This window comes from Pristiophorus japonicus, chromosome 23, assembly GCF_044704955.1.
Source record: "Pristiophorus japonicus isolate sPriJap1 chromosome 23, sPriJap1.hap1, whole genome shotgun sequence".
NCBI classification, from domain to species: Eukaryota; Metazoa; Chordata; class Chondrichthyes; family Pristiophoridae; genus Pristiophorus; species Pristiophorus japonicus.
In genome coordinates, this window is record NC_091999.1 from 14,924,185 (window position 1) to 14,993,988 (window position 69,804).

A 69,804-nucleotide genomic window follows, 5' to 3' on the forward strand; every position below is an offset into this window, starting at 1 on the left:
CCGTTCCGGGAGAGGAAGCCACGTGGCTCCTGGAATGGCAAGGAGAGGTCCGCATGAGCCACCTCACCGCCATTTCTAGTGGGGTGGCCATCTTGCTGGGCCCGCATTTTCAGCCAGAGATCTTGGGGGTCGAGGAGCCCGTGCCAGGCCGCTTGCTGCACGTAACGGTTCGCCTGGGGGACGTGCCGCTCCATCTCGTGAACGTGTATGCCCCTCAGCCCGGCCCGCAGCAAACGCGCTTCTTTGAAGAGGTGTCCGCTCTTCTTGGCTCTGTCGACGTCGGCGACTGCATTGTCCTCGGGGGGGATTTTAACTGCACCCTCGAGGCGAGGGACCGCTCCGGTGCCCCGCAGTGCATGACGGCGATGGAGAAGTTGAGGGACCTGGTCGGGTCCTTCGACTTCGTGGACGTCTGGCGAAATCTCCACCCCGACTCCAGCGCCTTTACTTGGGTGAGGCCTGGAATTGGATGGTCTCGAGTCGACCGCCTTTACGTGTCTCGGGCGTACGTATCCTGCGTCCCGGCGGCCTCCATGCGGCCGGTGCCGTGTTCGGACCACCACCTGGTGTGGGCGGAGCTCGCTTCGCTCCGCGCGAGGACGGGGTCCGCGTACTGGCACTTTAACAACCGGCTGCTGGAGGACGTGCGGTTCCAGGACTCGTTCCGTCGATTCTGGTCCGACTGGAGAAGGAAGCAGGGAGGCTTCCCCTCCTTGAGGCTATGGTGGGACATGGGCAAGGCTCACGTCCGCGTCTTCTGTCAAGAGTACGCGAGGGGGTCGACAAAGAGGCGGGCGGCCAGAGTCGGGTGCCTAGAAAAAGAGGTGCTCGACCTGGAAGCCCGTCTCGGTCAAGTCGTCCAGGACCCGGCCCTGCGGACGGTGTACGAAGCGAAAAAGGCCGCGCTGAAGGACATGCAGCTCGTCGGGTTCCGAGGCGCGTTCGTGAGGTCGCGGATCCGGTTCCTGCGGGATCTGGACCGCGGCTCCCCCTTCTTCTACTCGCTGGAAAAAAGGCAGAGTGTCCGTAAGCAGCTCTTGACGCTGCTGGCCGACGACGGCTCTCTCGTCTAGGATCCGGAGGGCGTCAACAACAGGGCCCGTGAATATTACGGGGCTCTGTTCTCTCCGGATCCGTCCAGCGAGGAAGCGCATAGAGTTTTGTGGGAGGACCTGCCGAAGGTCAGCCCGGAGGGCGCCGAAAATCTAGAAGCTCCGCTAAGCCTGGCGGAGCTGACCGGTGCCCTCGACTGGCTCTCGAGGGGAAAATCCCCGGGGCTGGACGGGCTGACCGTGGAGTTCCACAGGGCGTTCTGGGACGTCCTGGGGGGCGACTACGCGCGGGTCCTGGGGGAAAGTCTGGCGACCGGCGAGATGCCCCTCTCTTGGCGCAGGGCAGTCATCGTCCTGCTGCCTAAGAAGGGCGATCTCCGCCTCCTTAAGAACTGGCGCCCGGTCTCCCTCCTCAGCACGGACTACAAAATCTTCGCCAGGGCGATGTCTGCTCGCCTTGGTGCCGTGCTGGACCACATGATCCACCCCGACCAGTCCTACACGGTCCCAGGCCGGGCAATCCACGATAACATCCATCTGGTCCGGGACCTCATCCATTGTTCCCAGGAGGCTGGTCTGTCGGTCGCCTTCCTATCCCTTGACCAAGAGAAGGCGTTCGACAGGGTGGATCACGACTATCTGCTCGGAACTCTGCGCGCTTTCGGGTTTGGGACGCATTACGTCGCCCGGATCCGACGTTTGTACGCCGCCGCGGAGTGTCTGATTAAGGTTAACGGGTCCTTGACGGCGCCCCTTCGCTTTATACGCCAGTTATACGCCGTTTGCGTGGAGCCTTTCCTGCGCCTCTTGCGGACGAGGTTGACGGGACTGGCTCTGCAAGGGCCGGGCGTGGAGGTCGTCCTCTCGGCTTACGCCGATGACTTGCTCCTCGCGGTAGAGGATCCCGCTGACCTGCGGAGGATGCGTGAGTGCCAGTAGATTTACTCGGCCACGTCCTCCGCCAGGATCAACTGGGAGAAATGTTCTGGACTCCTGGTGGGTCAGTGGCGGGTGGACTCCCTGCCGGAGGTGCTCAGGCCTTTTGCCTGGAGCACGACCCATCTCCTCTATCTGGGAGTCTACCTTAGCCCCGACGAGGGAGCCTGGCCGGCGAACTGGCAGGAGCTGGAGGCCAAGGTCGCCGCTCGCCTAGGGCGCTGGACAGGACTGCTCCGAGTGCTGTCCTACAGGGGTCGAGCTCTAGTCATAAACCAACTGGTTGCCGCAATGTTGTGGTACCGGCTGGTCACTTTGACTCCTCCCCCTGCGTTTGTCGCCAAGATACAGAAGAAGCTGGTGGACTTCTTCTGGAACAACAGGAAGCATTGGGTCTCTGCCGCGGTCTTGAGACTCCCGCTTGAGGAGGGCGGTCAGTCATTGGTGTGCGTCAGCGCCCAGCTCGCGACTTTCCGTCTTCAGACCCTGCAGAGATACCTTTACGTCGAGCCCCCTCCTAGGTGGTGTGCTCTGGCGAGGTATTTCTTCCGCCAGCAGCGCAACCTCAATTATGACACGCAGCTCCTGTTTGTGAACTTGGGGGGTGCCAGGACCGCCCGCCGGGAGCTGCCTGTCTTTTACAGGGAACTCATCAGGGTCTGGAACAAAGTCTCCACCAAGCGCAGCTCTCCGCCGGCTGGAGTGGCGTCCGTCCTGCAGGAGCCGCTGCTCGGGAATCCGTACCTCCACGGCAGAGGTTTCATGTGGCGGTCGGAAGAGAGGGCTGTGGCTGGTGAGGTGACCAGGGTCAGGGACCTGCTTGATGGCGGAGGAGCGGGCTGGATGGCGCCAGACATGCTGGCGCGGCGCCTAAACTCTGCCAACGTCCGCCACGCGGCCGATGCCATCGAGTCGCTAAAAACAGCTCTGGGCCCTGACTCCGTTAGGTGCATCGAGGAGGCTCAAGCACGTGGGGAGATCCCTTCCGAATTGACCCCCGTCCGGACGGAATTCCTCATCGGCGCCAAACCCCGGAACCTCCCTCGGGGGCCGGCGCCTCACAACTTGAGCCGCCTCGGGGAAATCCCCTCCGTGCCTTTCAGTTCCGCGCGGAGGGGTTTCCTGTACGGGCTGCTCCTGCACACCCTCAACTTTGCCATCCTCGCCGGCCGTCCGGACACGCCATGGCGTACCATCTTGCCGTCCGGAGGAGGCGGGGGTCCCCGATGGAGGGCACTCTACGCAGGGGTCCTCCCACTATTCATCGGGGACTTGGCCTGGAGGGTGGTGCACGGAGCAGTGCCGTGCAACAAATTTTTAAGCCGGTTCACGGACTCCCAGGCCGCCTGCAATTTCTGCGGTCTGGAGGAGTCCGTGTTCCATGTTTTTATGAAATGCACAAGGTTGCAGCCCCTGTTCCATTATTTTAAGGGGCTGCTCCTGAAATTCTGGCTGCACTTCAGTCCCAGTCTCCTGATCTTTGGGCACCCTGTGCGGAGGGGAGCGGGTAGGTCCGAGGGCCTCCTCGTAGGACTGCTCCTGGGCACGGCCAAGGGTGCCATCAGCCGGTCCAGGCAGCGGGCGGTCGAGGGGGTCGTTCAACCTGACTGCCTGCCTCTCTTCCGCTCTTACATCCGGTCCAGGGTGTCCTTGGAGATGGAGCACGCGGTGTCCACCGGTACGCTCGCGGCCTTCCGCGAGAGGTGGGCACCGGAGGGTCTGGAGTGCATCATCACGCCCGGCAACCAAATTTTAATTTGATGTTACGTTTTTAAGTTTAATTTCTTTTAATTGCCGGTGCTTTTAGTGTCCCCCTTCCCTTTAATAGGGGGCACTGGGGAAAATTGTGATTTTAGTGCCAAAAAAAAAAAAAAAAAAAGAAAAACACAAAAAAATACAAAAAAAGGGGGAAAAAAAAGGGCCTTGTAAATGTCTGGAGTGTCACCCAGGTCTGGTGGCACCGTTTAATGTTTTTATGTTTTGCAGGTGAACTCCAAAAAGAGTTTCATGCCCAAGGACCAATCGTGGAGCAGTGGAGGCGTGTCCTGCACAGTTGGAGCTGAGCTGCAGAGAGAGGAGCAGCTATCAACTTTTGCTACTGCATGGAGAGCCCTGAGACCAGCCCAGGAAGAGAAGGAGGGAAGGGGCTTCACCACCAACTTTTACCCAGAGGGAGAGGAGGAGAACAGAAAACTTTTTAACAACTTTACCATTTCTGCAAGGAGTTGGAGAGAGTGGCAAAAACCAACAACATACAGTGTGGAAGGAGGGAGACTCTACACTTTCTACAGGTGGGTGTGGGTGCATTTCCCAAACAGACTTTGTTGTATCGGTGGGGGGAGGAAAGAAGACCACTGAGGGCCGGAACATCGCGGGGGGTGTGTGTGTGTGTGGAAGTGTGCGTGGGGGCCGTGCTTACAACTAGGCCCCCCCCACAATTGGAACCCCCCCACCCCCCCACATTTGCCTAGCCTGGTATAGCTGGAGCTACCAGGCTGAAGATTTTTCTCATTTACCTAATTAATATCGTTAGGAGTGTGTGCCTGGTGGCTCTAGCTACCCCAGGTGAAGACATCTTCTCCCCCCACCTGAAGACCAACCCAAAGACTGTGCTTGTGTGTTTTGCCATCTGGGGAGTGCACCCACCCACAGCTGCGAGGGGAGACCTGCCCTCGCAGTTCCCCCCCCTTCCCACACCCCTCTCTCTTTCCCTGTTACTCTGATTCTCCCCTCTCTCTCTGAGAGCTCTTTTCCTCACAAATCAATTAAAAAACAACAAACAAACAATTGAGACAACTGAGCAGAGGGAGCAAGGCCCCTCCCCAATTGCCAACTAGGGGAGAGGTACCTCATTAAGGGCTCCTCTGCTCAGTCTAATCAAACGAGGCCAATTAAGACCATTAAGGCCTGTGACTTTGGGGTGGGTGTAGCCCTTAAAGGGACCCCGTGATGGCGACCCCATCCACGCCGGTGGCAGGGCCAGCGAAGACGTATGCGCAGGTGGCAACCGCTTCCACGGCACCTCCTGCGCCACCCGCTGCCCTGTCACCTTTCAGATTAATCACCAAAAAACACGGGGTCAAGAGCTACACTCACCCCACAATGAGCATTGAGGAGTGCGTGCGGGCGATGGCTGGGGTAGTCGGCCCCTCGGCCATTGTCGCGGCCTCCAAGATGTCTGGGAAGGCTGTTTTCTTCCTGGGGTCGGAGCGGGCGGTGTCCCTGGCCCTTGAAAAGGGGCTCATGGTGGGCGGGACTTTCCTGCCGGTGGACCCTCTCGAGGCCACCGCGCAGAGGGTCATCGTGTCAAACGTCCCGCCCTTTGTTTCCGCTGAGCTCCTCCTCCCTCACCTACACCAACTGGGGGAGGTAAGGTCGGGGATCAACCCCATACCGCTCGGCCTCAGGGAGAACAGCCTGCGCCACGTGTTCTCCTTCCGCCGCCAGCTCTTTGTCCGGCTGGCGCGGGAGGACATGACAGAAGGGCACTTTAATGTGGTGCACGAGGGGACTGCCTACCGCGTCTTCTGGACGTCGGACGGCGTGCGGTGCCATGCCTGCAGAGAGGTGGGGCACGTTCGCAAGAACTGCCCCGCCTCCAAGGCCGCCAAACCACCGAAGGCGGCCAAGGCTGGCGCCGCCGCCATCCCTCCCCCGAGTTGCGTCCGCTTGCCGGGAGCCGTAGGTGCGCGGGCATTGTCGGAGGCCTTTGTTTTCAGGGCCTCCGGCGGGGGGGAGGGAGAGCGTCCGACCGGAAAGAAGGCACGGAAGAAGGCAAAACATCAAGAGGCGGGTCCCCTCAGTGCGCCGGAAAATTTGACCACCGCGCTCAGCCCAACCCCGTCACCGGCGAGCGCGGGGTGCCCTGAGCCCGTGCCTGAGCCATTGACCAATACCGCGGAGGGGCCCGGGCACGGGCAAGAAAAGGAAAAGGTGGGGGCGGAGCGGGAGGCCTCGGCAGACATAGAGGTCACCCTGCCTTCGCGCACCCCCAGGAACAAAAAGAGGCACCGCCCCAATGAGGCGGAGGGGGAACAACATCCCTCCGCGGAGGAGGCGGTGCCCGCCGCGTGTCCCGCGTCCCCCACCAGCGCCCCCAAATTGTGCTGCAGGCGCGAGGAGTCTGTCCCCGGGGAGGGTGAGGCAGTCGAGGCTGCCCAGCCGCTGCCTCCTGGGGATGGCGTGGAAGATCTGCCTGTCGTGGGGGGCGTGGGGCCAGCGGAGGAATGCGTAGCCGCCGGGTCGACCGTCCCGGGGACTGAGGCGGGCGGGGCCGAAAAGGCCGAACCTGAGCCCGCCCAGCCAATACCCAACTTCCCCCGGGATTTGCTCGACTCTGAAAATGCCAATTTTATGGAATCCGTACATGCTGGGCTGGGGGGTGGCGGCGGGGAGGGAGAAGAACAACAACCCTCGCCCCCTACTGTGGAGCTGGGGGAATTGGAGGACCTGGAACATTACTTTGGCCAGGTCTCTCCCTGTTCCCCGGTTCCTGGGGCGGAGGGGGAACCCCTTCCGCTGTCGCTTCCCGACCCAGCACCAATTTTAAAAGAGCCCAGTGGGGACTCCTCTGCCGACGATCCTGGGGGTGGGATCTGGGCAGAGCCAGGGCCAAATGGAGCGGCCGGGCCGTTTGCCATACCTCGTGCGGTCGACGGGCCGGCTGCTAGCGGCGACCTCCCGGAGGGGGACGGGGACTCGGTGGAGGACGCGGGTGAAGATCTCGAGTCCATCGCCAGTGAGGCAGTGGATCTGCTCGCGGCCGCCACTGAGACCCTCCTCATTCCCGCAGAGGAACTCCGGGACTTTTTGGTCCAGTGCCGGGGTCGCCGCGACCAAGCCCGTCTGGCCCTGGAAAGATGGTCCGAGCCGGGGCTGCTCGTCGCGTCCGTCCGCGCCGCCGCTAAAACCATGGCCGCGGGCGGGCCCTTATCAAAGGCTCAAGGCCTTGAGCTGCGCCGGCTCAAAAAGTTCCTCGCTGGGCTGCTGATGGAGTGGAGGTCAACAAACGACTCCACTCCCTCCCCCACAATAGGCTAAGGTAGAGGTTGCACTATGCTTTTGCCATGAAGATAACCATAGCCAGCCTCAACATCAACGGCGGCAGAGGGGCACGCCGTAGATTTGACAATTTTTCGCTCCTGCGGGAGGGGAAATATGCGGTGTGCTTCCAGCAAGAAACCCACACCGTTCCGGGAGAGGAAGCCACGTGGCTCCTGGAATGGCAAGGAGAGGTCCGCATGAGCCACCTCACCGCCATTTCTAGTGGGGTGGCCATCTTGCTGGGCCCGCATTTCCAGCCGGAGATCTTGGGGGTCGAGGAGCCCGTGCCAGGCCGCTTGCTTCACGTAACGGTTCGCCTGGGGGACGTGCCGCTCCATCTCGTGAACGTGTACGCCGCTCAGCCCGGCCCGCAGCAAACGCGCTTCTTTGAAGAGGTGTCCGCTCTTCTTGGCTCTGTCGACGTCGGCGACTGCATTGTCCTCGGGGGGGATTTTAACTGCACCCTCGAGGCGAGGGACCGCTCCGGTGCCCCGCAGTGCATGACGGCGATGGAGAAGTTGAGGGACGTCTGGCGAAATCTCCACCCCGACTCCAGCGCCTTTACTTGGGTGAGGCCTGGAGTTGGATGGTCTCGAGTCGACCGCCTTTACGTGTCTCGGGCGTACGTTTCCTGCGTCCCGGCGGCCTCCATGCGGCCGGTGCCGTGTTCAGACCACCACCTGGTGTGGGCGGAGCTCGCTTCGCTCCGCGCGAGGACGGGGTCCGCGTACTGGCACTTTAACAACCGGCTGCTGGAGGACGTGCGGTTCCAGCACTCGTTCCGTCGATTCTGGTCCGACTGGAGAAGGAAGCAGGGGGGCTTCCCCTCCTTGAGGCTATGGTGGGACGTGGGCAAGGCTCACGTCCGCGTCTTCTGTCAAGAGTACGCGAGGGGGTCGACCAAGAGGCGGGCGGCCAGAGTCGGGCGCCTAGAAAAAGAGGTGTTCGACCTGGAAGCCCGTCTCGGTCAAGTCGTCCAGGACCCGGCCCTGCGGACGGTGTACGAAGCGAAGAGGGCCGCGCTGAAGGACCTGCAGCTCGTCGGGTCCCGAGGCGCGTTCGTGAGGTCGCGGATCCGGTTCCTGCGGGATCTGGACCGCGGCTCCCCCTTCTTCTACTCGCTGGAAAAAAGGCAGAGTGTCCGTAAGCAGCTCTTGACGCTGCTGGTCGACGACGGCTCTCTCGTCTCGGATCCGGAGGGCGTCAACAACAGGGCCCGTGAATATTACGGGGCTCTGTTCTCTCCGGATCCGTCCAGCGAGGAAGCGCGTAGAGTTTTGTGGGAGGACCTGCCGAAGGTCAGCCCGGAGGGCGCCGAAAATCTGGAAGCTCCGCTAAGCCTGGTGGAGCTGACCGGTGCCCTCGCCCGGCTCTCGAGGGGAAAATCCCCGGGGCTGGACGGGCTGACCATGGAGTTCCACAGGGCGTTCTGGGACGTCCTGGGGAGCGACTACGCGCGGGTCCTGGGGGAAAGTCTGGCGACCGGGGAGATGCCCGTCTCTTGGCGCAGGGCAGTCATCGTCCTGCTGCCGAAGAAGGGCGATCTCCGCCTCCTTAAGAACTGGCGCCCGGTCTCCCTCCTCAGCACGGACTACAAAATCTTCGCCAGGGCGATGTCTGCTCGCCTTGGTGCCGTGCTGGACCACATGATCCACCCCGACCAGTCCTGCACGGTCCCGGGCCGGACAATCCACGATAACATCCATCTTGTCCGGGACCTCATCCATTGTTCCCAGGAGGCTGGTCTGTCGGTCGCCTTCCTATCCCTTGACCAAGAGAAGGCGTTTGACAGGGTGGATCACGACTATCTGCTCAGAACTCTGCGCGCTTTCGGGTTCAGGACGCATTTCGTCGCCCGGATCCGACTTTTGTACGCCGCCGCGGAGTGTCTGATTAAGGTTAACGGGTCCTTGACGGCGCCCCTTCGCTTTAGGAGAGGGGTGCGCCAGGGATGCCCCATGTCCGGCCAGTTATACGACGTTTGCGTGGAGCCTTTCCTGCGCCTCTTGCAGACGAGGTTGACGGGACTGGCTGTGCAAGGGCCGGGCGTGGAGGTCGTCCTCTCGGCTTACGCCGATGACGTGCTCCTCGCGGTAGAGGATCCCGCTGACCTGCGGAGGATGCGTGAGCGCCAGGAGATTTACTCGGCCGCGTCCTCCGCCAGGATCAACTGGAAGAAATGTTCCGGACTCCTGGTGGGTCAGTGGCGGGTGGACTCCCTGCCGGAGGAGCTCAGGCCTTTTGCCTGGAGCACGACCCATCTCCTCTATCTGGGAGTCTACCTTAGCCCCGACGAGGGAGCCTGGCCGGCGAACTGGCAGGAGCTGGAGGCCAAGGTCGCCGCTCGCCTAGGGCGCTGGACAGGACTGCTCCGAGTGCTGTCCTACAGGGGTCGAGCGCTAGTCATAAACCAGCTTGTGGCCGCAATGTTGTGGTACCGGCTGGTCAATTTGACCCCTCCCCCTGCGTTTGTCGCCAAGATACAGAAGATGCTGGTGGACTTCTTCTGGAACAACAGGAAGCACTGGGTCTCTGCCGCGGTCTTGAGTCTCCCGCTTGAGGAGGGCGGTCAGTCGTTGGTGTGCGTCAGCGCCCAGCTCGCGACTTTCCGTCTTCAGACCCTGCAGAGATACCTTTACGTCGAGCCCCCTCCTAGGTGGTGTGCTCTGGCGAGGTATTTCTTCCGCCAGCAGCGCGACCTCAATTATGACACGCAGCTCCTGTTTGTGAACTTGGGGGGTGCCAGGACCGCCCTCCGGGAGCTGCCTGTCTTTTACAGAGAACTCATCAGGGTCTGGAACAAAGTCTCCACCAAGCGCAGCTCTCCGCCGGCTGGAGTGGCGGCCGTCCTGCAGGAGCCGCTGCTCGGGAATCCGTACCTCCACGGCCGAGGTTTCATGTGGCGGTCGGAAGAGAGGGCTGTGGCTGGTGAGGTGACCAGGGTCAGGGACCTGCTCGATGGCGGAGGAGCGGGCTGGATGGCGCCAGACACGCTGGCGCGGCGCCTAAACTCTGCCAACGTCCGCCACGTGGCCGATGCCATCGAGTCGCTAAAAACAGCTCTGGGCCCTGAATCCGTTAGGTGCATCGAGGAGGCTCAAGCACGTGGGGAGATCCCGTCCGAACTGACCCCCGTCCGGACGGAATTCCTCATCGGCGCCAAACCCCGGAACCTCCCTCGGGGGCCGGCGCCTCACAACTTGAGCCGCCTCAGGGAAATCCCCTCCGTGCCTTTCAGTTCCGCGCGGAGGGGTTTCATGTACGGGCTGCTCCTGCACACTCTCAACTTTGCCATCCTCGCCTGCCGTCCGGACACGCCATGGCGTACCATCTTGCCGTCCGGAGGAGGCGGGGGTCCCCGATGGAGGGCACTCTATGCAGGGGTCCTCCCACTATTCATCGGGGACTTGGCCTGGAGGGTGGTGCACGGAGCAGTGCCGTGCAACAAATTTTTAAGCCGGTTCACAGACTCCCAGGCCGCCTGCAATTTCTGCGGTCTGGAGGAGTCCGTGTTCCATGTTTTTATTGAGTGCACGAGGTTGCAGCCCCTGTTCCATTATTTGAAGGGGCTGCTCCTGAAATTCTGGCTGCACTTCAGTCCCACTCTCCTGATCTTTGGGCACCCTGTGCGGAGGGGAGCGAGTAGGTCCGAAGGCCTCCTCGTAGGACTGCTCCTGGGCACGGCCAAGGGTGCCATCAGCCGGTCCAGGCAGCGGGCGGTCGAGGGGGTCGTTCAACCTGACTGCCTGCCTCTCTTCCGCTCTTACATCCGGTCCAGGGTGTCCTTGGAGATGGAGCACGCGGTGTCCACCGGTACGCTCGCGGCCTTCCGCGAGAGGTGGGCACCGGAGGGACTGGAGTGCATCATCACGCCCGGCAACCAAATTTTAATTTGATTTTACGTTTTAAAGTTTAATTTGTTTTAATTGCCGGTGCTTTTAGTGTCCCCTTCCCTTTTATAGGGGGCACCGGAGAAATTGTGATTTTAGTGCCCAAAAAAAAAAAAAAACACAAAAAAAAACCAAAAAAAGGAAAAAAAGGGCCTTGTAAATGTCTGGTGTGTCACCCAGGTCGGGTGGCACAGTTTAATGTTTATGTTTTGCAGGTAGATTCTAAAAGAGTTTCATGCACAAGGAACCAATGGTAGAGCAGTGGAGGCGTGTCCTGTTCAGTTGGAGCTGTGAGCAGTGAGGAGAGCAGCTATCAACTTGAGCTCCTGCCTGGAGAGCCCTGAGACCAGCCCAGGAAGAGAAGGAAGGAAGGGGCTTCACCACCAACTTTTACCCAGAGGGAGAGGAGGAGAACAGAAAACTTTTTAACAACTTTACCATTTCTGCAAGGAGTTGGAGAGAGGGGCAAAAACCAACAACAACAACATCCAGTGTGGAAGGAGGGAGACTCTACACTTTCTACAGGTGGGTGTGGGTGCATTTCCCAAACAGACTTTGTTGTATCGGTGGGGGGAGGAAAGAAGACCACTGAGGGCTGGAACATCGCGGGGGGTGTGTGTGTGTGTGGAAGTGTGCGTGGGGGCCGTGCTTACAACTAGGCCCCCCCCACAATTGGAACCCCCCCCACCCCCCCACATTTGCCTAGCCTGGGATAGCTGGAGCTACCAGGCTGAAGATTTTTTCTCATTTACCCAATTAACATCGTTAGGAGTGTGTGCCTGGTGGCTCTAGCTACCCCAGGTGAAGACATCTTCTCCCCCCACCTGAAGACCAACCCAAAGACTGTGCTTGTGTGTTTTGCCATCTGGGATTGCACCCACCCACAGCTGCGAGGGGAGACCTGCCCTCGCAGTTCCCCCCCCCCTTCCCACCCCCTCTCTCTTTCCCTGTTACTCTGATTCTCCCCTCTCTCTCTGAGAGCCCTTTTCCTCCCAAATCAATTAAAAAAACAACAAACAAACAATTGAGACAACTGAGCAGAGGGAGCAAGGCACCTCCCCAATTGCCAACTAGGGGAGAGGTACCTCATTAAGGGCTCCTCTGCTCAGTCTAATCAAACGAGGCCAATTAAGACCATTAAGGCCTGTGACTTTGGGGTGGGTGTAGCCCTTAAAGGGACCCCGTGATGGCGACCCCATCCACGCCGGTTGCAGTGCCAGCGAAGACGTATGCGCAGGTGGCAACCGCTTCCACGGCACCTCCTGCGCCACCCGCTGCCCTGCCACCTTTCAGATTAATCACCAAAAAACACGGGGTCAAGAGCTACACTCACCCCACAATGAGCATTGAGGAGTGCGTGCGGGCGATGGCTGGGGTAGTCGGCCCCTCGGCCATTGTTGCAGCCTCCAAGATGTCTGGGAAGGCTGTGTTCTTCCTGGGGTCGGAGCGGGCGGTGTCCCTGGCCTCGAAAAGGGGCTCACGGTGGGCGGGACGTTCCTGCCGGTGGATCCTCTCGAGGCCACTGCGCAGAGGGTCATCATATCAAACGTCCCGCCCTTTGTTCCCACTGAGCTCCTCCTCCCTCACCTACACCAACTGGGGGAGGTAAGGTCAGGGATCAACCCCATACCGCTCGGCCTCAGGGAGAACAGCCTGCGCCACGTGTTCTCCTTCCGCCGCCAGCTCTTTGTCCGGCTGGCGCGGGAGGAGACGACAGAGGGGTATTTTAATGTGATGCACGAGGGGACTGCCTACCGCGTCTTCTGGACGTCGGACGGCGTGCGGTGCCATGCCTGCATGGAGGTGGGGCACGTTCGTAAGAACTGCCCCGCCTCCAAGGCCGCCAAACCACCGAAGGCGGCCAAGGCTGGCGCCGCCGCCACCCCTCCCCCTAGTTGCGTCCGCGTGCCGGGAGCCGTAGGTGCGCGGGCATCGTCGGAGGCCTTTGTTTTCAGGGCCTCCGGCGGGGGGGAGGGAGAGCGTCCGACCGGAAAGAAGGCGCGGAAGAAGGCAAAACATCAAGAGGCGGGTCCCCTCAGTGCGCCAGATAATTTGACCACCGCGCTCAGCCCAACCCCGTCACCGGCGAGCGCGGGGTGCCCCGAGCCTGTGCCCGAGCCCTTGAGCAACACCACAGAGGGGCCCGGGCGCGGGCAAGAAAAGGAAAAGGGGGGGGCGGAGCGGGAGGCCTCGGCAGACATGGAGGTCTCCCTGACTCCGCGCGCCCCCAGGAACAAAAGGATGCACGGCTCTGATGAGGCGGAGGGGGAACAACATCCCTCCGCGGAGGAGTCGGTGCCCGCCGCGTGTCCCGCGTCCCCAACCAGCGCCCCCAAGCTGTGCTGTAGGCGAGAGGAGTCTGTCCCCGGGGAGGGTGAGACAGTCGAGGCTGTCCAGCCTCTGCCTCCCGGGGATGGCGTGGAAGATCTGCCTGTCGTGGGGGGCGTGGGGATCGCGGAGGAATGCATTGCCGCCGGGTCGAGCGTCCCGGGGACTGAGGCGGGCGGGGCCGAACAGGCCGAACCTGAGCCCGCCCAGCCAATACCCAACTTCCCCCGGGAGTCGCTCGACCCGGCAGAAACACAAATTAATGCTTATTATGACACTGTAGATGCTGGGCCGGGGGGTGGCAGCGGGGAGGGGGAGGAACACCCACCCTCGCCTCTTGCTGTGGAGCTGGAGCACTTGGAGAGCCTGGGGATTTCCTATGGTCGGGCCTCTCCTTGTTCACCGGTTCCTGGGGCGGAGGGGGAACCCGTTCTGCTGTCATTTTCCGACCCAGCACCATTTTTAAAAGAGCCCAGTGGGGACTCCTCTGCCGACGATCCTGGGGGTGGGATCGGGGCAGAGCCAGGGCCGGTTGGAGCGGCCGGTTCATTTGCCGTACCTTGTGCGGTCGATGGGCCGGCTGCTGGCGGCCACCTCCCGGAGGAGGACGGGGACTCGGTGGGGGACGCGGGTGAAGACCTAGAGACCACCGCCAGCGAGGCGGTGGATCTGCTCGCGGCCGCCGCCGAGACCATCCTCATTCCTGCAAAGGAACTCCGGGACTTTTTGGCCCAGAGCCGGGGTCACTGCAACCAAGCCCGACTGGCCCTGGAAAAATGGTCCGAGCCAAGTCAAAACCTTGGCCGCGGGCGGGCCCTTGACAAAGGCGCAACACCTTGAGCTGCGTGAGCTCGAGGGACTCCTCGCTGGGCTGCGGAGGGAGCGGAGTTCAACAAAAGACTCCGCTCCCTCCCCAACAATAGGTTAAGGTAGAGGTTGCACTATGCTTTTGCCATGAAGATAACCATAGCCAGCCTCAACATCAATGGCGGCAGAGGGGCACGCCGTAGATTTGACAATTTTTCGCTCCTGCGGGAGGGGAAATATGCGGTGTGCTTCCTGCAAGAAACCCACACCGTTCCGGGAGACGAAGCCACGTGGCTCCTGGAATGGCAAGGAGAGGTCCGCATGAGCCACCTCACCGCCATTTCTAGTGGGGTGGCCATCTTGCTGGGCCCGCATTTTCAGCCGGAGATCTTGGGGGTCGAGGAGCCCGTGCCAGGCTGCTTGCTGCACGTAACGGTTCGCCTGGGGGACGTGCCGCTCCATCTCGTGAACGTGTACGCCCCTCAGCCCGGCCCGCAGCAAACGCGCTTCTTTGAAGAGGTGTCCGCTCTTCTTGGCTCCGTCGACGTCGGCGACTGCATTGTCCTCGGGGGGGATTTTAACTGCACCCTCGAGGCGAGGGACCGCTCCGGTGCCCCGCAGTGCATGACGGCGATGGAGAAGTTGAGGGACCTGGTCGGGTCCTTCAACTTGGTGGACGTCTGGCGAAATCTCCACCCCGACTCCAGCGCCTTTACTTGGGTGAGGCCTGGAGTTGGATGGTCTCGAGTCGACCGCCTTTACGTGTCTCGGGCGTACGTTTCCTGCGTCCCGGCGGCCTCCATGCGGCCGGTGCCATGTTCGGACCACCACCCGGTGCCATGTTCGGACCACCACCTGGTGTGGGCGGAGCTCGCTTCGCTCCGCGCGAGGACGGGGTCCACGTACTGGCACTTTAACAACCGGCTGCTGGAGGACGTGCGGTTCCAGGACACGTTCCGTCGATTCTGGTCCGACTGGAGAAGGAAGCAGGGGGGCTTCCCCTCCTTGAGGCTATGGTGGGACGTGGGCAAGGCTCATGTCCGCGTCTTCTGTCAAGAGTACGCGAGGGGGTCGATCAAGAGGCGGGCGGCCAGAGTCGGGCGCCTAGAAAAAGAGGTGCTCGACCTGGAAGCCCGTCTCGGTCAAGTCGTCCAGGACCCGGCCCTGCGGACGGTGTACGAAGCGAAGAAGGCCCCGCTGAAGGACCTGCAGCTCGTCGGGTCCCGAGGCGCGTTCGTGAGGTCGCGGATCCGGTTCCTGCGGGATCTGGACCGCGGCTCCCCCTTCTTCTACTCGCTGGAAAAAAGGCAGAGTGTCCGTAAGCAGCTCTTGACGCTGCTGGCCGACGACGGCTCTCTTGTCTCGGATCCGGAGGGCGTCAACAACAGGGCCCGTGAATATTACGGGGCTCTGTTCTCTCCGGATCCGTCCAGCGAGGAAGCGCGTAGAGTTTTGTGGGAGGACCTGCCGAAGGTCAGCCCGGAGGGCGCCGAAAATCTGGAAGCTCCGCTAAGCCTGGCGGAGCTTACCGGTGCCCTCGACCGGCTCTCGAGGGGAAAATCCCCGGGGCTGGACGGGCTGACCGTGGAGTTCCCCAGGGCGTTCTGGGACGTCCTGGGGGGCGACTACGCGCGGGTCCTGGGGGAAAGTCTGGCGACCGGGGAGATGCCCCTCTCTTGGCGCAGGGCAGTCATCGTCCTGCTGCCTAAGAAGGGCGATCTCCGCCTCCTTAAGAACTGGCGCCCGGTCTCCCTCCTCAGCACGGACTACAAAATCTTCGCCAGGGCGATGTCTGCTCGCCTTGGTGCCGTGCTGGACCACATGATCCACCCCGACCAGTCCTACACGGTCCCGGGCCGGACAATCCACGATAACATCCATCTGGTCCGGGACCTCATCCATTGTTCCCAGGAGGCTGGTCTGTCGGTCGCCTTCCTATCCCTCGACCAAGAGAAGGCGTTCGACAGGGTGGATCACGACTATCTGCTCAGAACTCTGCGCGCTTTCGGGTTCGGGACGCATTTCGTCGCCCGGATCCGACTTTTGTACGCCGCCGCGGAGTGTCTGATTAAGGTTACCGGGTCCTTGACGGCGCCCCTTCGCTTTAGGAGAGGGGTGCGCCAGGGATGCCCCATGTCCGGCCAGTTATATGCTGTTTGCGTGGACCCTTTCCTGCGCCTCTTGTGGACGAGGTTGACGGGACTGGCTCTGCAAGGGCCGGGCGTGGAGGTCGTCCTCTCGACTTACGCCGATGATGTGCTCCTCGCGGTAGAGGATCCCGCTGACCTGCGGAGGATGCGTGAGTGCCAGGAGATTTACTCGGCCGTGTCCTCCGCCAGGATCAACTGGGAGAAATGTTCCGGACTCCTGGTGGGTCAGTGGCGGGTGGACTCTCTGCCGGAGGAGCTCAGGCCTTTTGCCTGGAGCACGACCCATCTCCTCTATCTGGGAGTCTACCTTAGCCCCGACGAGGGAGCCTGGCCGGCGAACTGGTAGGAGCTGGAGGCCAAGGTCGCCGCTCGCCTAGGGCGCTGGACAGGACTGCTCCGAGTGCTGTCCTACAGGGGTCGAGCGCTAGTCATAAACCAGCTGGTGGCCGCAATGCTGTGGTACCGGCTGGTCACTTTGACCCCTCCCCCTGCGTTTGTCGCCAAGATACAGAAGAAGCTGGTGGACTTCTTCTGGAACAACAGGAAGCACTGGGTCTCTGCTGCGGTCTTGAGTCTCCCGCTTGAGGAGGGCGGTCAGTCGTTGGTGTGCGTCAGCACCCAGCTCGCGACTTTCCGTCTTCAGACCCTGCAGAGATACTTTTACGTCGAGCCCCCTCCTAGGGGGTGTGCTCTGGCGAGGTATTTCTTCCGCCAGCAGCCCGACCTCAATTATGACACGCAGCTCCTGTTTGTGAACTTGGGGGGTGCCAGGACCGCCCTCCGGGAGCTGCCTGTCTTTTACAGGGAACTCATCAGGGTCTGGAACAAAGTCTCCACCAAGCGCAGCTCTCCGCTGGCTGGAGTGGCGGTCGTCCTGCAGGAGCCGCTGCTCGGGAATCCGTACCTCCACGGCCGAGGTTTTATGTGGCGGTCGGATGAGAGGGCTCTGGCTGGTGAGGTGACCAGGGTCAGGGACCTGCTCGATGGCGGAGGAGCGGGCTGGATGGCGCCAGACACGCTGGCGCGGCGCCTAAACTCTGCCAACGTCCGCCACGCGGCCGATGCCATCGAGTCGCTAAAAACAGCTCTGGGCCCTGACTCCGTTAGGTGCATCGAGGAGGCTCAAGCACGTGGGGAGATCCCGTCCGAACTGACCCCCGTCTGGACGGAATTCCTCATCGGCGCCAAACCCCGGAACCTCCCTCGGGGGCCGGCGCCTCACAACTTGAGCCGCCTCGGGGAAATCCCCTCCGTGCCTTTCAGATCCGCGCGGAGGGGTTTCCTGTGCGGGCTGCTCCTGCACACCCTCAACTTTGCCATCATCGCCGGCCGTCCGGACACGCCATGGCGTACCATCTTGCCGTCCGGAGGAGGCGGGGGTCCCCGATGGAGGGCACTCTACGCAGGGGTCCTCCCACTATTCATCGGGGACTTGGCCTGGAGGGTGGTGCATGGAGCAGTGCCGTGCAACAAATTTTTAAGCTGGTTCACGGACTCCCAGGCCGCCTGCAATTTCTGCGGTCTGGAGGAGTCCGTGTTCCATGTTTTTATTGAGTGCACGAGGTTGCAGCCCCTGTTCCATTATTTGAAGGGGCTGCTCCTGAAATTCTGGCTGCACTTCAGTCCCACCCTCCTGATCTTTGTGCACCCTGTGCGGAGGGGAGCGGGTAGGTCCAAAGGCCTCCTCGTAGGACTGCTCCTGGGCACGGCCAAGGGTGCCATCAGCCGGTCCAGGCAGCGGGCGGTCGAGGGGGTCGTTCAACCTGACTGCCTGCATCTCTTCCGCTCTTACATCCGGTCCAGGGTGTCCTTGGAGATGGAGCACGCGGTGTCCACCGGTACGCTCACGGCCTTCCGCGAGAGGTGGGCACCGGAGGGACTGGAGTGCATCATCACGCCCGGCAACCAAATTTTAATTTGATTTTACGTTTTAAAGTTTAATTTGTTTTAATTGCCGGTGCTTTTAGTGTCCCCTTCCCTTTTATAGGGGGCACCGGAGAAATTGTGATTTTAGTGCAAAAAAAAAAAATAAATAAACACAAAAAAAAACCAAAAAAAGGAAAAAAAGGGCCTTGTAAATGTCTGGTGTGTCACCCAGGTCGGGTGGCACAGTTTAATGTTTATGTTTTGCAGGTAGACTCTAAAAGAGTTTCATGCACAAGGAGCCAATGGTAGAGCAGTGGAGGCGTGTCCTGTTCAGTTGGAGCTGTGAGCAGTGAGGAGAGCAGCTATCAACTTGAGCTCCTGCCTGGAGAGCCCTGAGACCAGCCCAGGAAGAGAAGGAAGGAAGGGGCTTCACCACCAACTTTCACCCAGAGGGAGAGGAGGAGAAAAGAAAACTTTTTCACAACTCTTTACCATTTCTGCAAGGAGTTGGAGAGAGGGGGAAAAGACCAAAAACAATAACATCCAGTGTGGAAGGAGGGAGACTCTACCATTCTACAGGTGGGTGTTGGTGCAGTCCCAAAAAGACTTTGTTGAATCGGTGGGGGGAGGAAAGAAGACCACTGAAGGCCGGAACATCGCGGGGGGTGTGTGTGTGTGGAAGTGTGTGTGGGGGCCTTTGCTACAACTAGGCCCCACACACAACTGAACCCCACCCCCCCCAATTGCCTAGCCTGGGATAGCTGGAGCTACCAGGCTGAAGATTTTTTCTTAATCACCCTATTAAAGATCGTTAGGAGTGTGTGCCTGGTGGCTCTAGCTACCCCAGGTGAAGACATCTTCTCCCCTCACCTGAAGACCACCCCAAAGACTTTGTGTTTTGCCATCTGGGATTGCACCCACCCACAGCTGCGAGGGGAGACCTGCCCTCGCAGTCACCCCCACTTCCCACCCCCCTCTCTCTTTCTCTGTTACTTTGTTTCTCCCCTCTCTCTCTGAGGCCCCTTCCTCCTAATTTTTCAAAAAAAACAAACAAACAAAACAATTGAGACAACTGAGCAGAGGGAGCAAGGCCCCTCCCCAATTGCCAACTAGGGGAGAGGTACCTCATTAAGGGCTCCTCTGCTCAGTCTAATCAAACGAGGCCAATTAAAACCATTAAGGCCTGTGACTTTGGGGTGGGTGTAGCCCTTAAAGGGACCCCGTGATGGCGACCCCATCCACGCCGGTGGCAGGGCCAGCGAAGACATATGCGCAGGTGGCAACCGCTTCCACGGCACCTCCTGCGCCACCCGCTGCCCTGCCACCTTTCAGATTAATCACCAAAAAACACGGGGTCAAGAGCTACACTCACCCCACAATGAGCATTGAGGAGTGCGTGCGGGCGATGGCTGGGGTAGTCGGTCCCTCGGCCATTGTAGCAGCCTCCAAGATGTCTGGGAAGGCCGTGTTCTTCCTGGGGTCGGAGCGGGCGGTGTCCCTGGCCCTCGAAAAGGGGCTCACGGTGGGCGGGACGTTCCTGCCGGTGGACCCTCTCGAGGCCACCGCGCAGAGGGTCATCATATCGAACGACCCGCCCTTTGTTCCCGCTGAGCTCCTCCTCCCTCACCTACACCAACTGGGGGAGGTAAGGTCGGGGATTAACCCCATACCGCTCGGCCTCAGGGAGAGCAGCCTGCGCCACGTGTTCTCCTTCCGCCGCCAGCTCTTTGTCCGGCTGGCGCGGGAGGAGAAGACGGAGGGGAACTTTAATGTGGTGCACGAGGGGACTGCCTACCGTGTCTTTTGGACGTCGGACGGCGTGCGGTGCCATGCCTGCAGGGAGGTGGGGCACGTTCGCAAGAACTGCCCCGCCTCCAAGGCCGCCAAACCACCGAAGGCGGCCAAGGCTGGCGCCGCCTCCACCCCTCCCCCTAGTTGCGTCCGCGTGCCGGGAGCTGTAGGTGCGCGGGCATCGTCGGAGGCCTTTGTTTTCGGGGCCTCCGGCGGGGGGGAGGGAGAGCGTCCGACCGGAAAGAAGGCGCGGAAGAAGGCAAAACATCAAGAGGCGGGTCCCCTCAGTGCGCCAGATAATTTGACCACCGCGCTCAGCCCAACCCCATCACCGGCGAGCGCGGGGTGCCCCGAGCCCGTGCCCGAGCCCTTGAACAACACCACAGAGGGGCCCGGGCGCGGGCAAGAAAAGGAAAAGGGGGGGGCGGAGCAGGAGGCCTCGGCAGACATGGAGGTCTCCCTGACTCCGCGCGCCCCCAGGAACAAAAGGAGGCATGGCTCCGATGAGGCGGAGGGGGAACAACATCCCTCCGCGGAGGAGTCGGTGCCCGCCGCGTGTCCCGCGTCCCCAACCAGCGCCCCCACGCTGCGCTGTAGGCGAGAGGAGTCTGTCCCCGGGGAGGGTGAGACAGTCGAGGCTGCCCAGCCTCTGCCTCCCGGGGATGGCGTGGAAGATCTGCCTGTCGTGGGGGGCGTGGGGATCGCGGAGGAATGCATTGCCGCCGGGTCGGGCGTCCCGGGGACTGAGGCGGGCGGGGCCGAAGAGGCAGAACCTGAGCCCGCCCAGCCAATACCCAACTTCCCCCGGGAGTCGCTCGACCCGGCAGAAACACAAATTAATGCTTATTATGACACTGTAGATGCTGGGCCGGGGGGTGGCAGCGGGGAGGGGGAGGAACATCCACCCTCGCCTCTTGCTGTGGAGCTGGAGCACTTGGAGAGCCTGGGGATTTCCTATGGCCGGGTCTCTCCTTGTTCCCCGGTTCCTGGGGCGGAGGGGGAACCCCTTCCGCTGTCATTTCCCAAACCAGCACCATTTTTAAAAGAGCCCAGTGGGGACTCCTCTGCCGACGATCCTGGGGGTGGAATCGGGGCAGAGCCAGGGCGGGTTGGAGCGGCCGGTTCATTTGCCGTACCTTGTGCGGTCGATGGGCCGGCTGCTGGCGGCCACCTCCCGGAGGAGGAAGGGGACTCGGTGGGGGACGCGGGTGAAGACCTTGAGACCACCGCCAGCGAGGCGGTGGATCTGCTCCCGGCCGCCGCCGAGACCATCCTCATTCCTGCAAAGGAACTCCGGGACTTTTTGGCCCAGAGCCGGGGTCGCTGCAACCAAGCCCGACTGGCCCTGGAAAAATGGTCCGAGCCAGAGCTAATCAATCGGTCCGTCCGCGCCGCCGTCAAAACCTTGGCCGCGGGCGGGCCCTTGACAAAGGCGCAACACCTTGAGCTGCGCGAGCTTGAGGGACGCCTCGCTGGGCTGCGGAGGGAGCGGAGTTCAACAAAAGACTCCGCTCCCTCCCCCACAATAGGTTAAGGTAGAGGTTGCACTATGCTTTTGCCATGAAGATAACCATAGCCAGCCTCAACATCAACGGCGGCAGAGGGGCACGCCGTAGATTTGACAATTTTTCGCTCCTGCGGGAGGGGAAATATGCGGTGTGCTTCCTGCAAGAAACCCACACCGTTCCGGGAGACGAAGCCACGTGGCTCCTGGAATGGCAAGGAGAGGTCCGCATGAGCCACCTCACCGCCATTTCTAGTGGGGTGGCCATCTTGCTGGGCCCGCATTTTCAGCCGGAGATCTTGGGGGTCGAGGAGCCCGTGCCAGGCCGCTTGCTGCACGTAACGGTTCGCCTGGGGGACGTGCCGCTCCATCTCGTGAACGTGTACGCCCCTCAGCCCGGCCCGCAGCAAACGCGCTTCTTTGAAGAGGTGTCTGCTCTTCTTGGCTCCGTCGACGTCGGCGACTGCATTGTCCTCGGGGGGGATTTTAACTCCACCCTCGAGGCGAGGGACCGCTCCGGTGCCCCGCAGTGCATGACGGCGATGGAGAAGTTGAGGGACCTGGTCGGGTCCTTCGACTTGGTGGACGTCTGGCGAAATCTCCACCCCGACTCCAGCGCCTTTACTTGGGTGAGGCCTGGAGTTGGATGGTCTAGAGTCGACCGCCTTTACGTGTCTCGGGCGTACGTTTCCTGCGTCCCGGCGGCCTCCATGCGGCCGGTGCCGTGTTCGGACCACCACCTGGTGTGGGCGGAGCTCGCTTCGCTCCACGCGAGGACGGGGTCCGCGTACTGGCACTTTAACAACCGGCTGCTGGAGGACGTGCGGTTCCAGGACTCGTTCCGTCGATTCTGGTCCGACTGGAGAAGGAAGCAGGGGGGCTTCCCCTCCTTGAGGCTATGGTGGGACGTGGGCAAGGCTCACGTCCGCGTCTTCTGTCAAGAGTACGCGAGGGGGTCGACCAAGAGGCGGGCGGCCAGAGTCGGGCGCCTAGAAAAAGAGGTGCTCGACCTGGAAGCCCGTCTCGGTCAAGTCGTCCAGGACCCGGCCCTGCGGACGGTGTACGAAGCGAAGAAGGCCGCGCTGAAGGACCTGCAGCTCGTCGGGTCCCGAGGCGCGTTCGTGAGGTCGCGGATCCGGTTCCTGCGGGATCTGGACCGCGGTTCCCCCTTCTTCTACTCGCTGGAAAAAAAGGCAGAGTGTCCGTAAGCTTCTCTTGACGCTGCTGGCCGACGACGGCTCTCTCGTCTCGGATCCGGAGGGCGTCAACAACAGGGCCCGTGAATATTACGGGGCTCTGTTCTCTCCGGATCCGTCCAGCGAGGAAGCGCGTAGAGTTTTGTGGGAGGACCTGCCGAAGGTCAGCCCGGAGGGCGCCGAAAATCTGGAAGCTCCGCTAAGCCTGGCGGAGCTGACCGGTGCCCTCGCCCGGCTCTCGAGGGGAAAATCCCCGGGGCTGGACGGGCTGACCGTGGAGTTCCACAGGGCGTTCTGGGACGTCCTGGGGAGCGACTACGCGCGGGTCCTGGGGGAAAGTCTGGCGACCGGGGAGATGCCCCTCTCTTGGCGCAGAGCAGTCATCGTCCTGCTGCCTAAGAAGGGCGATCTCCGCCTCCTTAAGAACTGGCGCCTGGTCTCCCTCCTCAGCACGGACTACAAAATCTTCGCCAGGGCGATGTCTGCTCGCCTTGGTGCCGTGCTGGACCACATGATCCACCCCAACCAGTCCTACACGGTCCCGGGCCGGACAATCCACGATAACATCCATCTAGTCCGGGACCTCATCCATTGTTCCCAGGAGGCTGGTCTGTCGGTCGCCTTCCTATCCCTCGACCAAGAGAAGGCGTTCGACAGGGTGGATCACGACTATCTGCTCGGAACTCTGCACGCTTTCGGGTTCGGGACGCATTTTGTCGCCCGGATCCGACTTTTGTACGCCGCCGCGGAGTGTCTGATTAAGGTTAACGGGTCCTTGACGGCGCCCCTTCGCTTTAGGAGAGGGGTGCGCCAGGGATGCCCCATGTCCGGCCAGTTATACGCCGTTTGTGTGGAGCCTTTCCTGCGCCTCTTGTGGACGAGGTTGACGGGACTGGCTCTGCAAGGGCCGGGCGTGGAGGTCGTCCTCTCGGCTTACGCCGATGACGTGCTCCTCGCGATAGAGGATCCCGCTGACCTGCGGAGGATGCGTGAGTGCCAGGAGATTTACTCGGCCGCGTCCTCCGCCAGGATCAACTGGGAGAAATGTTCCGGACTCCTGGTGGGTCAGTGGCGGGTGGACTCCCTGCCGGAGGAGCTCAGGCCTTTTGCCTGGAGCACGACCCATCTCCTCTATCTGGGAGTCTACCTTAGCCCCGACGAGGGAGCCTGGCCGGCGAACTGGGAGGAGCTGGAGGCCAAGGTCGCTGCTCGCCTAGGGCGCTGGACAGGACTGCTCCAAGTGCTGTCCTACAGGGGTCGAGCGCTAGTCATAAACCAGCTGGTGGCCGCAATGCTGTGGTACCGGCTGGTCACTTTGACCCCTCCCCCTGTGTTTGTCGCCAAGATACAGAAGAAGCTGGTGGACTTCTTCTGGAACAACAGGAAGCACTGGGTCTCTGCTGCGGTCTTGAGTCTCCCGCTTGAGGAGGGCAGTCAGTCGTTGGTGTGCGTCAGCGCCCAGCTCGTGACTTTCCGTCTTCAGACCCTGCAGAGATACCTTTACGTCGAGCCCCCTCCTAGGTGGTGCGCTCTGGCGAGGTATTTCTTCCGCCAGCAGCGCGACCTCAATTATGACACGCAGCTCCTGTTTGTGAACTTGCGGGGTGCCAGGACCGCCCTCCGGGAGCTGCCTGTCTTTTACAGGGAACTCATCAGGGTCTGGAACAAAGTCTCCACCAAGCGCAGCTCTCCGCCGGCTGGAGTGGCGGCCGTCCTGCAGGAGCCGCTGCTCGGGAATCCGTACCTCCACGGCCGAGGTTTTATGTGGCGGTCGGAAGAGAGGGCTGTGGCTGGTGAGGTGACCAGGGTCAGGGACCTGCTCGATGGCGGAGGAGCGGGCTGGATGGCGCCAGACACGCTGGCGCGGCGCCTAAACTCTGCCAACGTCCGCCACGCGGTCGATGCCATCGAGTCGCTAAAAACAGCTCTGGGCCCTGACTCCGTTAGGTGCATCGAGGAGGCTCAAGCACGTGGGGAGATCCCGTCCGAACTGACCCCCGTCCGGACGGAATTCCTCATCAGCGCCAAACCCCGGAACCTCCCTCGGGGGCCGGCACCTCACAACTTGAGCCGCCTCGGGGAAATCCCCACCGTGCCTTTCAGTTCCACGCGGAGTGGTTTCCTGTACGGGCTGCTCCTGCACACCCTCAACTTTGCCATCATCGCCGGCCGTCCGGACACGCCATGGCGTACCATCTTGCCGTCCGGAGGAGGCGAGGGTCCCCGATGGAGGGCACTCTACGCAGGGGTCCTCCCACTATTCATCGGGGACTTGGCCTGGAGGGTGGTGCACGGAGCAGTGCCGTGCAACAAATTTTTAAGCCGGTTCACGGACTCCCAGGCCGCCTGCAATTTCTGCGGTCTGGAGGACTCAGTGTTCCATGTTTTTATTGAGTGCACGAGGTTGCAGCCCCTGTTCCATTACTTGAAGGGGCTGCTCCTGAAATTCTGGCTGCACTTCAGTCCCACTCTCCTGATCTTTGGGCACCCTGTGCGGAGGGGAGCGAGTAGGTCCGAAGGCCTCCTCGTAGGACTGCTCCTGGGCACGGCCAAGGGTGCCATCAGCCGGTCCAGGCAGCGGGCGGTCGAGGGGGTCGTTCAACCTGACTGTCTGCCTCTCTTCCGCTCTTACATCCGGTCCAGGGTGTCCTTGGAAATGGAGCACGCGGTGTCCACCGGTACGCTCGCGGCCTTCCGCGAGAGGTGGGCACCGGAGGGACTGGAGTGCATCATCACGCCCGGCAACCAAATTTTAATTTGATTTTACGTTTTAAAGTTTAATTTGTTTTAATTGCCGGTGCTTTTAGTGTCCCCTTCCCTTTTATAGGGGGCACCGGAGAAATTGTGATTTTAGAGCCCAAAAAAAAAAAAAAAAAAACACAAAAAAAAAACAAAAAAAGGAAAAAAAGGGCCTTGTAAATGTCTGGTGTGTCACCCAGGTCGGGTGGCACAGTTTAATGTTTATGTTTTGCACGTAGACTCTAAAAGAGTTTCATGCACAAGGAACCAATGGTAGAGCAGTGGAGGCGTGTTCAGTTGGAGCTGTGAGCAGTGAGGAGAGCAGCTATCAACTTGAGCTCCTGCCTGGAGAGCCCTGAGACCAGCCCAGGAAGAGAAGGAAGGAAGGGGCTTCACCACCAACTTTCACCCAGAGGGAGAGGAGGAGAAAAGAAAACTTTGAACAACTTTACCATTTCTGCAAAGAGTTGGAGAGAGTGGGAAAAACCAACAACAACATCCAGTGTGGAAGGAGGGAGACTCTACATTTCTACAGGTGGGTGTGGGTGCATTTCCCAAACAGACTTTATTGTATCGGTGGGGGGAGGAAAGAAGACCACTGAGGGCCGGAACATCGCGGGGGGTGTGTGTGTGTGTGGTAGTGTGTGTGGGGACCTTGCTTACAACTAGGCCCCCCCCACAATTGGAACCCCCCCACCCCCCACATTTGCCTTGCCTGGGATAGCTGGAGCTACCAGGCTGAAGATTTTTTAATCACCCAATTAACATCGTTGGGAGTGTGTGCCTGGTGGCTCTAGCTGCCCCAGGTGAAGACGTCTTCTCCCCCCACCTGAAGATCACCCCAAAGACTGTGCTTGTGTGTTTTGCCATCTGGGGAGTGCACCCACCCACAGCTGCGAGGGGAGACCTGCCCTCGCAGTTCCCCCCCCCCTTCCCACCCCCCTCTCTCTTTCTCTGTTACTCTGTTTCTCCCCTCTCTCTCTGAGGCCCCTTCCTCCTAATTAAAAAAAAAAGATAAAACAATTAAGACAACTGAGCAGAGGGAGCAAGGCCCCTCCCCAATTGCCAACTAGGGGAGAGGTGTGCCTCATTAAGAGCTCCTCTGCTCGGTCAAATCAAACGAGGCCAATCAAGACCATTAAGGCCTGTGACTTTGGGGTGGGTGTAGCCCTTAAAGGGACCCCGTGATGGCGACCCCATCCACGACAGTGGCGGGGCCAGCGAGGACATATGCGCAGGCGGTGTCCACATCCACGGCACCTCCTGCGCCACCCGCTGCCCTGCCACCTTTTACACTTATTACTAAAAAACACGGGGTCAAGAGCTACACTCACCCCACAATGACCATCGAGGAGTGCGTGCGGGCGATGGCTGGCGTAGTCGGCCCCTCGGCCATTGTCGCAGCCTCCAAGATGTCTGGGAAGGCCGTGTTCTTCCTGGGGTCGGAGCGGGCGGTGTCCCTGGCCCTTGAAAAGGGGCTCACGGTGGGCGGGACGTTCCTGCCGGTGGACCCTCTCGAGGCCACCGCGCAGAGGGTCATCGTGTCAAACGTCCCGCCCTTTGTTTCCGCTGAGCTCCTCCTCCCTCACCTACACCAACTGGGGGAGGTAAGGTCGGGGATCAACCCCATACCGCTCGGCCTCAGGGAGAACAGCCTGCGCCACGTGTTCTCCTTCCGCCGCCAGCTCTTTGTCCGGCTGGCACGGGAGGACATGACGGAAGGGCACTTTAATGTGGTGCACGAGGGGACTGCCTACCGCGTCTTCTGGACGTCGGACGGCGTGCGGTGCCATGCCTGTAGGGAGGTGGGGCACGTTCGTAAGAACTGCCCCGCCTCCAAGGCCGCCAAACCACCGAAGGCGACCAAGGCTGGCGCCGCCGCCACCCCTCCCCCTAGTTGCGTCCGCGTGCCGGGAGCCATGGGTGCGCGGGCATCGTCGGGGGCCTTTGTTTTCACGGCCTCCGGCGGGGGGGAGGGAGAGCGTCCGATCGAAAAGAAGGCGCGGAAGAAGACGAGACATCTAGAGCCGGGTCCCCTCAGTGCGCCGGAAAGTTTGACCACCGCGCTCAGCCCAACCCAGTCACCGGCGAGCGCGGGGTGCCATGAGCCCGTGCCCGAGCCCTTGACCAATACCGCAGAGGGGCTCGGGCGAGGGCAAGATAAGGAAAAGGGGGGGGCGGAGCGGGAGGCCTCGGCAGACATGGAGGTCCCCCTGCCTCCGCGCACCCCCAGGAACAAAAGGAGGCACCGCCCCAATGAGGCGGAGGGGGAACAACGTCCCTCCGCAGAGCAGGCGGTGCCCGCCGCGTGTCCCGCGTCCCCCACCAGCGCCCCCAAATTGCACTGTAGGCGCGAGGAATCTGTCCCCGGGGAGGGTGAGGCAGTCGAGGCTGCCCAGCCGCTGCCTCCTGGGGAGGGCGTGGCAGATCTGCCTGTCGTGGGGGGCGTGGGGCCAGCGGAAGAATGCGTAGCCGCCGGGTCGAGCGTCCCGGGGACTGAGGCGGGCGGGGCTGAAAAGGCTGAACCTGAGCCCGCCCAGCCAATACCCAACTTCCCCCGGGATTTGCTCGACTTTGAAAATGCCAATTGTATGGAATCCGTTCACGCTGGGCTGGGGGGTGGCGGCGGGGAGGGAGAAGAACAACATCCCTCGCCCCCTACTGTGGAGCTGGGGGAATTGGAGGACCTGGAACATTACTTTGACCAGGTCTCTCCCTGTTCCCCGGTTCCTGGGGAGGAGGGGGAACCCCTTCTGCTGTCGCTTCCCGACCCAGCACCAATTTTAAAAGATCCCAGTGGGGACACCTCTGCCGACGATCCTTGGGGTGGGATCGGGGCAGAGCCAGGGCCAAATGGAGCGGCCGGGCCGTTTCCCGTACCTCGTGCGGTCGACGGGCCGGCTGCTAGCGGCGACCTCCCGGACGGGGACGGGGACTCGGTGGAGGACGCGGGTGAAGATCTCGAGTCCATCGCCAGTGAGGCGGTGGATCTGCTCGCGGCCGCCACTGAGACCCTCCTCATTCCCGCAGAGGAACTCCGGGACTTTTTGGTCCAGTGCCGGGGTCGCCGCGACCAAGCCCGTCTGGCCCTGGAAAGATGGTCCGAGCCGGGGCTGCTCGTCGCGTCCGTCCGCGCCGCCGCTAAAACCATGGCCGCGGGCGGGCCCTTATCAATGGCTCAAGGCCTTGAGCTGCGCCGGCTCAAAAAGTTCCTCACTGGGCTGCTGATGGAGTGGAGGTCAACAAACGACTCCACTCCCTCCCCCACAATAGGCTAAGGAAGAGGTTGCACTATGCTTTTGCCATGAAGATAACCATAGCCAGCCTCAACATCAACGGCGGCAGAGGGGCACGCCGTAGATTTGATAATTTTTCGCTCCTGCGGGAGGGGAAATATGCGGTGTGCTTCCTGCAAGAAACCCACACCATTCCGGGAGACGAAGCCACGTGGCTCCTGGAATGGCAAGGAGAGGTCCGCATGAGCCACCTCACCGCCATTTCTAGTGGGGTGGCCATCTTGCTGGGCCCGCATTTTCAGCCGGAGATCTTGGGGGTCGAGGAGCCAGTGCCAGGCCGCTTGCTGCACGTAACGGTTCGCCTGGGGGACGTGCCGCTCCATCTCGTGAACGTGTACGGCCCTCAGCCCGGCCCGCAGCAAATGCGCTTCTTGGAAGAGGTGTCCGCTCTTCTTGGCTCCGTCGACGTCGGCGACTGCATTGTCCTTGGGGGGGATTTTAACTGCACCCTCGAGGCGAGGGACCGCTCCGGTGCCCCGCAGTGCATGACGGCGATGGAGAAGTTGAGGGACCTGGTCGGGTCCTTCGACTTGATGGACGTTTGGCGAAGTCACCACCCCGACTCCAGCGCCTTTACTTGGGTGAGGCCTGGAGTTGGATGGTCTAGAGTCGACCGCCTTTACTTGTCTCGGGCGTACGTTTCCTGCGTCCCGGCGGCCTCCATGCGGCCGGTGCCGTGTTCGGACCACCACCTGGTGTGGGCGGAGCTCGCTTCGCTCCGCGCGAGGACGGGGTCCGCGTACTGGCACTTTAACAACCGGCTGCTGGAGGACGTGCGGTTCCAGGACTCGTTCCGTCGATTCTGGTCCGACTGGAGAAGGAAGCAGGGGGGCTTCCCCTCCTTGAGGCTATGGTGGGACGTGGGCAAGGCTCATGTCCGCGTCTTCTGTCAAGAGTACACGAGGGGGTCGACCAAGAGGCGGGCGGCCAGAGACGGGCGCCTAGAAAAAGAGGTGCTCGACCTGGAAGCCCGTCTCGGTCAAGTCGTCCAGGACCCGGCCCTGCGGACGGTGTACGAAGCGAAGAGGGCCGCGCTGAAGGACCTGCAGCTCGTCGGGTCCCGAGGCGCGTTCGTGAGGTCGCGGATCCGGTTCCTGCGGGATCTGGACCGCGGCTCCCCCTTCTTCTACTCGCTGGAAAAAAGGCAGAGTGTCCGTAAGCAGCTCTTGACGCTGCTGGCCGACGACGGCTCTCTCGTCTCGGATCCGGAGGGCGTCAACAACAGGGCCCGTGAATATTACGGGGCTCTGTTCTCTCCGGATCTGTCCAGCCAGGAAGCGCGTAGAGTTTTGTGGGAGGACCTGCCGAAGGTCAGCCCGGAGGGCGCCGAAAATCTGGAAGCTCCGCTAAGCCTGGCGGAGCTGACCGGTGCCCTCGCCCGGCTCTCGAGGGGAAAATCCCCGGGGCTGGATGGGCTGACCGTAGAGTTCCACAGGGCGTTCTGGGACGTCCTGGGGAGCGACTACGCGCGGGTCCTGGGGGAAAGTCTGGCGACCGGGGAGATGCCCCTCTCTTGGCGCAGGGCAGTCATCGTCCTGCTGCCTAAGAAGGGCGATCTCTGCCTCCTTAAGAACTGGCGCCCGGTCTCCCTCCTCAGCACGGACTACAAAATCTTCGCCAGGGCGATGTCTGCTCGCCTTGGTGCCGTGCTGGACCACATGATCCACCCCGACCAGTCCTACACGGTCCCGGGCCGGACAATCCACGATAACATCCATCTGGTCCGGGACCTCATCCATTGTTCCCAGGAGGCTGGTCTGTCGGTCGCCTTCCTATCCCTCGACCAAGAGAAGGCGTTCGACAGGGTGGATCACGACTATCTGCTCAGAACTCTGCGCGCTTTCGGGTTCAGGACGCATTTCGTCGCCCGGATCCGACTTTTGTACACCGCCGCGGAGTGTCTGATTAAGGTTAACGGGTCCTTGACGGCGCCCCTTCGCTTTAGGAGAGGGGTGCGCCAGGGATGCCCCATGTCCGGCCAGTTATACGCCGTTTGCATGGAGCCTTTCCTGCGCCTCTTGCGGACGAGGTTGACGGGACTGGCTCTGCAAGGGCCGGGCGTGGAGGTCGTCCTCTCGGCTTACGCCGATGATGTGCTCCTCGCGGTAGAGGATCCCGCTGACCTGCAGAGGATGCGTGAGTGCCAGGAGATTTACTCGGCCGCGTCCTCCGCCAGGATCAACGGGGAGAAATGTTCCGGACTCCTGGTGGGTCAGTGGCGGGTGGACTCCCTGCCGGAGGAGAGAAGGCCTATTGCCTGGAGCACGACCCATCTCCTCTATCTGGGAGTCTACCTTAGCCCCGACGAGGGAGCCTGGCCGGCGAACTGGCAGGAGCTGGAGGCCAAGGTCGCCGCTCGCCTAGGGCGCTGGACAGGACTGCTCCGAGTGCTGTCCTACAGGGGTCGAGCGCTAGTCATAAACCAGCTGGTGGCCGCAATGTTGTGGTACCGGCTGGTCACTTTGACCCCTCCCCCTGCGTTTGTCGCCAAGATACAGAAGAAGCTGGTGGACATCTTCTGGAACAACAGGAAGCACTGGGTCTCTGCTGCGGTCTTGAGTCTCCCGCTTGAGGAGGGCGGTCAGTCGTTGGTGTGCGTCAGCGCCCAGCTCGCGAATTTCCGTCTTCAGATCCTGCAGAGATACCTTTACGTCGAGCCCCCTCCTAGGTGGTGTGCTCTGGCGAGGTATTTCTTCCGCCAGCAGCGCGACCTCAATTATGACACGCAGCTCCTGTTTGTGAACTTGGGGGGTGCCAGGACCGCCCTCCGGGAGTTGCCTGTCTTTTACAGGGAACTCATCAGGGTCTGGAACAAAGTCTCCACCAAGCGCAGCTCTCCGCCGGCTGGAGGCGCGGCCGTCCTGCAGGAGCCGCTGCTCGGGAATCCGTACCTCCACGGCCGAGGTTTTATGTGGCGGTCGGAAGAGAGGGCTGTGGCTGGTGAGGTGACCAGGGTCAGGGACCTGCTCGATGGCGGAGGAGCGGGCTGGATGGCGCCAGACACGCTGGCGTGGCGCCTAAACTCTGCCAACGTCCGCCACGCGGCCGATGCCATCGAGTCGCTAAAAACAGCTCTGGGCCCTGACTCCGTTAGGTGCATCTAGGATGCTCAAGCACGTGGGGAGATCCCGTCCGAACTGACCCCCGTCCGGACGGAATTCCTCATTGGCGCCAAACCCCGGAACCTCCCTCGGGGACCGGCGCATCACAACTTGAGCCGCCTCGGGGAAATCCCCTCCGTGCCTTTCAGTTCCGCGCGGAGGGGTTTCCTGTACGGGCTGCTCCTGCACACCCTCAACTTTGCCATCCTCGCCGGCCGTCCGGACACGCCATGGCGTACCATCTTGCCGTCCGGAGGAGGCAGGGGTCCCCGATGGAGGGCACTCTACGCAGGGGTCCTCCCACTATTCATCGGGGACTTGGCCTGGAGGGTGGTGCACGGAGCAGTGCCGTGCAACAAATTTTTAAGCCGGTTCACGGACTCCCAGGCCGCCTGCAATTTCTGCGGTCTGGAGGAGTCCGTGTTCCATGTTTTTATTGAGTGTGCAAGGTTGCAGCCCCTGTTCCATTATTTGAAGGGGCTGCTCCTGAAATTCTGGCTGCACTTCAGTCCCACTCTCCTGATCTTTGGGCACCCTGTGCGCAGAGGAGCGGGTAGGTCCGAGGGCCTCCTCGTAGGACTGCTGCTGGGCACGGCCAAGGGTGCCATCAGCCGGTCCAGGCAGCGGGCGGTCGAGGGGGTCGTTCAACCTGACTGCCTGCCTCTCTTCCGCTCTTACATCCGGTCCAGGGTGTCCTTGGAGATGGAGCACGCGGTGTCCACCGGTACGCTCGCGGCCTTCCGCGAGAGGTGGGCACCGGAGGGACTGGAGTGCATCATCACGCCCGGCAACCAAATTTTAATTTGATTTTACGTTTTAAAGTTTAATTTGTTTTAATTGCCGGTGCTTTTAGTGTTCCCTTCCCTTTTATAGGGGGCACCGGAGAAATTGTGATTTTAGTGCCCCCAAAAAAAAACAAAAAAAAAAACAAAAAAAAACACAAAAAAAAAACAAAAAAAGGAAAAAAAGGGCCTTGTAAATGTCTGGTGTGTCACCCAGGTCGGGTGGCACAGTTTAATGTTTATGTTTTGCAGGTAGACTCTAAAAGAGTTTCATGCACAAGGACCAATCGTGGAGCAGTGGAGGCGTGTCCTGCTCAGTTGGAGCTGTGAGCAGTGAGGAGAGCTGCTATCAACTTTTGCTCCTGCCTGGAGAGCCGTGAGAACAGCCCAGGAAGAGAAGGAAGGAAGGGGCTTCACCACCAACTTTCACCCAGAGGGAGAGGAGGAGAAAAGGAAACTTTTCAACATTTTTTACCATTCTGCAAAGAGTTGGAGAGAGGGGGAAAAGACCAAAACAACATCCAGTGTGGAAGGAGGGAGACTCTACAATTCTACAGGTGGGTGTGGGTGCATTTCCCAAACAGACTTTGTTGTATCGGTGGGGGGAGGAAAGAAGACCACTGAGGGCCGGAACATCGCGGGGGGTGTGTATGTGTGTGGTAGTGTGTGTGGGGTCTTGCTTACAACTAGGCCCCCCCCCACAATTGAACCCCCCCCCCCAATTGCCTGGCCTGGGATAGCTGGAGCTACCAGGCTGAAGATTTTTCTCATTTACCCTATTAACATCGTTAGGAGTGTGTGCCTGGTGGCTCTAGCTGCCCCAGGTGAAGACGTCTTCTCCCCCCACCTGAAGATCCACCCCAAGGACTGTGTTTTTTGTGTTTTGCCATCTGGGGAGTGCACCCACCCACAGCTGCGAGGGGAGACCTGCCCTCGCAGTTCCCCCCCACTTTCCACCCCCCTCTCTCTTTCTCTGTTACTCTGTTTCTCCCCTCCCTCTCTGAGGCCCCTTTCTCCTAATTTAAAATAAAAACAATTAATACACTGAGCAGAGGGAACAAGGCCCCTCCCCAATCATTAACAAGGGGAGAGGTGTGCCTCTTTCATAGCTCCCTCTGCTCAAACACCAACGAGGCTAATAAAGACCATTAAGGCCTGTGACTTTGGGGTGGGTGTAGCCCTTAAAGGGACCCCGAGATGGCGACCCCATCCACGCCGGTGGCAGGGCCAGCGAAGACATATGCGCAGGTAGCAACCGCTTCCACGGCACCTCCTGCGCCACCCGCTGCCCTGCCACCATTCAGACTCATTACGAAGAAACACGGGGTCAAGAGCTACACTCACCCCACAATGAGCATCGAGGAGTGCGTGCGGGCGATGGCTGGGGTAGTCGGCCCCTCGGCCATTGTCGCGGCCTCCAAGATGTCTGGGAAGGCTGTTTTCTTCCTGGGGTCGGAGCGGGCGGTGTCCCTGGCCCTCGAAAGGGGGCTCACGGTGGGCGGGACGTTCCTGCCGGTGGATCCTCTCGAGGCCACCGCGCAGAGGGTCATCGTGTCGAACGTCCCGCCCTTTGTTCCCGCTGAGCTCCTCCTCCCTCACCTACAACAACTGGGGGAGGTAAGGTCAGGGATCAGCCCCATACCGCTCGGCCTCAGGGAGAACAGCCTGCGCCACGTGTTCTCCTTCCGCCGCCAGCTCCTTGTCCGGCTGGCGCGGGAGGACACGACGGAGGGAAATTTTAATGTGGTGCACGAGGGGACTGCCTACCGCGTCTTCTGGACGTCGGACAGCGTGCGGTGCCATGCCGGCAAGGAGGTGGGGCACGTTCGCAAGAACTGCCCCGCCTCCAAGGCCGCCAAACCACCGAAGGCGGCCAAGGCTGGCGCCGCCGCCACCCCCCCCACTAGTTGCGTCCGCGTGCCGGGAGCCATGGGTGCGCGGGCATCGTCGGAGGCCTTTGTTTTCGGGGCCTCCGGCGGGGGGGAGGGAGAGCGTCCGACCGGAAAGAAGGCGCGGAAGAAGGCAAAACATCCAGAGGCGGGTCCCCTCAGTGCGCCAGACAATTTGACCACCGCGCTCAGCCCAACCCAGTCACCGGCGAGCGCGGGGTGCCCCGAGCCCGTGCCTGAGCCCTTGACCAATACCACAGAGGGGCTCGGGCGTGGGCAAGAAAAGGAAAAGAGGGGGGTGGTGCGGGGGGCCTCGGCAGACATGGAGGTCTCCCTGCCTCAGCGCACGTCCAGGAACAAAAGGAGGCGCCGCTCCGTTGAGGCGGAGGGTGAACAACATCCCTCCGCGGAGGAGTCGGTGCCCGCCGCGTGTCCCGCGTCCCCCACCAGCGCCCCCAAGCTGCGCCGTAGGCGGGAGGAGTCTGTCCCCGGGGAGGGTGAGAGAGTTGAGGCTGCCCAGCCTCAGCCTCCCGGGGATGGCGTGGGGGATCTGCCCGTCGTAGGGGGCATGGGGACCGCGGAGGAAAGCATTGCCGCCGGGCCGGGCGTCCCGGGGACAGAGGCGGGCGGGGCCGAAAAGGCCGAACCTGAGCCCGCCCAGCCAATATCCAACTTCCCCCGGGATTTGCTCGACCCGGCAGAGAATGAAACAACTGATTTTAATGATACTGTACATGCTGGGCCGGGGGGTGGCAGCGGGGAGGGGGAGGAACACCTACCCTCGCCCCTTACTTTGGAGCTGGAGCATTTGGGGAGCCTGGGGATTTCCTATGGCCGGGTTTCTCCTTGTTCCCCGGTTCCTGGGGCGGAGGGGGAACCCCTTCCTCTGTCGCTTCCCGACCCAGCACCATTTTTAAAAGAGCCCAGTGGGGACTCCTCTGCCGACGATTCTGGGGGTGGGATCGGGGCAGAGCCAGGGCCGGTTGGAGCGGCCGGTTCATTTGCCGTGCCTTGTGCGGTCAATGGGCCGGCTGCTGGCGGCCACCTCCCGGAGGAGGACGGGGACTCGGTGGGGGATGCGGGAGAAGAACTAGAGACCACCGCCAGCGAGGCGGTGGATCTGCTCGCGGCCGCCGCCGAGACCATCCTCATTCCTGCAAAGGAACTCCGGGACTTTTTGGCCCAGAGCCGGGGTCGCTGCAACCAAGCCCGACTGGCCCTGGAAAAATGGTCCGAGCCAGAGCTGATCAAGGCGTCCGTCCGCGCCGCCGTTAAAACCTTGGCCGCAGGCGGGCCCTTGACAAAGGAGCAACACCTTGAGCTGCGTGAGCTCGAGGGACTCCTCGCTGGGCTGCGGAGGGAGCGGAGCTCAACAAAAGACTCCGCTCCCTTCCCCACAATAGGTTAAGGTAGAGGTTGCACTATGCTTTTGCCATGAAGATAACCATAGCCAGCCTCAACATCAACGGCGGCAGAGGGGCACGCCGTAGATTTGACAATTTTTCGCTCCTGCGGGAGGGGAAATATGCGGTGTGCTTCCTGCAAGAAACCCACACCGTTCCGGGAGACGAAGCCACCTGGCTCCTGGAATGGCAAGGAGAGGTCCGCATGAGCCACCTCACCGCCATTTCTAGTGGGGTGGCCATCTTGCTGGGCCCGCATTTTCAGCCGGAGATCTTGGGGGTCGAGGAGCCCGTGCCAGGCCGCTTGCTGCACGTAACGGTTCGCCTGGGGGACGTGCCGCTCCATCTTGTGAACGTGTACGCCCCTCAGCCCGGCCCGCAGCAAACGCGCTTCTTTGAAGAGGTGTCCGCTCTTCTTGGCTCCGTCGACGTCGGCGACTGCATTGTCCTCGGGGGGGATTTTAACTGCACCCTCGAGGCGAGGGACCGCTCCGGTGCCCCGCAGTGCATGACGGCGATGGAGAAGTTGAGGGACCTAGTCGGGTCCTTCGACTTGGTGGACGTCTGGCGAAATCTCCACCCCGACTCCAGTGCCTTTACTTGGGTGAGGCCTGGAGTAGGATGGTCTAGAGTCGACCGCCTTTACGTGTCTCGGGCGTACGTTTCCTGCGTCCCGGCGGCCTCCATGCGGCCGGTGCCGTGTTCGGACCACCACCTGGTGTGGGCGGAGCTCGCTTCGCTCCGCGCGAGGACGGGGTCCACGTACTGGCACTTTAACAACCGGCTGCTGGAGGACGTGCGGTTCCAGGACTCGTTCCGTCGATTCTGGTCCGACTGGAGAAGGAAGCAGGGGGGCTTCCCCTCCTTGAGGCTATGGTGGGACGTGGGCAAGGCTCACGTCCGCGTCTTCTGTCAAGAGTACGCGAGGGGGTCGACCAAGAGGCGGGCGGCCAGAGTCGGGCGCCTAGAAAAAGAGGTGCTCGACCTGGAAGCCCGTCTCGGTCAAGTCGTCCAGGACCCGGCCTTGCGGACGGTGTACGAAGCGAAGAAGGCCGCGCTGAAGGACCTGCAGCTCGTCGGATCCCGAGGCGCGTTCGTGAGGTCGCGGATCCGGTTCCTGCGGGATCTGGACTGCGGCTCCCCCTTCTTCTACTCGCTGGAAAAAAGGCAGAGTGTCCGTAAGCAGCTCTTGACGCTGCTGGCCGACGACGGCTCTCTCGTCTCGGATCCGGAGGGCGTCAACAACAGGGCCCGTGAATATTACGGGGCTCTGTTCTCTCCGGATCCGTCCAGCGAGGAAGCACGTAGAGTTTTGTGGAAGGACCTGCCGAAGGTCAGTTCGGAGGGCGCCGAAAATCTGCAAGCTCCGCTAAGCCTGGCGGAGCTGACCGGTGCCCTCGCCCGGCTCTCGAGGGGAAAATCCCCGGGGCTGGACGGGCTGACCGTGGAGTTCCACAGGGCGTTCTGGGACGTCCTGGGGGGCGACTACGCGCGGTTCCTGGGGGAAAGTCTGGCGACCGGGGAGATGCCCTTCTCTTGGCGCAGGGCAGTCATCGTTCTGCTGCCTAAGAAGGGCGATCTCCGCCTCCTTAAGAACTGGCGCCCGGTCTCCCTCCTCAGCACGGACTACAAAATCTTCGCCAGGGCGATGTCTGCTCGCCTTGGTGCCGTGCTGGACCACATGATCCACCCCGACCAGTCCTACACGGTCCCGGGCCGGACAATCCACGATAACATCCATCTGGTCCGGGACCTCATCCATTGTTCCCAGGAGGCTGGTCTGTCGGTCGCCTTCCAATCCCTCGACCAAGAGAAGGCGTTCGACAGGGTGGATCACGACTATCTGCTCGGAACTCTGCGCGCTTTCGGGTTCGGGACGCATTTCGTCGCCCGGATCCGACTTTTGTATGCCGCCGTGGAGTGTCTGATTAAGGTTAACGGGTCCTTGACGGCGCCCCTTCGCTTTAGGAGAGGGGTGCGCCAGGGATGCCCCATGTCCGGCCAGTTATACGCCGTTTGCGTGGAGCCTTTCCTGCGCCTCTTGCGGACGAGGTTCACTGGACGGGCTCTGCAAGGGCCGGGCGTGGAGGTCGTCCTCTCGGCTTACGCCGATGACGTGCTCCTCGCGGTAGAGGATCCCGCTGACCTGCGGAGGATGCGTGAGTGCCAGGAGATTTACTCGGCCGCGTCCTCCGCCAGGATCAATTGGGAGAAATGTTCCGGACTCCTGGTGGGTCAGTGACGGGTGGACTCCCTGCCGGAGGAGCTCAGGCCTTTTGCCTGGAGCACGACCCATCTCCTCTATCTGGGAGTCTACCTTAGCCCCGACGAGGGAGCCTGGCCGGCGAACTGGCAGGAGCAGGAGGCCAAGGTCGCCGCTCACCTAGGGCGCTGGACAGGACTGCTCCGAGTGCTGTCCTACAGTGTTCGAGCGCTAGTCATAAACCAGCTGGTGGCCGCAATGCTGTGGTATCGGCTGGTCACTTTGACCCCTCCCCCTGCGTTTTTCGCCAAGATACAGAAGAAGCTGGTGGACTTCTTCTGGAACAACAGGAAGCACTGGGTCTCTGCTGCGGTCTTGAGTCTCCCGCTTGAGGAGGGCGGTCAGTCGTTGGTGTGCGTCAGCGCCCAGCTCGCGACTTTCTGTCTTCAGACCCTGCAGAGATACCTTTACGTCGAGCCCCCTCCTAGGTGGTGCGCTCTGGCGAGGTATTTCTTCCGCCAGCAGCGCGACCTCAATTATGACACGCAGCTCCTGTTTGTGAACTTGGGGGGTGCCAGGACCGCCCTCCAGGAGCTGCCTGTCTTTTACAGGGAACTCATCAGGGTCTGGAACAAAGTCTCCACCAAGCGCAGCTCTCCGCCGGCTGGAGTGGCGGCCGTCCTGCAGGAGCCGCTGCTCGGGAATCCGTACCTCCACGGCCGAGGTTTTATGTGGCGGTCGGAAGAGAGGGCTGTGGCTGGTGAGGTGACAAGGGTCAGGGACCTGCTCGATGGCGGAGCAGCGGGCTGGATGGCGCCAGACACGCTGGCGCGGCGCCTAAACTCTGCCAACGTCCGCCACGCGGCCGATGCCATCGAGTCGCTAAAAACAGCTCTGGGCCCTGACTCCGTTAGGTGCATCGAGGAGGCTCAAGCACGTGGGGAGATCCCGTCCGAACTGACCCCCGTACGGACGGAATTCCTCATCGGCGCCAAACCCCGGAACCTCCCTCGGGGGCCGGCGCCTCACAACTTGAGCCGCCTCGGGGAAATCCCCTCCGTGCCTTTCAGTTCCGCGCGGAGGGGTTTCCTGTACGGGCTGCTCCTGCACACCCTCAACTTTGCCATCCTTGCCGGCCGTCCGGACACGCCATGGCGTACCATCTTGCCGTCCGGAGGAGGCGGGGGTCCCCGATGGAGGGCACTCTACGCAGGGGTCCTCCCACTATTCATCGGGGACTTGGCCTGGAGGTTGGTGCACGGAGCAGTGCCGTGCAACAAATTTTTAAGCCGGTTCACGGACTCCCAGGCCGCCTGCAATTTCTGCGGTCTGGAAGAGTCCGTGTTCCATGTTTTTATGGAATGCACAAGGTTGCAGCCCCTGTTTTATTATTTGAAGGGGCTGCTCCTGAAATTCTGGCTGCACTTCAGTCCCACTCTCCTGATCTTTGGGCACCCTGTGCGGAGGGGAGCGGGTAGGTCCGAAGGCCTCCTCGTAGGACTGCTCCTGGGCACGGCCAAGGGTGCCATCAGCCGGTCCAGGCAGCGGGCGGTCGAGGGGGTCGTTCAACCTGACTGCCTGCCTCTCTTCCACTCTTACATCCGGTCCAGGGTGTCCTTGGAGATGGAGCACGCGGTGTCCACCGATACGCTCGCGGCCTTCCGCGAGAGGTGGGCACCGGAGGGACTGGAGTGCATCATCACGCCCGGCAACCAAATTTTAATTTGATTTTACGTTTTAAAGTTTAATTTGTTTTAATTGCCGGTGCGTTTAGTGTCCCCCTCCCCTTTTATAGGGGGCACTGGAAAAATTTGATTTTAGTGCCCAAAAAAAAACAAAAAAAAGAAAAACACAAAAAAAAAAGGGGGGGGAAAAAAAAGGGCCTTGTAAATGTCTGGAGTGTCACCCAGGTCGGGTGGCACCGTTTAATATTTTATGTTTTGCAGGTGAACTCCAAAAAGATTTTCATGCACAAGGACCAATCGTGGAGCAGTGGAGGCATGTCCTGCTCAGTTGGAGCTGTGAGCAGTGAGGAGAGCTGCTATCAACTTTTGCTCCTGCCTGGAGAGCCCTGAGAACAGCCCAGGAAGAGAAGGAAGGAAGGGGCTTCACCACCAACTTTCACCCAGAGGGAGAGGAGGAAAAAGCAGAAAACTTTGTACATCTTTTTACCATTCTGCAAAGAGTTGGAGAGAGGGGGAAAAACCAACAACAAACCAGTGTGGAAGGAGGGAGACTCTACAATTCTACAGGTGGGTGTGGGTACATTTCCCAAACAGACTTTGTTGTATCGGTGGGGGGAGGAAAGAAGACCACTGAGGGCCGGACCATCGCGGAGGGTGTGTGTGTGTGTGGTAGTGTGTGTGGGGGCCTTGCTTACACCTAGGCCCCCCCCCACAATTGGAACACCCCCCACTCCCCACATTTGCCGAGCCTGGGATAGCTGGAGCTACCAGGCTGAAGATTGTTTAATCACCCAATTAACATCGTTAGGAGTGTGTGCCTGGTGGCTCCAGCTGCCCCAGGTGAAGACGTCTTCTCCCCCCACCTGAAGACCAATCCAAAGACTGTGTTTTTTTGTGTTTTGCCATCTGGGGAGTGCACCCACCCACAGCTGCGAGGGGAGACCTGCCCTCGCAGTTCCCCCCCGCCCTTCCCACCCCCCTCTCTCTTTCCCTGTTACTCTGTTTCTCCCCTCTCTCTCTGAGGCCCCTTTCTCCTAATTTTTTTTTTAAAAAGGGAACAATTAAGACAACTGAGCAGAGGGAGCAAGGCCCCTCCCCAATTGCCAACTAGGGGAGAGGTGTGCCTCAATTAAGGGCTCCTCTGCTCAGTTAATATACGAGGCCAATTAAGATCATTAAGGCCTGTGACTTTGGGGTGGGTGTTGCCCTTAAAGGGACCCCGTGATGGCGACCCCATCCACGCCGGTGGCGGGGCCAGCAAGGACATATGCGCAGACGGCATCCACATCCACGGTGCCTCCTACGCCACCTGCTGCCCTGCCACCATTCAAACTAATAACCAAAAAACACGGGGTCAAGTGCTACACTCACCCCACAATGAGCATTGAGGAGTACGTGCGGGCGATGGCTGGGGTAGTCGGCCCCTCGGCCATTGTTGCAGCCTCCAAGATGTCTGGGAAGGCTGTGTTCTTCCTGGGGTCGGAGCGGGCGGTGTCCCTGGCCCTCGAAAAGGGGCTCACGGTGGGCGGGACGTTCCTGCCGGTGGATCCTCTCGAGGCCACTGCGCAGAGGGTCATCATATCAAACGTCCCGCCCGTTGTTCCCGCTGAGCTCCTCCTCCCTCACCTACACCAACTGGGGGAGGTAAGGTCAGGGATCAACCCCATACCGCTCGGCCTAAGGGAGAACAGCCTGCGCCACGTGTTCTCCTTCCGCCGCCAGCTCTTTGTCCGGCTGGCGCGGGAGGAGACGACTGTTGTAGAGAGTAGATATATATAGACTTAGGCATTAGGCACCTGCTGGATATTTAAAACTCACATAAGCTTAAATGGACACACACATAAAATGGCTGCCCAGGCATGATGGGAAACCAGGTAGTCAAGCTGTGAACTGTTGAACGTTCACTGACCAAGCAATAACCCTGTGAGGCCCACTGTAGGAATGCCTGGGAAGACAGAGATAAGAAGGAAACCATCTCCTGTGAACAAGGCCATAAACCAATTAATTCCCCAGGAAGAAAGATAAGAGGGAAACCATTTGCTGTAAACAAGGCTACAAACCAATTATTTCTCCCAGATGAAAGAACTAGGGAGAGAACATATAAAGTCATCAATCAGCCCAAATTGACAATGGTTCCCTGGTTACTAGGAGAATTCTATTGGATTAAAAGAACCTATATGTAATCTATAATCGTTATGATTGGCTTGTGTCCAGCCGTGATGGGCTGTGTAACTGTAGGAAACCGTTTTGTAACTGTTGGAAAACATATAAAGGTACATGTAACTCTTTGTTCTGTGAAGAGAAACCTGGATACGGTCCTGTGTGTTTCCTTCCCGCTGAGCGTAATAAAAGCTGCTTCAGCATTGGAACCGACCCTGAGTGTTGAGTGATTCTTCTAAGAAAACACTAACGCTAACAATGGCGTAGTCGACGGGATTTCCCGGAGTCGCTGGACGCCCTTGGAAAAAACCCGGGTGAGTATAAAAAACAATTTTTAAGTATAAAGGGTGCGGAAGGTGGAAGCTGTTTGATCGACATGAGGAGACGGTCTAATATCTCAAACGCCTAGCCTGAGCCTGAATTAAGAGGACTTTTGTCCCACGTGACGGCCAGGAACCAAGTAGGCGTAGGGAACACACTTAGACCGTGGGATCGTGATACCGAGAGACATCTTCCGGACCCAGTAGTGTAATTTGAAATACCCCGGGATAGAACCAAGCGGTGTACAGCGGCTAACGGAATCCAAACCTGTGAACAGGGTCGGACCAACGGGCTGAGCGGTGGTAGGTAGTCGTTAAGGATACGTAGAGCACTGCGGGAATTGCTTAAACGCGTTTTTAAGAATTGTATAAGTTTGTGTAACAGCAGAACTTGTGACCTGACAGTAGCCAAGAGACAGTTTACTACAAGTCGCGCTAGAAAGAAAGCGGACCGCTGAGAGTAGATTCCTAATGATACCAGTCCTACCCAGGAATGGCCATGAAAACAAGTAAACTCGAGTGGGGACCAGAAGGGTCGCTTACCCGCCACCTGGCGGAAAAACAAAAGAAGCTAATTGAAAAAATGATTAAAGCAGGGTGGAATCCTCAGGAATTAGTTATGTGAGGAATTATTTAGATAAAACTACGAATTCCCTGAAAGGTCATGGATCCAAAAATAGAGCCGGCCAAAACAAGAAGAGAGACTGTTGTAAATGTCTGATCGTTGAGTGAGAAGTGTCTGTGTGATTTTTGACTGCAGAATGAATTTTTGTTTTATGTTTTCATGTTCCGAAAGTCTGGTTGGAAGAGGAATGCAAGTGTCTGTTTATTTTAGAAACAGAGTGAAAGTCTTTTTTTTTAAACCCTTTGTAATGTTGTCCTGTATGTGGGAAGTTTTAAGACATTTAAGTTAGAAACGCAGGTGTGGATTTATTCGGATGATAAGTTACGGAGCTAGGAAAATAAACAAATAAAGAATAGGTTTGTTGAGCAAAATATTTATTTGACATGCTCACTTACTTGCCGAAAGAAAACATGCAATGATTGATTGGGTTGAAAGACATAAATTTGGTCTCGGAATGAGATAAAGAATGCTTAAAAAAAAAAGAGAGCTTCTAAAAAAAAAAGGTTTTAAATAAAGATTGAAATTACAAAGTTTGAATTGGGATTTTGAGATATTCAGAGAAGGCACAGGAAATACTGAGGTGGATTTAAAAAAAAAGATTAAATTAAATCTGATCAGGTCAAACTCCTGGGCAAGTGGCGAGCTATCTGCGAAGGTGTAAAAGGAACTTTTGGAAAATGTTAAAAAACAGCAAGCTTTAGTAACGACTTTGAAACTGGAGCATTTTGAGATAACGAAAAAGCACTCAAACTCTCAAAGATGGACTTCATTCCAGTTATGGAGAAAAAGAAAAAGATAAAGACGCCACTTTGAAAGTAAACAAATGATTTTAAATTAACAACTTTATGGAGTTACGAACCCTCCGTGTAAAATACAAAACCTAATTTGAAGAAAGAAAAAAAAGATGTAACAGACTAAATAGAAAAAGACATAACTTACTAAATACTAGTTGATGTTTGCTGTGAAAAAGATATTGGTTTAATTAGAAGAAAAAAAAATTGGAATAAGTAAAAAACACTCTACATGGATTCGAATTTTCAATTATGAAAAAGTTTCAATGCAGTTTGAAAAGATTTCCAAAATGTCCCGAACAGTCTAAACAAGCAGGAGGGTTTTGAAGATAACGAGGAGAAAGAGAGAAATAAAAAAAAACAGAATTGAATTTCAGTAAACAAAATTGCTATTGTATGTGTGGTCTTGTTTTAAAACAATTTAAAAAAAAATTCTTTGGCAAGTACTTGAATTAGAAGTTAAGAAAACATTGGAGTTTACTCTAATGATTTATGCTGTTTAACGGATTCCTAATTTCGAAGCCAGTTTTGAAGGCACAAAGACTTTTTTTTTCCAGATGATTACGTGAAGTCACGTAATGACATCAGGTCTTCTTACAAACCTGGAAAGGAGTTAACCCTTTCCATTGACAGCCGTTTTATACTGAACATTATTAATTTGGATTTCTTAATAGGGAAAAAAAAAGACTCACCTAACAGAGGAAACAAAAATAAAAACAGAACTAGCTTATGTAATAATACTTGCCTGATACAATAAAGAAATAGATATTCAATAAAACAAATTGAAGAGTTAAAAGCTAAGATAAACAGGCTGGAAGAGATAACGGGACTAGACGGATAGTGCAGTGCGCAGCCATAGCACCATCACCTCTGGCAATAGAGCCAATGTACCCCACGGTGGGTAGGTGTAGTCCACAAACCCAACCTAACGGTAAAGCAGACAGCGATGTTTGGAGGAATAGCTTTGGCCTTGGTCATAGGAGTTTGGGTAATATTTAAGTGGGTAAAGACACGGGCGCACGCCCTACAGATTCAGCTCGAAATGGTTCGATTATAACCTTGTGCTTCTGATTTTGCAGGGTGACAGGGACTCTCGTAGAGCAAAAAACTTAACCCCTGGTGACGACCAGGCCGTCTGTTTAAAATTACAGATAATACTTACCGGAATGGGAATACGAAAGGCGCTACTCGTAATATGGATAGCCCTGCGACATGCACGTACCCTGGGCAACACCGACGGACAGCAGAGCACGCTGGAAATAAACAACTATATGAACTATGGAGTCTTGTTTAATTTAACGGACGGAATGTGCATCCCAGCAGCCAAGGACTGGAGCAAGGACAGGACTTATTTTAATGCATGGTTACAAGTGAATCCTAATAAGAATCCTAATAAGAATAAGAGTATGTGTACAGTGCTCCACGGGTATAAGGAGCAGATGCATTAAACGGAGGGATGTCAAAGGGCCTGATGAATGTACTTTCGGCATAATTTGCGCGCCTCCGGGACAATCCCAGCAATCAGTCATCCGCAAGAAGGGAATGGGGCTGTGTGGGTATTACGAGGAGGCGGGGGCGGCTGCAATATAATTGTATGTATGTTTCTCACCCCCTCCGACACCGCGCCCCATAAAAATCACTACATTGCCCGAAGAACTGCCTTGTCCCATAACTACTAAGGGACCAGAAAATGGGATTGCAATGTACAACGAAGGGGAATTATTGTATGATAATGTTAAACATGAAATTGTGCCTGTTCTGATCAATATTTCAGGCATCCAGATGCCGGAATATTGTACCGAACAGTCAAGGAAGATGTACAATGTATTAAGTAAAGTCGTAATGCAGCAGGCTGCCGATGCCATGGGTGCCAGTAAGTTCCGGGGACAGGGGTTAGCACCCAGGGTGAAGAGGGAAATAGTAAATGATGTTGCTACCGTTTTCAATACAGGAACCTCCGTAGTGAACTCGATAGACATACAAGGGCTAAATGAGAGGGTAGAACAGCTTAAAGGGGTGATGAAAGGGTTATTGGAGAGGGTGGAGCAAAACCAGGAAGACCAGGCCAACCAAGGAAAGGAGGGTGCCGAAATCCAGTTGGATGGCATCTCAGTCCTGGAAGCTCACGCTAAAACCATCAATCACCTCATCGATAGAGAACAAGAAGGTACAATAAAGCAAAGACAGGGGCAACTCTGTCATGCTTATGGTCTGTGGATGGTGGGACAGATCCGCCACAATCTCGACCAGATCCAACGCGGGGAAGTACCCGATTGGATAGACAGTTCACATTTAGCTCAGTTGGCGAACCAAAGGGGGACACTGGATAATTGTACTCTGAAGGGACTGACCCGAGTATACCCCGCAATTCCAGATTGTCAGATGGGTAGGAATACTGGGATAGGGATAGTCCTGGTGATCCCTATAGCAACGCCGGACTCAGGGCCGTTCCCCTTATACCAACTAGAGAATATCAGAGTAATACGGGAAAATGTCTCCATACGCTACTACCTAACCACCACCTCTGCCGTTCGTCGAAACAACATACTTACCGGGATTTCCCTAGCAGATTGCAAGCAAAGGGGGGGAAATCACAGTATGTCCTCACCCGGTGGGCCGAGGCGAACTAGACGAGTGCGGGTTTAACCGAACCAATGGGTGTGTACTAGAAATAGTGCCCGCACACATGCACTTCGCGAGGGCAGGCTACGGAGGGAGGGGAAGATACTGCGTCTCTACCACAGAGCGTTCATACCAGTATAATGACCTACAGTGCCCTATACCGCAGCCAAACATTTGCTTTACACCACGACGACCTGTCGCGATCGGGCAAGCGCATATCACACAAGTTAGGCGCCGGAAGTCCGAAGTTATTGAAGTAACTGATCAGCTCCATGATCATTTGCAGGATTATGACGAGCCAGAGCAAGTCCCTATCCCACATCTAACCGAGGTATTACGGGAGTTAAGGCTCAGAGTGGGGCAATCCGTAAAACTCTATCACCAGATACAAACTAAAATTAAAGAACTGGAAGAAGATACCGAGGTAGACTTACAAAGTCAGAGTTGGTGGAGAAAAGTCTGGGACTGGGGAATAAATGTGAACATCCACCCATGGATCCGAATTATTTCACACACACTGGTCGGAATACAATTAATCTTAGCAATAACATGGGGCGTGATGGCCTGCCAGGTATGCAGGCGCCACAAACGGCGGAAACGGACCAATCACCGTTCCCTGGATATTAAACAAGCCTGTTTAATAAGGGGACGGGAGGAGCTAGCCTTTGTTAATTTGATCTAAGCAACCGGGACTCCTGAAACCGCGTGACTGGCCAGCACGTTGAGGCAAGGAATACCGGGCCGTGCACAAATATCAGATAAAGGCAGTACGGTCGGTTAAAAGGGGACTAGGACTAGTCCCTTTACCGAAAGGGGGGAATTGTTGTAGAGAGTAGATATATATAGACTTAGGCATTAGGCACCTGCTGGATATTTAAAACTCACATAAGCTTAAATGGACACACACATAAAATGGCTGCCCAGGCATGATGGGAAACCAGGTAGTCAAGCTGTGAACTGTTGAACGTTCACTGACCAAGCAATAACCCTGTGAGGCCCACTGTAGGAATGCCTGGGAAGACAGAGATAAGAAGGAAACCATCTCCTGTGAACAAGGCCATAAACCAATTAATTCCCCAGGAAGAAAGATAAGAGGGAAACCATTTGCTGTAAACAAGGCTACAAACCAATTATTTCTCCCAGATGAAAGAACTAGGGAGAGAACATATAAAGTCATCAATCAGCCCAAATTGACAATGGTTCCCTGGTTACTAGGAGAATTCTATTGGATTAAAAGAACCTATATGTAATCTATAATCGTTATGATTGGCTTGTGTCCAGCCGTGATGGGCTGTGTAACTGTAGGAAACCGTTTTGTAACTGTTGGAAAACATATAAAGGTACATGTAACTCTTTGTTCTGTGAAGAGAAACCTGGATACGGTCCTGTGTGTTTCCTTCCCGCTGAGCGTAACAAAAGCTGCTTCAGCATTGGAACCGACCCTGAGTGTTGAGTGATTCTTCTAAGAAAACACTAACGCTAACAACGACAGAGGGGTATTTTAATGTGGTGCACGAGGGGACTGCCTACCGCGTCTTCTGGACGTCGGACGGCGTGCGGTGCCATGCCTGCAGGGAGGTGGGGCATGTTCGTAAGAACTGCCCCGCCTCCAAGGCCGCCAAACCACCGAAGGCGGCCAAGGCTGGCGCCGCCGCCACCCCTCCCCCTAGTTGCGTCCACGTGCCGGGAGCCATAGGTGCGCGGGCATCGTCGGAGGCCTTTGTTTTCAGGGCCTCCGGCGGGGGGGAGGGAGAGCGTCCGACCGGAAAGAAGGCGCGGAAGAAGGCAAAACATCAAGAGGCGGGTCCCCTCAGTGCGCCAGAAAATTTGACCACCGCGCTCAGCCCAACCCCGTCACCGGCGAGCGCGGGGTGCCCTGAGCCCGTGCCTGAGCCCTTGACCAATACCGCGGAGGGGCCCGGGCACGAGCAAGAAAAGGAAAAGGGGGGGGCGGAGCGGGAGGCCTCGGCAGACATAGAGGTCTCCCTGCCTTCGCGCACCCCCAGGAACAAAAAGAGGCACCGCCCCAATGAGGCGGAGGGGGAACAACATCCCTCCGCGGAGGAGGCGGTGCCCGCCGCGTGTCCCGCGTCCCCCACCAGCGCCCCCAAATTGCGCTTCAGGCGCGAGGAGTCTGTCCCTGGGGAGGGTGAGGCAGTCGAGGTTGCCCAGCCGCTGCCTCCTGGGCATGGCGTGGAAGATCTGCCTGTCGTGGGGGGCGTGGGGCCAGCGGAGGAATGCGTAGCCGCCGGGTCGAGCGTCCCGGGGACTGAGGCGGGCGGGGCCGAAAAGGCCGAACCTGAGCCCGCCCAGCCAATACCCAACTTCCCCCGGGATTTGCTCGACTCGGTAGAAACTGAAAATATGAACAAGTTTAATGAATCCATACATGCTGGGCTGGGAGGAGGCGGCGGGGAGGGGGAAGAACAATAACCCTCGCCCCCTACTTTGGAGCTGAGGGACTTGGTGGACCTGGAGAATTTTCTAAACCAGGTCTCTCCGTGTTCCCCAGCTCCTGAGGCGAAGGAGGAACCCCTTCCGCTGTCGCTTCCCGACCCAGCACCAATTTTAAAAGAGCCCAGTGCGGACTCCTCTGTCGACGATCCTGGGGGTGGGATCGGGGCAGAGCCAGGGCCAGATGGAGCGGCCGGGCCGTTTGCCGTACCTCGTGCGGTCGACGGGCCGGCTGCTAGCGGCGACCTCCCGGAGGGGGACGGGGACTCGGTGGAGGACGCGGGTGAAGTTCTCGAGTCCATCGCCAGTGAGGCGGTGGATCTGCTCGCGGCTGCCACTGAGACCCTCCTCATTCCCGCAGAGGAACTCCGGGACTTTTTGGTCCAGTGCCGGGGTCGCCGCGACCAAGCCCGTCTGGCCCTGGAAAGATGGTCCGAGCCGGGGCTGCTCGTCGCGTCCATCCGCGCCGCCGCTAAAACCATGGCCGCGGGTGGGCCCTTATCAAAGGCTCAAGGCCTTGAGCTGCGCCGGCTCAAAAAGTTCCTCGCTGGGCTGCTGAAGGAGTGGAGGTCAACAAATGACTCCACTCCCACCCCACAATAGGTTAGGTAGAGGTTGCAATATGCTCTAGTCATGAAGATAACCATAGCCAGCCTCAACATCAACGGCGGCAGAGGGGCACGCCGTAGATTTGACAATTTTTCGCTCCTGCGTGAGGGGAAATATGCGGTGTGCTTCCTGCAAGAAACCCACACCGTTCCGGGAGACGAAGCCACGTGGCTCCTGGAATGGCAAGGAGAGATCCGCATGAGCCACCTCACCGCCATTTCTAGTGGGGTGGCCATCTTGCTGGGCCCGCATTTCCAGCCGGAGATCTTGGGGGTCGAGGAGCCCGTGCCAGGCCGCTTGCTGCACCTAACGGTTCGCCTGGGGGACGTGCCGCTCCATCTCATGAACGTGTACGCCCCTCAGCCCGGCCCGCAGCAAACGCGCTTCTTTGAAGAGGTGTCCGCTCTTCTTGGCTCCGTCGACGTCGGCGACTGCATTGTTCTCGGGGGGGATTTTAACTGCACCCTCGAGGCGAGGGACCGCTCCGGTGCCCTGCAGTGCATTACGGCGATGGAGAAGTTGAGGGACCTGGTCGGGTCCTTCGACTTGGTGGACGCCTGGCGAAATCTCCACCCCGACTCCAGCGCCTTTACTTGGGTGAGGCCTGGAGTAGGATGGTCCAAAGTCGACCGCCTTTACGTGTCTCGGGCGTACGTTTCCTGCGTCCTGGCGGCCTCCATGCGGCCGGTGCCGTGTTCGGACCACCACCTGGTGTGGGCGGAGCTCGCTTCGCTCCGTGCGAGGACGGGGTCCGCGTACTGGCACTTTAACAACCGGCTGCTGGAGGACGAGCGGTTCCAGGACTCGTTCCGTCGATTCTGGTCTGACTGGAGTTGGAAGCAGGGGGGCTTCCCCTCCTTGAGGCTATGGTGGGACGTGGGCAAGGCTCACGTCTGCGTCTTCTGTCAAGAGTACGCGAGGGGGTCGACCAAGAGGCGGGCGGCCAGGGTCGGGCGCCTAGAAAAAGAGGTGCTCGACCTGGAATCCGGTCTCGGTCAAGTCGTCCAGGACCCGGCCCTGCGGACGGTGTACGAAGCGAAGAAGGCCGCGCTGAAGGACCTGCAGCTCGTCGGGTCCCGAGGTGCGTTCGTGAGGTCGCGGATCCGTTTCCTGCGGGATCTGGACCGCGGCTCCCCCTTCTTCTACTCGCTGGAAAAAAGGCAGAGTGTCCATAAGCAGCTCTTGACGCTGCTGGCCGACGACGGCTCTCTCGTCTCGGATCCGGAGGGCGTTAACAACAGGGCCCGTGAATATTACGGGGCCCTGTTCTCTCTGGATCCGTCGAGCGAGGAAGCGCGTAGAGTTTTGTGGGAGGACCTGCCGAAGGTCAGCCCGGAGGGCGCCGAAAATCTGGAAGCTCCGCTAAGCCTGGCGGAGCTGACCGGTGCCCTCGACCGGCTCTCGAGGTGAAAATCCCCGGGGCTGGACGGGCTGACCGTGGAGTTCCACAGGGCGTTCTGGGACGTTCTGGGGGGCGACTACGCGCGGGTCCTGGGGGAAAGTCTAGCGACCGGGGAGATGCCCCTCTCTTGGCGCAGGGCAGTTATCGTCCTGCTGCCGAAGAAGGGCGATCTCCGCCTCCTTAAGAACTGGCGCCCGGTCTCCCTCCTCAGCAAGGACTACAAAATTTTCGCCAGGGTGATGTCCGCTCGCCTTGGTGCCGTGCTGAACCACATGATCCACCCCGACCAGTCCTACACGGTCCCGGGCCGGACAATCCACGATAACATCCATCTGGTCCGGGACCTCATCCATTGTTCCCAGGAGGCTGGTCTGTCGGTCGCCTTCCTATCCCTCGACCAAGAGAAGGCGTTCGACAGGGTGGATCACGACTATCTGCTCGGAACTCTGCGCGCTTTCAGGTTCGGGACGCATTTCGTCGCCCGGATCCGACTTTTGGACGCCGCCGCGGAGTGTCTGATTAAGGTTAACTGGTCCTTGACGGCGCCCCTTCGCTTTAGGAGAGGGGTGCGCCAGGGATGCCCCATGTCCGGCCAGTTATACGCCGTTTGCATGGAGCCTTTCCTGCGCCTCTTGCGGACGAGGTTGACGGGACTGGCTCTGCAAGGGCCGGGCGTGGAGGTCGTTCTCTCGGCTTACGCCGATGACGTTACTCCTCGCGGTAGAGGATCCCGCTGACCTGCGGAGGATGCGTGAGTGCCAGGAGATTTACTCGGCCGCGTCCTCCGCCAGGATCAACTGGGAGAAATGTTCCGGACTCCTGGTGGGTCAGTGGCGGGTGGACTCCCTGCCGGAGGAGCTCAGGCCTTTTGCCTGGAGCACGACCCATCTCCTCTATCTGGGAGTCTACCTTAGCCCCGACGAGGGAGCCTGGCCGGCGAACTGGCAGGAGCTGGAGGCCAAGGTCGCCGCTCGCCTAGGGCGCTGGACAGGACTGCTCCGAGTACTGTCCTACAGGGGTCGAGCGCTAGTCATAAACCAGCTGGTGGCCGCAATGTTGTGGTACCGACTGGTCACTTTGACCCCTCCCCCTGCGTTTGTCGCCAAGATACAGAAGAAGCTGGTGGACTTCTTCTGGAACAACAGGAAACACTGGGTCTCTGCCGCGGTCTTGAGTCTCCCGCTTGAGGAGGGCGGTCAGTCATTGGTGTGCGTCAGCGCCCAGCTCGCGACTTTCCGTCTTCAGACCCTGCAGAGATACCTTTACGTCGAGTTCCCTCCTAGGTGGTGTGCTCTGGCGAGGTATGTCTTCCACCAGCAGCGCGAACTCAATTATGACACACAGCTCCAGTTTGTGAACTTGGGGGGAGCTAGGACCGCCCTCCGGGAGCTGCCTGTCTTTTACAGGGAACTCATCAGGTTCTGGAACAAAGTCTGCACCAAGCGCAGCTCTCCGCCGGCTGGGGTGGCGGCCGTCCTGCAGGAGCCGCTGCTCGGGAATCCGTACCTCCACGACCGAGGTTTTATGTGGCGGTCGGAAGAGAGGGCTGTGGCTGGTGAGGTGACCAGGGTCAGGGACCTGCTCGATGGCGGAGGAGCGGGCTGGATGGAGGCAGAAACGCTGGCGCGGCGCCTAAACTCTGCCAACGTCCGCCACGTGGCCGATGCCATCGAGTCGCTAAAAACAGCTCTGGGCCCTGACTCCGTTAGGTGCATCGAGGAGGCTCAAGCACGTGGGGAGATACCGTCCGAACTGACCCCCGTCCGGACGGAATTCCTCATCGGCGCCAAACCCCGGAACCTCCCTCGGGGGCCGGCGCCTCACAACTTGAGCTGCCTCGGGGAAATCCCCTCCGTGCCTTTCAGTTCCGCGCGGAGGGGTTTCATGTACGGGCTGCTCCTGCACACTCTCAACTTTGCCATCCTCGCCTGCCGTCCGGACACGCCATGGCGTACCATCTTGCCGTCCGGAGGAGGCGGGGGTCCCCGATGGAGGGCACTCTACGCAGGGGTCCTCCCACTATTCGTCGGGGACTTGGCCTGGAGGGTGGTGCACGGAGCAGTGCCGTGCAACAAATTTTTAAGCCGGTTGACGGACTCCCAGGCCGCCTGCAATTTCTGCGGTCTGGAAGATTCCGTGTTCCATGTTTTTATTGAGTGCACGAGGTTGCAGCCCCTGTTCCATTATTTGAAGGGGCTGCTCCTGAAATTCTGGCTGCACTTCAGTCCCACTCTCCTGATCTTTGGGCACCCTGTGCGGAGGGGAGCGGGTAGGTCCGAAGGCCTCCTCGTAGGACTGCTCCTGGGCACGGCCAAGGGTGCCATCAGCCGGTCCAGGCAGCGGGCGGTCGAGTGGGTCGTTCAACCTGACTGCCTGCCTCTCTTCCGCTCTTACATCCGGTCCAGGGTGTCCTTGGAGATGGAGCACGCGGTGTCCACCGGTACGCTCGCGGCCTTCTGCGAGAGGTGGGCACCGGAGGGACTGGAGTGCATCATCACGCGCGGCAACCAAATTTTAATTTGATTTTACGTTTTAAAGTTTAATTTGTTTTAATTGCCGGTGTTTTTAGTGTCCCCTTCCCTTTTATAGGGGGCACTGGGGAAAAATTGTGATTTTAGTGCCCAAAAAAAAACCAAAAAAAAGAAGGAAAAAAAAAACAAAAAAAAAACCAAAAGAAAGACAAAAAGGGCCTTGTAAATGTCTGGTGTGTCACCCAGGTCGGGTGGCACGGTTTAATGTGTTTTGTTTTGCAGATAAACTCCAAAAAGAGTTTCATGCACAAGGAACCAATCGTGGAGCAGTGGAGGCGTGTCCTGCACAGTAGGAGCTGTGAGCAGTGAGAGGAGCAGCTATCAACTTGTGCTCCTGCCTGGAGAGCCCTGAGAACAGCCCAGGAAGAGAAGGAAGGAAGGGGCTTCACCACCAACTTTCACCCAGAGGGAGAGGAGGAGAACAGAAAACTTTGAACAACTTTACCATTCTGCAAAGAGTTGGAGAGAGGGGGAAAAACCAACAACAAACATCCAGTGTGGAAGGAGGGGGACTCTACCATTCTACAGGTGGGTGTGGATGCATTTCCCAAACAGACTTTGTTGTATCGGTGGGGGGAGGAAAGAAGACCACTGAGGGCCGGAACATCGCGGGGGGTGTGTGTGTGTGTGGTAGTGTGTGGTAGTGATTACAACTAGGCCCCCCCCACAATTGAACACCCCCCCTCCCCAATTGCCTAGCCTGGGATAGCTGGAGCTACCAGACTGAAGATTTTTCTCATTTACCCTATTAACATCGTTAGGAGTGTGTGCCTGGTGGCTCTAGCTGCCCCAGCTGAAGACGTCTTCTCCCCCCACCTGAAGACCCACCCCAAGGACTGTGTTTTTTGTGTTTTGCCATCTGGGGAGTGCACCCACCCACAGGTGCGAGGGGAGACCTGCCCTCGCAGTTCCCCCCCCCTTCCCACCCCCCTCTCTCTTTCCCTGTTACTCTGTTTCTCCCCTCTCTCTCTGAGGCCCCTTTCTCCTAATTTTAAAAAAAAGGAACAATTAAGACAACTGAGCAGAGGGAGCAAGGCCCCTCCCCAATTGCCAACTAGGGGAGTGGTGTGCCTCATTAAGGGCTCCTCTGCTCAGTTAATATACGAGGCCAATTAAGATCATTAAGGCCTGTGACTTTGGGGTGGGTGTGGCCCTTAAAGGGACCCCGTGATGGCGACCCCATCCACGCCGGTGGCGGGGCCAGCAAGGACATATGCGCAGGCGGCATCCACATCCACGGTGCCTCCTGCGCCACCTGCTGCCCTGCCACCATTCAAACTAATAACCAAAAAACACGGGGTCAAGAGCTACACTCACCCCACAATGAGCATTGAGGAGTGCGTGCGGGCGATGGCTGGGGTAGTCGGCCCCTCGGCCATTGTTGCAGCCTCCAAGATGTCTGGGAAGGCTGTGTTCTTCCTGGGGTCGGAGCGGGCGGTGTCCCTGGCCCTTGAAAAGGGGCTCACGGTGGGCGTGTCGTTCCTGCCGGTGGATCCTCTCGAGGCCACTGCGCAGAGGATCATCATATCAAACGTCCCGCCCTTTGTTCCCGCTGAGCTCCTCCTCCCTCACCTACACCAACTGGGAGAGGTAAGGTCAGGGATCAACCCCATACCGCTCGGCCTAAGGGAGAACAGCCTGCGCCACGTGTTCTCCTTCCGCCGCTAGCTCTTTGTCCGGCTGGCGCGAGAGGAGACGACAGAGGGGTATTTTAATGTGGTGCACGAGGGGACTGCCTACCGCGTCTTCTGGACGTCGGACGGCGTGCGGTGCCATGCCTGCAGGGAGGTGTGGCATGTTCGTAAGAACTGCCCCGCCTCCAAGGCCGCCAAACCACCGAAGGCGGCCAAGGCTGGCGCCGCCGCCACCCCTCCCCCTAGTTGCGTCCGCGTGCCGGGAGCCGTAGGTGCGCGGGCATCGTCAGAGGCCTTTGTTTTCAGGGCCTCCGGCGGGGGGGAGGGAGAGCGTCCGACCGGAAAGAAGGCGCGGAAGAAGGCAAAACATCAAGAGGCGGGTCCCCTCAGTGCGCCAGAAAATTTGACCACCGCGCTCAGCCCAACCCCGTCACCGGCGAGCGCGGGGTGCCCTGAGCCCGTGCCTGAGCCCTTGACCAATACCGCGGAGGGGCCCGGGCACGGGCAAGAAAAGGAAAAGTGGGGGGCGGAGCGGGAGGCCTCGGCAGACATAGAGGTCTCCGTGCCTTCGCGCACCCCCAGGAACAAAAAGAGGCAACGCCACAATGAGGCGGAGGGGGAACAACATCCCTCTGCGGAGGAGGCGGTGCCCGCCGCTTGTCCCGCGTCCCCCACCAGCGCCCCCAAGCAGCGCTGTAGGCGAGAGGAGTCTGTCCCCGGGGAGGGTGAGGCAGTCGAGGCTGCCCAGCCGCTGCCTCCTGGGGATGGCGTGGAAGATCTGCCTGTCGTGGGGGGCGTGGGGCCAGCGGAGGAATGCGTGTCCGCCGGGTCGAGCGTCCCGGGGACTGAGGCGGGCGGGGCCGAAAAGGCCGAACCTGAGCCCGCCCAGCCAATACCCAACTTCCCCCGGGATTTGCTCGACTCGGTAGAAACTGAAAATATGAACAAGTTTAATGAATCCATACACGCTGGGCTGGGGGGTGGCGGCGGGGAGGGGGAAGAACAACAACCCTCGCCCCCTACTTTGGAGCTGAGGGACTTGGTGGACTTGGAGAATTTTCTAAACCAGGTCTCTCCGTGTTCCCCGGCTCCTGGGGCGGAGGAGGAACCCCTTCCGCTGTCGATTCCCGACCCAGCACCAATTTTAAAAGAGCCCAGTGGGGACTCCTCTGCCGACGATCCTGGGGGTGGGATCGGGGCAGAGCCAGGGCCAGATGGAGCGGCCGGGCCGTTTGCCGTACCTCGTGCGGTCGACGGGCCGGCTGCTAGCGGCGACCTCCCGGAGGGGGACGGGGACTCGGTGGAGGACGCGGGTGAAGATCTCGAGTCCATCGCCAGTGAGGCGGTGGATCTGCTCGCGGCGGCCACTGAGACCCTCCTCATTCCTGCAGAGGAACTCCGGGACTTTTTGGTCCAGTGCCGGGTTCGCCGCGACCAAGCCCGTCTGGCCCTGGAAAGATGGTCCGAGCCGGGGCTGCTCGTCATGTCCGTCCGCGCCGCCGCTAAAACCATGGCCGTGGGCGGGCCCTTATCAAAGGCTCAAGGCCTTGTGCTGCGCCGGCTCAAAAAGTTCCTCGCTGGGCTGCTGAAGGAGTGGAGGTCAACAAATGACTCTACTCCCCCCCCAAAATAGGTTAGGTAGAGGTTGCACTATGCTCTAGTCATGAAGATAACCACAGCCAGCCTTAACATCAACGGCGGCAGAGGGGCACGCCGTAGATTTGACAATTTTTCGCTCCTGCGGGAGGGGAAATATGCGGTGTGCTTCCTGCAAGAAACCCACACCGTTCCGGGAGACGAAGCCACGTGGCTCCTGGAATGGCAAGGAGAGGTCCGCATGAGCCACCTCACCGCCATTTCTAGTGGGGTGGCCATCTTGCTGGGCCCGCATTTTCAGCCGGAGATCTTGGTGGTCGAGGAGCCCGTGCCAGGCCGCTTGCTGCACGTAACGGTTCGCCTGGGGGACGTGCCGCTCCATCACGTGAACGTGTACGCCCCTCAGCCCGGCCCGCAGCAAACGCGCTTCTTTCAAGAGGTGTCCGCTCTTCTTGGCTCCGTCGACGTCGGCGACTGCATTGTCCTCGGGGGGGATTTTAACTGCACCCTCGAGGCGAGGGACCGCTCCAGTGCCCTGCAGTGCATTACGGCGATGGAGAAGTTGAAGGACCTGGTCGGGTCCTTCGACTTGGTGGACGTCTGGCGAAATCTCCACCCCGACTCCAGCGCCTTTACTTGGGTGAGGCCTGGAGTAGGGATGGTCCAGAGTCGACCGCCTTTACGTGTCTCGGGCGTACGTTTCCTGCGTCCCGGTGGCCTCCATGCGGCCGGTGCCGTGTTCGGACCACCACCTGGTGTGGGCGGAGCTCGCTTCGCTCCGCGCGAGGACGGGGTCCGCGTACTGGCACTTTAACAACCGGCTGCTGGAGGACGTGCGGTTCCAGGACTCGTTCCGTCGATTCTGGGCCGACTGGAGAAGGAAGCAGGGTGGCTTCCCCTCCTTGAGGCTATGGTGGGACGTGGGCAAGGCTCACGTCCGTGTCTTCTGTCAAGAGTACGCGAGGGGGTCGACCAAGAGGCGGGCGGCCAGGGTCGGGCGCCTAGAAAAAGAGGTGCTCGACCTGGAATCCCGTCTCGGTCAAGTCGTCCAGGACCCGGCCCTGCGGACGGTGTACGAAGTGAAGAAAGCCGCGCTGAAGGACCTGCAGCTCGTCGGGTCCCGAGGTGCGTTCGTGAGGTCGCGGATCCGGTTCCTGCGGGATCTGGACCGCGGCTCCCCCTTCTTCTACTCGCTGGAAAAAAGGCAGCGTGTCCGTAAGCAGCTCTTGACGCTGCTGGCCGACGACGGCTCTCTCGTCTCGGATCCGGAGGGCGTCAACAACAGGGCCCGTGAATATTACGGGGCCCTGTTCTCTCCGGATCCGTCCAGCGAGGAAGCGCGTAGAGTTTTGTGGGAGGACCTGCCGAAGGTCAGCCCGGAGGGCGCCGAAAATCTGGAAGCTCCGCTAAGCCTGGCAGAGCTGACCGGTGCCCTCGACCGGCTCTCGAGGGGAAAATCCCCGGGGCTGGATGGGCTGACCGTGGAGTTCCACAGGGCGTTCTGGGACGTTCTGGGGGGCGACTACGCGCGGGTCCTGGGGGAACGTCTGGCGACCGGGGAGATGCCCCTCTCTTGGCGCAGGGCAGTCATCGTCCTGCTGCCTAAGAAGGGCGATCTCCGCCTCTTTAAGAACTGGCGCCCGGTCTCCCTCCTCAGCACGGACTACAAAATTTTTGCCAGGGCGATGTCTGCTCGCCTTGGTGCCGTGCTGGACCACATGATCCACCCCGACCAGTCCTACACGGTCAAGGGCCGGACAATCCACGGTAACATCCATCTGGTCCGGGACCTCATCCATTGTTCCCAGGAGGCTGGTCTGTCGGTCGCCTTCCTATCCCTCGACCAAGAGAAGGCGTTCGACAGGGTGGATCACGACTATCTGCTCGGAACTCTGCGCGCTTTCGGATTCGGGACGCATTTCGTCGCCCGGATCCGACTTTTGTATGCCGCCGCGGAGTGTCTGATTAAGGTTAACGGGTCCTTGACGGCGTCCCTTCGCTTTAGGAGAGGGGTGCGCCAGGGATGCCCCATGTCCGGCCAGTTATACGCCGTTTGCGTGGAGCCTTTCCTGCGCCTCTTGCGGACGAGGTTGACGGGACTGGCTCTGCAAGGGCCGGGCGTGGAGGTCGTCCTCTCGGCTTACGCCGATGACGTGCTCCTCGCGGTAGAGGATCCCGCTGACCTGCGGAGGATGCGTGAGTGCCAGGAGATTTACTCGGCCGCGTCCTCCGCCAGGATCAACTGGGAGAAATGTTCCGGACTCCTGGTGGGTCAGTGGCGGGTGGACTCCCTGCCGGAGGAGTTCAGGCCTTTTGCCTGGAGCACGACCCATCTCCTCTATCTGGGAGTCTACCTTAGGCCCGACGAGGGAGCCTGGCCGGCGAACTGGCAGGAGCTGGAGGCCAAGGTCGCCGCTCGCCTAGGGCGTTGGACAGGACTGCTCCGAGTGCTGTCCTACAGGGGTCGAGCGCTAGTCATAAACCAGCTGGTGGCCGCAATGTTGTGGTACCGACTGGTCACTTTGACCCCTCCCCCTGCGTTTGTCGCCAAGATACAGAAGATGCTGGTGGACTTCTTCTGGAACAACAGGAAGCACTGGGTCTCTGCCGCGGTCTTGAGTCTCCCGCTTGAGGAGGGCGGTCAGTCGTTGGTGTGCGTCAGCGCCCAGCTCGCGACTTTCCGTCTTCAGACCCTGCAGAGATACCTTTACGTCGAGCCCCCTCCTAGGTGGTGTGCTCTGGCGAGGTATTTCTTCCGCCAGCAGCGCGACCTCAATTATGACACGCAGCTCCTGTTTGTGAACTTGGGGGGTGCTAGGACCGCCCTCCGGGAGCTGCCTGTCTTTTACAGGGAACTCATCAGGGTCTGGAACAAAGTCTCCACCAAGCGCAGCTCTCCGCCGGCTGGAGTGGCGGCCGTCCTGCAGGAGCCGCTGCTCGGGAATCCGTACCTCCACGACCGAGGTTTTATGTGGCGGTCGGAAGAGAGGGCTGTGGCTGGTGAGGTGACCAGGGTCAGGGACCTGCTCGATGGCGGAGGAGCGGTCTGGATGGCGCCAGAAACGCTGGCACGGCGCCTAAATTCTGCCAACGTCCGCCACGCGGCCGATGCCATCCAGTCGCTATAAACAGCTCTGGGCCCTGACTCCGTTAGGTGCATCGAGGAGGCTCAAGCACGTGGGGAGATCCCGACCGAACTGACCCCCGTGCGGACGGAATTCCTCATCGGCGCCAAACCCCGGAACCTCCCTCGGGGGCCGGCGCCTCACAACTTGAGCCGCCTCAGGGAAATCCCCTCCGTGCCTTTCAGTTCCGCGCGGAGGGGTTTCATGTACGGGCTGCTCCTGCACACTCTCAACTTTGCCATCCTCGCCTGCCGTCCGGACACGCCATGGCGTACCATCTTGCCGTCCGGAGGAGGCGGGGGTCCCCGATGGAGGGCACTCTATGCAGGGGTCCTCCCACTATTCATCGGGGACTTGGCCTGGAGGGTGGTGCACGGAGCAGTGCCGTGCAACAAATTTTTAAGCCGGTTCACAGACTCCCAGGCCGCCTGCAATTTCTGCGGTCTGGAGGAGTCCGTGTTCCATGTTTTTATTGAGTGCACGAGGTTGCAGCCCCTGTTCCATTATTTGAAGGGGCTGCTCCTGAAATTCTGGCTGCACTTCAGTCCCACTCTCCTGATCTTTGGGCACCCTGTGCGGAGGGGAGCGGGTAGTTCCGAAGGCCTCCTCGTAGGACTGCTCCTGGGCACGGCCAAGGGTGCCATCAGCCGGTCCAGGCAGCGGGCGGTCGAGGGGGTCGTTCAACCTGACTGCCTGCCTCTCTTCCGCTCTTACATCTGGTCCAGGGTGTCCTTGGAGATGGAGCACGCGGTGTCCACCGGTATGCTCGCGGCCTTCCGCGAGAGGTGGGCACCGGAGGGACTGGAGTGCATCATCACGCCCGGTAAACAAATTTTAATTTGATTTTACGTTTTAAAGTTTAATTTGTTTTAATTGCCGGTGTTTTTAGTGACCCCTTCCCTTTTATAGGGGGCACTGGGGAAAAATTGTGATTTTAGTGCCCAAAAAAAAATCAAAAAAAAAAGAAGGAAAAAAAAAACCCCCAAAAAAAACCAAAAAAAAGAAAAAAAGGGCCTTGTAAATGTCTGGTGTGTCACCCAGGTCGGGTGGCACAGTTTAATGTTTATGTTTTGCAGGTAGACTCTAAAAGAGTTTAATGCACAAGGAACCAATCGTGGAGCAGTGGAGGCGTGTCCTGCACAGTAGGAGCTGTGAGCAGTGAGAGGAGCAGCTATCAACTTGTGCTCCTGCCTGGAGAGCCCTGAGAACAGCCCAGGAAGAGAAGGAAGGAAGGGGCTTCACCACCAACTTTCACCCAGAGGGAGAGGAGGAGAACAGAAAACTTTGAACAACTTTACCAATCTGCAAAGTGTTGGAGAGAGGGGGACAAACCAACAACAAACATCCAGTGTGGAAGGAGGGGGACTCTACCATTCTACAGGTGGGTGTGGGTGCCTTTCCCAAACAGACTTTGTTGTATCGGTGGGGGGAGGAAAGAAGACCACTGAGGGCCGGAACATCGCGGGGGGTGTGTGTGTGTGTGGTAGTGTGTGTGGGGGCCTTGCTTACAACTAGGCCCACCCCACAATTGAACACCCCCCCCCAATTGCCTAGCCTGGGATAGCTGGAGCTACCAGGCTGAAGATTTTTCTCATTTACCCTATTAACATCGTTAGGAGTGTGTGCCTGGTGGCTCCAGCTGCCCCAGGTGAAGACGTCTTCTCCCCCGACCTGAAGACCCACCCCAAGGACTGTGTTTTTTGTGTTTTGCCATCTGGGGAGTGCACCCACTCACAGCTGCGAGGGGAGACCTGCCCTCGCAGTCCTCCCCCCCCTTTCCCACCCCCCTCTCTCTTTCTCTGTTACTCTGTTTCTCCCCTCTCTCTCTGAGGCCCCTTTCTCCCAAATTAATATAAAAAAAAAACAATTAAGACAACTGAGCAGAGGGAGCAAGGCCCCTCCCCAATTGCCAACTAGGGGAGAGGTGCCTCATTAAGAGCTCCTCTGCTCAGTCAAATCAAACGAGGCCAATCAAGACCATTAAGGCCTGTGACTTTGGGGTGGGTGTGGCCCTTAAAGGGACCCCGTGATGGCGACCCCATCCACGCCGGTGGCAGGGCCAGCGAAGACGTATGCGCAGGTGGCAACCACTTCCACGGCACCTCCTGCGCCACCCGCTGCCCTGCCACCATTCAGATTAATGACCAGAAAACACGGGGTCAAGAGCTACACTCACCCCACAATGAGCATTGAGGAGTGCGTGCGGGCGATGGCTGGGGTGGTCGGCCCCTCGGCCATTGTCGCAGCCTCCAAGATGTCTGGGATGGCCGTGTTCTTCCTGGGGTCGGAGCGGGCGGTGTCCCTGGCCCTCGAAAAGGGGCTCACGGTGGGCGGGACGTTCCTGCCGGTGGACCCTCTCGAGGCCACCGCGCAGAGGGTCATCATATCGAACGTCCCGCCCTTTGTTCTCGCTGAGCTCCTCCTCCCTCACCTACACCAACTGGGGGAGGTGAGGTCGGGGATCAACCCCATACCGCTCGGCCTCAGGGAGAGCAGCCTGCGCCACGTGTTCTCCTTCCGCCGCCAGCTCTTTGTCCGGCTGGCGCGGGAGGAGACGACGGAGGGGTCTTTTAATGTGGTGCACGAGGGGACTGCCTACCGCGTCTTCTGGACATTGGACGGCGTGCGGTGCCATGCCTGCAGAGAGGTGGGGCACATTCGCAAGAACTGCCCCGCCTCCAAGGCCGCTAAACCACCGGAGGCGGCCAAGGCTGGCGCCGCCGCCACCCCTCCCCCTAGTTGCGTCCGCGGGCCGGGAGCCATAGGTGTGCGGGCATCGTCGGAGGCCTTTGTTTTCGGGGCCTCCGGCGGGGGGGAGGGAGAGCGTCCGAACAGAAGGAAGGCGCGGGACAAGGCAAAACATGCAGAGGCGGGTCCCCTCGGTGCGCCAGACAATTTGTTTACCGCGCTCGGCCCAACCCAGTCACTGGCGAGCGCGGGATGCCCCGAGCCCGTGCCCGAGCCCTTGAACAATACCGCAGAGGGGCTCGGGCGAGGGCAAGATAAGGAAAAGGGGGGGACGGAGCGGGAGGCCTCGGCACACATGGAGGTCTCCCTGCCTCAGCGCACCTCCAGCAACAAAAGGAGGCACTGCCCCAATGAGGCGGAGGGGGAACAACATCCCTCCGCGGAGGAGGCGGTGCCCGCCGCGTGTCCCGCGTCCCCCACCAGCGCCCCCAAATTGCGCTGTAGGCGCGAGGAATCTGTCCCCGGGGAGGGTGAGGCAGGCGAGGCTGCCCAGCCGCTGCCTCCTGGGGAGGGCGTGGCAGATCTGCCTGTCGTGCGGGGCGTGGGGCCAGCGGAAGAATGCGTAGCCGCCGGGTCGAGCGTCCCGGGGACTGAGGCGGGCGGGGCTGAAAAGTCCGAACCTGAGCCCGCCCAGCCAATACCCAACTTCCCCCGGGATTTGCTCGACTCTGAAAATGCCAATTTTATGGAATCCGTACACGATGGGCTGCGGGGTGGCGGCGGGGAGGGAGAAGAACAACAACCCTCGCCCCCTACTGTGGAGCTGGGGGAATTGGAGGACCTGGAACATTACTTTGACCAGGTCTCTCCCTGTTCCCCGGTTCCTGGGGCGGAGGGGGAACCCCTTCCGCTGTCGCTTCCCGACCCAGCACCAATTTTAAAAGACCCCAGTGGGGACTCCTCTGCCGACGATCCTGGGGGTGGGATCGGGGCAGAGCCAGGGCCAAATGGAGCGGCCGGGCCGTTTCCCGTACCTCGTGCGGTCGACGGGCCGGCTGCTAGCGGCGACCTCCCGGAGGGGGACGGGGACTCGGTGGAGGACGCGGGTGAAGATCTCGAGTCCATCGCCAGTGAGGCAGTGGATCTGCTCGCGGCCGCCACTGAGACCCTCCTCATTCCTGCAGAGGAACTCCGGGACTTTTTGGTCCAGTGCCGGGGTCGCCGCGACCAAGCCCGTCTGGCCCTGGAAAGATGGTCCGAGCCAGGGCTGCTCGTCGCGTCCGTCCGCGCCGCCACTAAAACCATGGCTGCGGGCGGGCCCTTATCAAAGGCTCAAGGCCTTGAGCTGCGCTGGCTCAAAAAGTTCCTCGCTGGGCTGCTGATGGAGTGGCGATCAACAAACGACTCCACTCCCTCCCCCACAATAGGCTAAGGTAGAGGTTGCACTCTGCTTTTGCCATGAAGATAACCATAGCCAGCCTCAACATCAACAGCGGCAGAGGGGCACGCCGTAGATTTGACAATTTTTCGCTCCTGCGGGAGGGGAAATATGCGGTGTGCTTCCTGCAAGAAACCCACACCGTTCCGGGAGACGAAGCCACGTGGCTCCTGGAATGTCAAGGAGAGGTCCGCATGAGCCACCTCACCGCCATTTCTAGTGGGGTGGCCATCTTGCTGGGCCCGCATTTTCAGCCGGAGATCTTGGGGGTCGAGGAGCCAGTGCCAGGCCGCTTGCTGCACGTAACGGTTCGCCTGGGGGACGTGCCGCTCCATCTCGTGAACGTGTACGCCCCTCAGCCCGGTCCGCAGCAAACGCGCTTCTTTGAAGAGGTGTCCGCTCTTCTTGGCTCCGTCGACGTCGGCGACTGCATTGTCCTCGGGGGGGATTTTAACTGCACCCTCGAGGCGAGGGACCGCTCCGGTGCCCCGCAGTGCATGACGGCGATGGAGAAGTTGAGGGACCTGGTCGGGTCCTTCGACTTGGTGGACGTCTGGCGAAATCTCCACCCCGACTCCAGCGCCTTTACTTGGGTGAGGCCTGGAGTTGGATGGTCTAGAGTCGACCGCCTTTACGTGTCTCGGGCGTATGTATCCTGCGTCCCGGCGGCCTCCATGCGGCCGGTGCCGTGTTCGGACCACCACCTGGTGTGGGCGGAGCTCGCTTCGCTCCGCGCGAGGACGGGGTCCGCGTACTGGCACTTTAACAACCGGCTGCTGGAGGACGTGCGGTTCCAGGACTCGTTCCGTCGATTCTGGTCCGACTGGAGAAGGAAGCAGGGGGGCTTCCCCTCCTTGAGGCTATGGTGGGACGTGGGCAAGGCTCACGTCCGCGTCTTCTGCCAAGAGTACGCGAGGGGGTCGACCAAGAGGCGGGCGGCCAGAGTCGGGCGCCTAGAAAATGAGGTGCTCGACCTGGAAGCCCGTCTCGGTCAAGTCGTCCAGGACCCGGCCCTGCGGACGGTGTACGAAGCGAAGAGGTCCGCGCTGAAGGACCTGCAGCTCGTCGGGTCCTGAGGCGCATTCGTGAGGTCGCGGATCCGGTTCCTGCGGGATCTGGACCGCGGCTCCCCCTTCTTCTACTCGCTGGAAAAAAGGCAGAGTGTCCGTAAGCAGCTCTTGACGCTGCTGGCCGACGACGGCTCTCTCGTCTCGGATCCGGAGGGAGTCAACAACAGGGCCCGTGAATATTACGGGGCTCTGTTCTCTCCGGATCCGTCCAGCGAGGAAGTGCGTAGAGTTTTGTGGGAGGACCTGCCGAAGGTCAGCCCGGAGGGCACCGAAAATCTGGAAGCTCCGCTAAGCCTGGCGGAGCTGACCGGTGCCCTCGCCCGGCTCTCGAGGGGAAAATCCCCGGGGCTGGACGGGCTGACCGTGGAGTTCCACAGGGCGTTCTGGGACGTCCTCGGGGGCGACTACGCGCGGGTCCTGGGGGAAAGTCTGGCGACCGGGGAGATGCCCCTCTCTTGGCGCAGGGCAGTCATCGTCCTGCTGCCTAAGAAGGGCGATCTCCGTCTCCTTAAGAACTGGCGCCCGGTCTCCCTCCTCAGCACGGACTACAAAATCTTCGCCAGGGCGATGTCTGCTCGCCTTGGTGCCGTGCTGGACCACATGATCCACCCCGACCAGTCCTACACGGTCCCGGGCCGGACAATCCACGATAACATCCATCTGGTCCGGGACCTCATCCATTGTTCCCAGGAGGCTGGTCTGTCGGTCGCCTTCCTATCCCTCGACCAAGAGAAGGCGTTAGACTGGGTGGATCACGACTATCTGCTCGGAACTCTGCGCGCTTTCGGGTTCGGGACGCATTTCGTCGCCCGGATCCGACTTTTGTACGCCGCCGCGGAGTGCCTGATTAAGGTTAACGGGTCCTTGACGGCGCCCCTTCGCTTTAGGAGGGGGGTGCGCCAGGGATGCCCCATGTCCGGCCAGTTATACGCCGTTTGCGTGGAACCTTTCCTGCGCCTCTTGCGGATGAGGTTGACGGGACTGGCTCTGCAAGGGCCGGGCGTGGAGGTCGTCCTCTCGGCTTACGCCGATGACGTGCTCCTCGCGGTAGAGGATCCCGCTGACCTGCGGAGGATGCGTGAGTGCCAGGAGATTTACTCGGCCGCGTCCTCCACCAGGATCAACTGGGAGAAATGTTCCGGACTCCTGGTGGGTCAGTGGCGTGTGGACTCCCTGCCGGAGGAGCTCAGGCCTTTTGCCTGGAGCACGACCCATCTCCTCTATCTGGGAGTCTACCTTAGCCCCGACGAGGGAGCCTGGCCGGCGAACTGGCAGGAGCTGGAGGCCAAGGTCGCCGTTCGCCTAGGGCGCTGGACAGGACTGCTCCGAGTGCTGTCCTACAGGGGTCGAGCGCTAGTCATAAACCAGCTGGTGGCCGCAATGTTGTGGTACCGGCTGGTCACTTTCACCCCTCCCCCTGCGTTTGTCGCCAAGATACAGAAGAAGCTGGTGGACTTCTTCTGGAACAACAGGAAGCACTGGGTCTCTGCCGCGGTCTTGAGTCACCCGCTTGAGGAGGGCGGTCAGTCGTTGGTGTGCATCAGCGCCCAGCTCGCGACTTTCCGTCTTCAGACCCTGCAGAGATACCTTTACGTCGAGCCCCCTCCTAGGTGGTGTGCTCTGGCGAGGTATTTCTTCCGCCAGCAGCGCGACCTCAATTATGACACGCAGCTCCTGTTTGTGAACTTGGGGGGTGCCAGGACCGCCCTCCGGGAGCTGCCTGTCTTTTACAGGGAACTCATCAGGGTCTGGAACAAAGTCTCCACCAAGCGCAGCTCTCCGCCGGCTGGAGTGGCGGCCGTCCTGCAGGAGCCGCTGCTCGGGAATCCGTACCTCCACGGCCGAGGTTTCATGTGGCGGTCGGAAGAGAGGGCTGTGGCTGGTGAGGTGACCAGGGTCAGGGACCTGCTCGCTGGCGGAGGAGCGGGCTGGATGGCGCCAGACACGCTGGCGCGGCGCCTAAACTCTGCCAACGTCCGCCACGCGGCCGATGCCATCGAGTCGCTAAAAACAGCTCTGGGCCCTGACTCCGTTAGGTGCATCGAGGAGGCTCAAGCACGTGGGGAGATCCCGTCCGAACTGACCCCCGTCCGGACGGAATTCCTCATCGGCGCCAAACCCCGGAACCTCCCTCGGGGGCCGGCGCCTCACAACTTGAGCCGCCTCGGGGAAATCCCCTCCGTGCCTTTCAGTTCCGCGCGGAGGGGTTTCCTGTACGGGCTGCTCCTGCACACCCTCAACTTTGCCATCCTCGCCGACCGTCCGGACACGCCATGGCGTACCATCTTGCCTTCCGGAGGAGGCGGGGGTCCCCGATGGAGGGCACTCTACGCAGGGGTCCTCCCACTATTCATCGGGGACTTGGCCTGGAGGGTGGTGCACGGAGCAGTGCCGGTCAACAAATTTTTAAGCCGGTTCACGGACTCCCAGGCTGCCTGCAATTTCTGCGGTCTGGAGGAGTCCGTGTTCCATGTTTTTAATGAGTGCACGAGGTTGCAGCCCCTGTTCCATTATTTGAAGGGGCTGCTCCTGAAATTCTGGCTGCACTTCAGTCCCACTCTCCTGATCTTTGGGCACCCTGTCGGAGGGGAGCGGGTAGGTCGAGGGCCTCCTCGTAGGACTGCTCCTGGGCACGGCCAAGGGTGCCATCAGCCGGTCCAGGCAGCGGGCGGTCGAGGGGGTCGTTCAACCTGACTGCCTGCCTCTCTTCCGCTCTTACATCCGGTCCAGGGTGTCCTTGGAGATGGAGCACGCGGTGTCCACCGGTACGCTCGCGGCCTTCCGCGAGAGGTGGGCACCGGAGGCACTGGAGTGCATCATCACGCCCGGCAACCAAATTTTAATTTGATTTTACGTTTTAAAGTTTAATTTGTTTTCATTGCCGGTGCATTTAGTGCCCCCCTCCCCTTTTATAGGGGGCACTGGAAAAATTTGATTTTAGCGCCCCAAAAAAAAAAAAAAAAAAAGAAAAAAAGGAAAAAAAGGGGCCTTGAAAATGTCTGCTGTGTCACCCAGGCGGGTGGCATGGTTTTAATGTTTATGTTTATTTTCAGGTAAACTCAAAAGAGTTTCATGCACAAGGACCAATTGTGGAGCAGTGGAGGCGTGTCCTGCACAGTAGGAGCTGAGCTGCAGGGAGAGAGCAGCTATCAACTTTTGCTCCTGCCTGGAGAGCCCTGAGACTAGCCCAGGAAGAGAAGGAAGGAAGGGGCTTCACCATCAACTTTCACCCAGAGGGAGAGGAGGAGAAAAGAAAACTTTGTACATCTTTTTACCATTCTGCAAAGAGTTGGAGAGAGGGGGAAAAGACCAACAACAACAACATCCAGTGTGGAAGGAGGGAGACTCTACAATTCTACAGGTGGGTGTGGGTGAAGTCCCAAAAAGACTTTGTTGAATCAGTGGGGGGAGGAAAGAAGACCACCGAGGGCCGGAACATCGCGGGGGGGTGTGTGTGTGGAAAGTGTGTGTGGGGGCCTTGCTTGCAACTAGGCCCCACACACATTTGACCCCCCCCCCCAATTGCCTAGCCTGGGATAGCTGGAGCTACCAGGCTCAAGAATTTCCTTAATCACCCTAATTAAACATCGTTGGGAGTGTGTGCCTGGTGGCTCTAGCTGCCCCAGGTGAAGACATCTTCTCCCCTGACCTGAAGAACACCCCAAAGACTTTGTGTTTTGCGATCTGGGGATTGCACCCACCCACAGCTGCGAGGGGAGACCTGCCCTCTCAGTCCCCCCCCCCTTCCCACCCCCCTCTCTCTTTCTCTGTTACTCTGTTTCTCCCCTCTCTCTCTGAGGCCCCTTTCTCCGAATTTAAAAAAAAAAAACAATTGAGACAACTGAGCAGAGGGAGCAAGGCCCCTGCCCAATTGTCAACTAGGGGAGTGGTGCCTCGTTAATGGCTCCTCTGCTCAGTTAAATATACAATGCCAATAAAGACCATTAAGGCCTGTGACTTTGGGGTGGGTGTAGCCCTTAAAGGAACCCCGTGATGGCGACCCCATCCACGCCGGTGGCAGGGCCAGCGAAGACGTATGCGCAGGTGGCAACCGCTTCCACGGCACCTCCTGCGCCACCCGCTGCCCTGCCACCTTTTCAACTTATAACCAGGAAACACGGGGTCAGAAGCTACACTCACCCCACAATGAGCATTGAGGAGTGCGTGCGGGCGATGGCTGGGGTAGTCGGCCCCTCGGCCATTGTCGCAGCCTCCAAGATGTCTGGGAAGGCTGTTTTCTTCCTGGGGTCAGAGCGGGTGGTGTCCCTGGCCCTCGAAAAGGGGCTCACGGTGGGCGGGACGTTCCTGCCGGTGGACCCTCTCGAGGTCACCGCACAGAGGGTCATCATATCGAACGTCCCGCCCTTTGTTCCCGCTGGGCTCCTCCTCCCTCACCTACACCAACTGGGGGAGGTGAGGTCGGGGATCAACCCCATACCGCTCGGCCTCAGGGAGAGCAGCCTGCGCCACGTGTTCTCCTTCCACCGCCAGCTCTTTGTCCGGCTGACGCGGGAGGAGACGACGGAGGGGTCTTTTAATGTGGTGCACGAGTGGACTGCCTACCGCGTCTTCTGGACGTCGGACGGCGTGCGGTGCCATGCCTGCAGAGAGGTGGGGCACATTCGCAAGAACTGCCCCGCCTCCAAGGCCGCCAAACCACCGAAGGCGGCCAAGGCTGGCGCTGCCGCCACCCCTCCCCCTAGTTGCGTCCGCGGGCCGGGAGCCATAGGTGCGCGGGCATCGTCGGAGGCCTTTGTTTTCGGGGCCTCCGGCGGGGGGGAGGGAGAGCGTCCGAACGGAAGGAAGGCGCGGGACAAGGCAAAACATCCAGAGGCGGGTCCCCTCGGTGCGCCAGACAATTTGTTTACCACGCTCGGCCCAACCTAGTCACTGGCGAGCGCGGGATGCCCCGAGCCCGTGCCCGAGACCTTGAACAACACCGCAGAGGGGCCCGGGCGCGGGCAAGAAAAGAAAAAGGGGGGGGCGGAGCGGGACGCCTCGGCAGACATGGAGGTCTCCTTGCCTCAGCGCACCTCCAGCAACAAAAGGAGGCGCCGCTCCGTTGAGGCGGAGGGGGA

The 69,804-nt window shown here is 59.5% G+C and overlaps 1 protein-coding gene across 1 annotated transcript in view; it reads right to left on the reverse strand.

Moving 5' to 3' along the window:
- LOC139235401 (zinc finger protein 229-like) overlaps window positions 1–535 on the reverse strand; it is a 133,449-nt gene extending 132,914 nt beyond the window's left edge. Inside the window, exon 1 of the mRNA XM_070866533.1 lies at window positions 495–535. Coding sequence (XP_070722634.1) covers window positions 495–535 — 41 coding nt within the window. The remainder of the gene's footprint in view (window positions 1–494) is intronic.
- Window positions 536–69,804: the final 69,269 nt, after the last annotated feature.